This window comes from Pseudocercospora fijiensis, assembly GCF_000340215.1.
Source record: "Pseudocercospora fijiensis CIRAD86 unplaced genomic scaffold MYCFIscaffold_5, whole genome shotgun sequence".
In the NCBI taxonomy this organism is placed as follows: Eukaryota; Fungi; Ascomycota; class Dothideomycetes; order Mycosphaerellales; family Mycosphaerellaceae; genus Pseudocercospora; species Pseudocercospora fijiensis.
In genome coordinates, this window is record NW_006921536.1 from 5400716 (window position 1) to 5463825 (window position 63110).

Consider the following 63110-nt stretch of genomic DNA (forward strand, 5'->3'; position numbering starts at 1 on the left):
ATTAATAGCGAAAAGGCTAGGGAGGAAATTATCTAATTACTTTACGAGGATTATAGCTATAAAGGCCGGGAGGCAGTATACTATCTAGCCTCGAAAAGGTACTTCTAGTATAGGATGTAGTCCTAAATCGCTATATAGGTTCGGTCCTATCGTATATACCGGATGCGAGAGGGATACAAGATTGCTAGGACGCTTTACCCTACCTATATTCGAGTTGTTAGCTGTCGCTAGGTTGCCGATATGCTTTATATCGACAATAAGGGGTCTATTGCCTTAGCGCGTAAGGTTGTTAGCGGCTAGGTAGAGGGGAGGATATTTAACTACTCGGGCAAGTCGGTTAGTATATACTAAATAGCTAAGTTCCTATACGAAGAGGTCTATTGCCGATATAGCTATCCGGATAAATTCGTTATAGACAACGGATCTAAGAATCGGAAGGACACTAAGGAATTGCTTAAGCGAATAGCTACGTACCGGGTACGGATTTCCCTATACTATCCGAAGGCAAATAGTTAAATCGAAGTTAGAAACCGACCTATCCTAGCTACCCTTTCTAAACTAACGAACGGCACTATAAAGGGTTAGAGAAAACACGTCCTACCTATCCTATAGGCCGACCGAACGATATACCGACGAACGACTAGAAAAACGCCTACGGAAGTTATATATAGAGGGGCCGACGTTATCCTTCCTATCGAGAATGCCTACCGAACCTTCTAAAAAGTCGACTAGGATACTATACGCGACACTGCCTCGTTACTTACATACCGTACTTAGCAACTAGTATATATGCCTAACGATAACGAAGAGGCGACCCTTCGGCTAAAGAGGACGCGCGAGGAGAATACTCGCTAGTACGACGAAAAGGGAGTAGTATCTAACGCTCCCCTTAAGATTAGATCCCTTATACTTGTTACTAGGAGCGAAATCGAGCACTCGAGGTCTAGTAAGCTTACCTTTCGCTAGAAGGGCCCCTTTCGTATTACGGGGATTACTACCTCTAGGACCTCGTACTACCTTACGGAACTTAATAGGGCTAATCTAGCTATTACCTTTCTACGCGATCGACTAAAGGAAGTACCTCTATTCCGGCCTAACCGGATCTCGGGTAAAAACGCTACTACGACGAACAACGAACCTATTAATAAAGAAGTCGAGGCAGATAGAGATAGCTAGTCTAAGTCCTCCGAGTCTAGGGACGATAGCTAGTCTAATGCTAAGTCCGGTAAAGAAAGGGATATAGACGTCTATACGATTATATCCCTTCCTAGGGAGGAGTAAAGGCGAGCCTTTTAAGCCTATACTATAGCTATATACCGAGTCGACCCTAAAGTCGATCCTATCTCTTAGATTAATAACCTAATACGAGACCTCCTTAGCGTACCCCTTATAGAAGATTATTCGAATAACTATCTCTTCTTTAATAGCTCGACCGAACCTAATAGTTTTCTAGCTTTCAATTACCTAGCCCTATTTACCTAGGGAGGGGTAACCTAGCCTTTAGCTTAATACTATAGATTCGGCTAGATAGCAATTCTATATAGAAGGTAGGACCTATACGAATAAGCCTACTACGTTAGCGCTCTTCCGAGGCTTACCTAGGACCCTAGCTTTCGACTAGTACTATAGCGAGACCCTAGCTAGTAGACGACCTAGAGAGTCTAGGTCTACGACGAGATAAACATATTGAAGTTCGAATATAACCTATATCTCCTTAAGGCCCTAGTAGAAACTAGCCTTACTGCCCTAGTATATACTAACCTATATAGGCGGCGAGGCATTAGATTTCTCGCCTAGGAGGCTATAGACAACGTTGCGAACTAGGGAGACAACGAATATAGGCTGTCCTTAATAAGAACACGAGATAGGCTTCGGCTTACCTAGATCGAACAAGAGGAGCTCCGCTATACCGCTAACTCTAAGGGCCTAGGCTTAAACCCCGGAGCTTTTAACGAACCCTTAGAAGCGGAGTAGGCTATAGAATGCAACGAAAATAGACTACTACTACCTTAGTAGGCCCGATAAACCTATAACTACTCGCGTATAGCCTCCCTTTTGCTCCTATTTACTCGCCTTATACCGAATTTTTTACTCGCTAATACCCTTATTCGCGTATTTAAACGGATTATCGATATATACTAGGATCGATTGTCCCTTTATATATTAGTAGCCGGATAGAGTACTACTACTAGAGCCCTATCGTTGCTTCTTTTCTTTTATACTACTACCGACGAGGGTAGGGGCTTTAGTAAGGAGCCCCTATCCTTAATAATATCCCTAGACCTGCTCCCCGGGGTAGTCTAAGTACTAGCCTACCCGCGGAGCGAGTAAATAATTTTAACTCGGTAAAAGGGGACCTGCTAGAAGTTCTACGTCGCGCCTAGCTTACTAAAACTAAAGCCTACCCTACGGAGTAAGCCTAGGAAAACCTTACCTAACCTTAAAGATTTCCTTTGTTTAAAAAGCTTTCCTTTATATTATTTCTATAGCCTACGCCGGCCGATATGTCGAGATTTCTAAGAATCCCGGGAGCTCCCGCCTATAGTAGCTAGCTAGCTAGGATACATTGCGACTACTACTACTACCCCTATACTGCCCGGAGGAGCCCTTATAACTGTGCCCTAATGCGGTAGGGGTTGAAGCGGAGGGGTTAGTACGTTATATAATGCCTAACTCCCTAGATCTAAGTGCTCTAGTCCTACGCCCTCGGATCTCGCTACTACGCGAATTACCTAGGCCTCTAGAGATGTCGCCGCTGCCTACTACTAACCCTTTACTTCCTTTAGGATACGTGCCTTATTTTCGGATTTATATACAAACGCGCGTATACGCGTAAGGTAGGTGCCTCCCGTCCCTTCCCGCGTACCCGCGCTATTGCTACGATAAAAAGGCGATCTTTCTCGCGCCTAAACTTCTTTATAAACAAACATACCTATACCGCCCTTTCCTCGACAAAGCGATAGGCGCTTATAGCAAATACTACCCTCCTTAATTAACTATTAAAGACCGACAAACCCCTACCTCCTCTACGCGACCCGATACGTAAAACCCCCCTTACCGCCTCGCAAGCGCGTAATAGTAGAAGCCTCTAGTCGAGACCTTATTACGAGCGTAGCCTATAGCGGCATTTCCTACCTTCCTTCCGACTAGCGACTAAGTAATTACAATACCCTACTCGAATAGGTATAATATCTTTAATCCGCTAACCTATCCCGCTAAACTAAAGTAGATATAATCTACGACAACCTAGGAAGTGTTAATAACTTTATTAAAGGCACCGAGCTAACCTATTATCGGCTTAAGGAGGCGCTCTTTAAAGGACTGCCGAAAGAAATAGGAGATATTCTTCGTACCCGAGGATCTACTATAGTATAGGCCCTCGAGTAGCATATAGGTAACGAATTTGCTGCCCTATAAGCCGCCGCTACTCGTAGGAAGGCTACGGAAGATCGCCGTAAGAACGACATTGCTAATAGTCCTACATTCTTTAGGAACTACCTAGACCTCTACAATGTCCGAGGTAATACCGCAAAAGAAATAGCTCGAGTCTTTAGGCTATAGAAGGATAGAAAGCTTAACAACTACGCAAACTTTAAGGACGCTAGCTAGGTTTCCGAAATTTAGCTTGTTCTTCGTATCCTAAGCAATTACCTATACCGCCGAACGCTTAGGGCGAGATAGGGACGGGCAGATATTAATACCGTTACTATTACTACTAAGGACTACGTAGTAGATAAGGAGGACGACACTCGTAAGGAGGGTAAGAATAAATTCTTCTCCTAGAGATCGGAGGCTAGTAAGGCGAAGCTTAAGGCTATTAGTATTCGAATTAGCTAATACGAAGGCCCTCCTATAATTGCTATTACTCCCGACGGGCGCCCTTTTTCGAGACCGCTAGGTAGCTACATTAAAGGTACTGCCTCTAGGACTCTAGGGCTTAATATCCCTCGATCCTATATAGGCATATATAAGCGAATTAGCACACCTATTAGATTACTAGTTATATACAACCCGGCTAGCGACCCTCTAGCTAGATAGGATAACTAGTAGCTATTACCCGCTCGCCCTACTTAGCCTATCGGCTCTCGCTAAAATACGCCTCTATAACGCGATACGACTCGCCCTAATCTCCTAGTCGAAAACTCTTCTTCGCTACCCGATCGGACTAGTAGTAGGAGTAGTAATAATAGCCTTACTCTAGGGGCTCTGCCTACTCGTCGAATTCGAACTACTACGCCTATCCCCCCTCTAGGAAGGACCCGTAGATCGAATAGACTTAATAAGCCGAGTAGAGATCTTGCCGTACCTCTCGAGAAGAACCTAACCGACGACCTCAATACCTTAGGACCTAAGCAGAGAGGCACTATATACTATAAGGAGCTAACCCCCGATAAGGACACTTAAATTAGAAATAGCCTAGCCTACTACAGCTATAATAGATTCTCGGAAGCCGACCGCAGTGCTTTAATATAGTACGATAGTAAATCTAATAACGCTACGTAGGGAAGAGCAATTGCCCTTATTATAACTGCCCCTTACCCGCCTTGCTATACTTATACCCGCTACCTGTTTAGGATAGTAGTTAGGTTTCGAGGAAAGGTCGGTCGAGAGTAGATAATAGAAACCTTAAGTAGCCCTAGATATAAGTACCGGAACGACCTTCTCCGCCTTCGAAATAAGAGACCTAATCTGTTTCGGAAGACTCGCCGTCCTCCTATCCCTAGCGACTACCTTAGACTATATCGCTTTTTCCCTAAGGCCTATAGTTACGAGAGTAAGACATATAACCCTTTAACTATTAAGCGCGTTACCCTAGCGATTGCTACTAAGATTCGTAAGGCCTTCTCCCGTATAGGAGTAATAACAAAGGCTAGCTAGGATGCCTAGGCAAGAGATAGTACTATTACCTTAGATAGCATTACGAGCGACAAAGGCTCTACTAAACTATATAGAGCGGCCGTCTTTAGTTAGTATAATAATAAGAAAGTCGAAGTCGCCGCGGCCCCTCTACCCTTCGGAAAGATGTCCCTATCTAACTAGTTTAAGCTAGAGGCTGCAATGTACCTTTAGTATTAGCGTTTAGTTAACGGAGTCTCGAACAAGGGTTAGCTTCGAACCGCCTTCTATTCTAGGTTCTAGTAGATCTGCCGAGGAGACCCTATCTACTAGCTCCTCTACGGCCTTACCCGCCCTAACTACGCTCTTAACCTAATCTCCTACCCGTATTACGCTAAGATAACTCAACCTAGTAACGGCGGTTCGACCGAGTTTGCCTATATTAACTAGTACCCTCTCGATCTCTAAGAAGGCATTGCTATAAACTAAGTTTAAGGCTCCGTATCCTTCCTTCCTAAAACGGTAGAGACTACTACGAAGGTCTTCGCTAGGATCTACTAACTAGAAGTCTTTAACAAATAGTATAAGGAACTTAAGACCCTTCGCTAGGAAAAGGGCCCTACGTACGCCCCTCGGGGTTATATTCTCTCTATTAACTATAATATATATTGCCTAAACACTAAGATAGAGAATACCCTTAATAACTTTATTAAGAACGAGTTGAAAGGTAAGTATCGAAATATAGGCTAGGAGTAGTACCCGGTCGGTGCCCTTAGAGTACGCCTAACCCTTCCCTACCTTCTATATAGCGCTTAGGCATTACCGAAGAATACTAAGAGAATGACTATACTCCCCTAGTTCTACCGATACGACTTAGTAACTAGAAAGCTCGATTGCGAAGCTAGAGGTACGTTTTAGGAACTCGCCGCTACCTATCGAGACCTTCTTCCTAGCCCTACCTCGCCCTCTAGTCTTACAAACAAGTACGGTGCCCCTCCGTACGCATTCCCGGCTATAGTGCGCCTACGCAATAACAACCTAATCTCGGAAGCCCTCGTCGGTCGATTAAAGCAGGACGATACTATAATATAGTAACGTGTTCGAAGACTCTTTCGCAACCTTAACTAAGAAGGCTCCTTATATATACTCGAGAACTGTTTAAAGCAGTATCGCAAGGATATAGCGTCGGTATACTCTAAGATATTAAGTAAGGTTATTCGGCTCGAGTAGGAACGTTTCGGGGAGAAATCATTCTTTAAGGCTCTTATATAGTCTTTAGAAGACTAGAGTTGTATCCTAAACGATAGCGAAGATCGGTATATGCGCCTAAACTAGGATAATTTCTACCGATATTAGCCTACGCCTAACACTAGGGAGGAGTTTAATTAGGGAGGCTAGGGATTTATATACTAATAGGAACCTAGTAAGGCAGACCTTCCTACTAACTAGCGGCAGTCTAGCGCCCCCTTAGCGAAACCTGCTACCTACGCTTCGAAAGTCTCTACTCCTAGTAGAGTACTCCCGAACGTTAACTCCTAGCAGCTTAGTACCCCTAAGAAACAGCCTCCTTAGCTATCTTCTTTAGAGCAGCCTGCGAACCCTATAGCTAATCCGAATAAGCGATAGACCCGCTAGGACATACGGGCTAAGGCGACGCGGACCTAGGCTCTTATCGACTAATTTAACTAGTAGGGGCGAGGAGGCAATTATAGCGGCTAGGGCCGTAGAGGTAACTATAGTAGACTAGCGACTCGTAGTAGAAAGAAATAAGTAATAGGGTATAGTAGCTAGCTAGCTAGGATACCGTTATAGGATAGTTAGTTTAGTTTTCCTTTACGTATTTAAGGCTTTTTAGTCCGGGAGGTAAGGAAGCGTTAGTCTAAGGGCAGACTTCTTAGTCCGGGAGGGAAAATGTAGTAGGGAAACCCGGCTTAGTATAGGTATATACACTTGTACCCTCTCTCCCTGTTTTTGTACCCCTAATATATACAACTACCTTTATAATTAGAATACACACATACATACAATATAAGGAGACATAGCTACGACAACATATAGCAAGAAAGATATAGGAAATGTACCTAATCTAGCTACAATATAGCCCTCCCTACGTCTATTCTCTTCTCTCTAATATTTACAACGCCTTCCCTTCGAAGTATATAATGCTACGCCGACCCCTCGCAGTTACCTAAGAGACACTAAGTACTAGGCCTATAGTATACAGTTCCCTATATATGTACCTCTACCTACGACCTACTCGTCCCGCCTACAATAGTAGATCGGTTTACTAAAGGTACTCGTTATATCCCTGCTCGGAAGGACTAGACTACTATTAATATAGCAGAAGCCCTATAGAATAATATCTTCTATACCTATTAGGGAACCCCTAAAGGGATAGTCTCTAACCGAGGCTCGATATTTATATCTTATTATTAGAGTAAGATATACCTATAGCTAAGACTTAAGTATCGGCTATCTATAGCCTTCTATCTACAAATAGATAGCTAAACCGAGAGGCAAAATGCTACCCTATAGTAGTACCTACGTAGCTACATTAATAAGAACCCTAACGATTAGGTTAACCTCCTATAACTAGCTGAATTCGTATATAATAATAGTGTCTACTTATTAACTAATGTGTTACTATATATAGCTATAATAGGCTAGAACGCTACTATACTATAAGACCCCCTATCGCTCGAGGCCGAGCGTAAGGAAAGGGAAGCGCGTTAAGCCCCTAAAATACTAGCAGCTATTAAGAGGGTTTAAAAGATGCGAGAGATTTACGCTAAGATAGCTAACAAACTAGCAAAGGCCTAGGCCTATTAGAAGGCCTATTATAACAAACACTATATACCGATAACCTTTAAGCAAGGCGATATAGTTATGCTTAGTATAAAGAACCTCCGCATCCGCAAACACCTATTACCTAATAGCAAAACACGCCCTAAACTAGCACTACGGTTTATTAGCCTATTCCGTATCCGAGAACCGAAGGGTAATAGCTAGGCCTACTAGTTATAGCTCCTACCTTATTATATTATCTATAATACCTTCTATATCTCCCTCCTTAAACTATATTACTAGCGCGAAGGCGATAAAGCGCCTACTAAGTTAGAAGAAGTCTTTGCGAGCGAAGCTCGCACTACTATAGCAGTCTCGTCCGCTAGTAGTATAGTACGTCGTTTCGCTATCTACGTAACTCCCCGGATTCTAGAATGCGATTGTCTAATTAGCTAAATCCTATACAGTTACCCTTAGGCATTAACTTTTACGCGACTTCTAGACAATACACAACAATAATAAAGTACTACGCGCTAACAATAGCAATACTATAAGCTAATAACATCCGCTCTAAAGTACGATGTATATACGCTACGTACCGCGTAATACGTTATAGCAGACGACGCAATTTAAGAAACAGAAAGAGAAGCAGAACAGGCAGGAATATAGGCAGCAAAAGAGACGGATTAAAGGGTAGCAAAAGGGATATAGGCAGCTAAAGAGAAGGACAATACTAGAGCAAAACTATAGAGCGGATAGGCCGGGGCTTTCTAACAGGTTAAATTATGTTATACCCTAGCCCTTCGAGACATATTACAAGTTAACTAAGTAAATATAACTACTACGCTTATTCTCCGACGCATACCGCAGTATATCTATAGAAACTAGACGAACTGAGTTTTTTAGTAAACATTTATAGCTACTCGACCTAGTTAATTAGCGACAATGTTACCGGCTAACGAGACTATCGGGTTAAATAGGGTACCGACGCCCCTCTACTGTTTATACTATTACTAGCAATTCCCTCGAATCCTAAATAGTTAGTTTGAAAGGCAACTAAGAACCCGGCTAGCGCGGCTTACGGCGGTTTAAGAAACCTGCTAAAATTACGACTCGGCACCCTAGCTTGGTTTAGATAGATCGTGTAATCTACGTACGTCTACGAAGAAGAGGGGGCTAGGTCTGTTTATTCTAGAGTAGACGTAAAGAACTCGAACCTTATAGACTTAGAGCGGGAGCAGAGCTGCAAATACTTCGTACGCCCGACTGTTATAGTAGAAGGACGCGCTCGTATTGTAATTGGACGCACGGCTGCAATTCTTATATACTAATATCCCTTTACTATCGCTAGCGTTATAGTAGCGCAGTTAGAAGCGTAAAAGGCGGGCAGGTAGCGAGGTAAGGTTTAGACAATGCTATAGATTAAGCGTTTAATCTACGCACTAGAAGCATAAATAAATACTTTTAATAAATAAGCAGTCTCTAGCCTAACGAACCTTAATCGATCAATTTTAGACTAGACCGAAGCCGACCGAGTTAAGTCGATTAAGCACATTTCCGGCAAACTACGCTAGCAAAAGTAATTAATACGATAACGACGGCAGCCTTAGGCTAATATAACCTCGTACGCTAAGCAGTATATATACGACACATAAGATAAATAACGTAGGCGATTAAATAGTACTTAGCGCGGTAAGGGAGGGGGTTTAGGAGGAACGACTATCCCCCTCCCTCTAAGCGCTAACGTTAGCAAAGATAGGAGCACTCTACGCGGTAAGGGACGGGGTTTATCCCCTCCCTCTAAGCGCTAACGTTAGTAAAGGTAGGAGCACTCTATATAGTAAGGGAGGGGGTTTAGAAGGAACGACTATCCCCCTCCCTCTAAGCGCTAACGTTAACAAAGGCATATAGGTACTAAAGCGGTAAGGGAGGGGGTTTAGGAGGAACGACTATCCCCCTCCCTCTAAGCGCTAACGTTAACAAAGGTATCGGGTACTAAAGTAGTAAGGGAGGGGGTTTAGGAGGAACGACTATCCCCCTCCCTCTAAGCGCTAACATTAACAAAGGCATATAGGTACTAAAGCGGTAAGGCTATAGGGGGTTTAGGAGGAACGACTATCCCCCTAGCCTCTAAGCGACAACGTTAGCAAAGGCATATAGGTACTAACTATATATAGGCTTTAAGCTATACGATTATAGTATTGCAAGGGGTAATACGAACGACCTATAGGTAGATGCTAGTTGCCGAGCGGTCCCGTATATAGGCAAACGAAATAGTAGGAGCAATAGTAACGTAAATAGGTCTATTTACTAGCAATGTGAAAACTATTAGGCACCTAAGGCAGGTTCTTGCGTTACCTCGTCCCTTCTACTCGCGATTACTTCCTTCCTTAAACCTACTTCCGCCTTCCTATATCCGTATATCTAACCTTCCGTATATCTACGCTTTCCGTGCTTCTATATACTATACTCTGTCTGCTAAGCTATCTATTAGAGAACAGCTATATATTGCGATTTAAGTATACCGATTCAAGCATACCGATACTTAAACACACTCGATACTACCGTATAAGCCGACAATATATACTTAAAGCCGCGTCTGTCGTCGGATAGCTACTTTATAGACGATAAGCGCGTCTTCGATTACGACCGCTATATTAAGTATTTTATCCGATGCTTTACGCGATAGAGCTAGAAGTAGACCGAGGGCAAGTCTAAGAGTAGTATTGTCCGCCGCCTCCGTATATATCGTCGCTAGTCTATTCGCGATATTCTCCGATAGCATAGCCGCCGCCCTCGACGTATAAGCAACTTTAGTCGGCCCTTTATTCCTAAGCAGTATCGCCGCTAGGACGCACTACTTAATAGTATTAAGAATGAAATAGATTAGGCTAAGGTTTAGCTCGGAAATAAAGAGTATAAGATAGATTATCGCCTCGAGCATAACTATAAACACACGAATAACTACGTATACTATACTATCTTCGCCGACTCGATATATCGTAGTATAGTAGAAGACACTGCCCCTATTGCCCGGATCGCTATACTAGACCTACCGCGCTTTATAGGTAGAGGTCGCCTCTAGGTAATGCGACTCGGTAGATTTAGAGATATACCGCTACTACCGGCTTAGCAGCCTAATCCTTCTTTATAGCCGCCGCCGTCTAGTTAGTAGGAACTAAATCCGCCTTTTCTAGCCGATCGCACTTAGGCGCCTATATTAAAGTATATAGGTTGCGTACAAGTTAAGGACACGATCTAGTTCCTTAACGCTAGAAAGAAGGGTAGTCCTCTAGTTAAGAGATGCGCTACCTATCGTAGTATAGTCGTTAGTAAGGACTAGTAGGGCAACTAGCAGATTACTAAGATTGCAAAGCGAACAGCTATAGCAGTAAGTAGACCTTCCGCTATAGATATATTATCTCGTCTACTACGCACACTTGCGCCTACAATCGGAACTCGACTAATCGTTCTAGCTAGGCCTACTCTAGCTACTCTTAGAATAAGTGGAACGCCTATAGCTCTACTACCGCGGCCCTACTATCCTTTAAGCTAACCTAGCTTATAGACGTCGCATACTTAGTATATAGCTATAGTTGCTAGTCGACAGTTACGATACGAGGTACGTTCTGCTCGTTAGGTTAAAGCAGAGGAGCCGACTTAGCAATAGGCATCTATACGTTAGACTAAACAGATTAAAGGTTAGCAGCCTAACTAGTTATAACAAGTATAGCCTTAGTTTATATACGTTAAATATAGACATCCTCGACTATAAGAAGATTAAAGCGAGAATTAGTAAGATTAGTGCTTCTAGTATAATAGTTACCTTCTCGACGAGGATCCTATTGCTAAGAATAAGTAGTATATCGACGGAAAGTATAATAGCAATCGTTTTAGCTTCTAGCGCCTACTGCTTTCCGAACTAAAGACCGCTTGCTTATAGCACTTCCCTAGGTAGACTATTAGCTTAGGTCGTAGTCCTACTATACTAGGTTAGAGCGGTCTAGGAAGCTAGGGTACATACGTAGGTACAGGTAGCGGCAGTAGTTTCCTTCCGGGCTTAACGCTATCTAACTTGCTACTACTCGATAGCACGTAGCACTCCGCATCTTCCGAAGCTTAGTAGGGTCCTCGTACCCGCCGCGATAGGATAACTCGCACCGATAGAGTATAATAAGACCGACGAGACCGCTTCCTTACTTATTAGGAACTAGCTCTTATTCTAGTTAATTAGCAAGCTGTAACTAATGCACTAGATGTTAAAGATAAGCAATTGATATACGATTTCTATCGGGCAATCGACGAGGACACGCTCGAAACCTGCAGTCGTTACTCGGAGCGATAGTTTAGTATATATATTGCTTAAAACAATAGAGTCTATAGCAGATATATTAATCGAGATAGGAACATTAAACCTAAGGACCTATTCCTGTTTAGTAATAGCAACAATATAGATCCTAGCCGTATACCTAAGGAACTCGCAGGCCTTACTATAGCGGAAGAGTTGCTAATCGCCCGCGTTTATATATAGATGTCTGTCTTCTACGTACGTAGGCAGTAGTAGCAATATCGCGGCTATATCTGCAACTTCTTAAAGGACGTTATTACTGTCTACTACAAGCTTCCGCGCATTCTAAAAGAGCTCGACCTAGTCATCCTTCGTTTAAACCAGCCTATTTAAGACTAAGTATAAACGTAGGCATTAGAGATAGAGACTACTACCGCTGCCGCCGCCGCTAAAGATAAACAGCGAAAGCGGCGTTAGTTCTAATAAGACTTCCGTATCCGACGTTCGAAGGTTCTTAATGCACTTAACTAGCTTAAGGCGAACAACCGATACTATCGCGAGATTGCCCTCGATTAGCTAGCTTTATCGCAGCTACTAGACGATAATACGATTAAGGAGCAGCTCGAGTCTATAGAGTATATCGAGACTATAGTACCTACGAATGATTATCTACCTACCCTAGCGCCTACTTAGAAGTACTTTGTATACGACGGGTACTACTACCCTCGGCCAAATACAGCTCGTAGTTAAAATACTATAGAGTGTTAGTATTGCGAAATAGGTACTCTTAATAACGATTAGGATAGAGAGTAGCGATACTATATTATTAGCGATTATATTAGTACTCGCGCCTAGTTCTTATATATTAGTAGTTAAAACGGACCGCAACTCGTACCTATCTAGCAATTCGATAATAGTAGTATATGTAATCGCGACAATTATATCGACTATATCTACGCTTAGCTAGCTATTGTCGCTCCTGCTCCTACTCCTATAGTAGAAGCACTACCTTAACGTGTCGATTAAGGTCCTACTTAGGGCGCTAGTATTCTAGATGCAGATAAGAACCTAGGCTACGAGCACGCCGCTATTCCTAATTTGCACCCTTAGTACTATACTATAGAGCAACTACGAGACCGTCTCCGCAACCGATATAGTAACGCACCCGAAGAAGGTCCCTAGTAGCCTCTGTAATTGTTATACATTACCTAGCCGGATTATTCTAAGATCCCGATTAATGAGCTTAATCGCTTATACCTACTTATAGTAATAGCTTTTCCGATATTGCTTCTATAGGGCAAGGGAGATCCTAACTAGCCGCGCCCTAGGACTGTATCGTATAAGGATGCTATTAATTACTATATACGCTATTAGGACAACCGATTCGCATCTTATAAGCGCTAGCTATACTTCGTATTTAATAAGAGCATGTATTCCTAAGTACTTAACGCTGCCGCCTTCTTCGCAAACCGTTTTTAGAATAACGGTATAGAAGTTACTATAGAGACGATAGAAGCTGCACTCGCGGCCGATCCTAAAGACAAAGAGGCCTAGAAGTTGCTTAACTCGATTGTTAAGGTAGGTAGCTAAATACGTAGTACTCGTCCTTATTAGAACGGTCGACGTATTAACCTAGAGACGTATATACGTACGCTTAGAAAGCCGGCATTGTTCTATACTATTAGCGCTACTAATTTGCAATAGGACTTACTCGTACGCCTAATGCCTAGATATTCTCGGTAGAAGCAGCTTAGACTACTCGAGCGTATTAAGATAGTACGCGAGAACCTTCGCAAATACCTATATATTGCAGATGCCTACATTGTCCGACGCTTCTAGCAGCTACTTAAGAAAGTAATAAAGCCGAAGTTTAATATAATAGATTACTAGTATCGATTCGAGTAGTAGAGCCGTAGAAGCTGTTATATATACTTCTTCCTCTAGTACGGTCTTCCGACGTATAAAATGTCGACTCTAGATAGTCGTTAAGCATTCGCGCGGCAATAGGGCATATATATTACTGCCCTAAATCCCGAACTAGGCCGCGACCTCGGACAAGGAGCGACTATCTAGTCTAGCACTAGTAAGCTAATAAATACCTAAGAAGACCTCGCTAATATTATTAATCGTATACAACACTATATATACAGCGACTACTGCTAGGCTAAGCGTAAGGACGATCTAAATAGGGAGCTATACTGTCGGTTCCACTTCCTACGAAAGTACCGTAGCGAGGCTAATGTTAATTATAAATACAACAATCGGCATCTTAGCTTTATAGCGGCCTATAACGACTCGTTCCTTAATTACTATAATCGCTTAATATCGATAGCCTAGCGTACGAATTGCGATATTATACCCTATACTACTCTTTACGCTATAATAAACTATATCTTAAAGTACTATAGCAAGATAGAAGTTAAGAGTCGGTCCTACGACGACATTATAAAAGGCCTGCTTCCGCTTATTAATTATAACAAGCCTCTTCTATCGATAGTAGCTAAGCTTCTTAACATCCTAATTACTAAGCGGGACTAGTCTGCTTAGCAAGTTGCTTACCTTAATTTGCATCTTCCCTTATAGAAAGGTAGCCGGACTGTAATTAATATAGATTGTCGGCTACCGACGGAGCAGACTATAGCAGTCTAGATCGACAATAAAGATCCTATAGCCGATAACGCTAGGGAACTAGACGAGGAAGGCTAACCGCGACCGCAGATACGAGTACTACCTCGGACTTCTATCTAGAAGTATATGCAACGCCCCGAGTTAGCTAAGCAAGAGAGCCTATTTAAGTATCTTACTAAGTGGAACCTATAAATCGCTAGAGAGCCTCGCAAGCTTCGGAATGTAGCTCGAGATCGCCGCCTGCTTAATTACTTCCCGCGGTATACGTCCGATCCTACGAAGCCTAGCTTTGTTAACTATTAGCGTATAAAGATCTAGGTATACTATCTATTCCGCGAATTGCTATAGTACTCCGATAAAGCACTATACTCGTTCCCTAATAAGCCCAATATATAGTTCACATCTTAGGCAGCTGCTTTATAGTACTACTATTAGCATTATATCGACGAGTATAGGCACTCGCGACATCCTAATAATTACCTCTAAGATATTAACCGCGAGGACGACGATTAGTTTATAGATCCGGAGCTTTAGAACCTTAGAGAACCTACTAACTTCGATACACTCTATAGACCTTTATAGAACCCTAGCATTTAGGACGAAGACCCGAACAATCTTAGCGATCGTAATGTTAGTAGAGCTGTATATTAGGAGTTACGAATTGGTAAATGCAGCGACATGTGCCTAGAGATCTGCGACACTTCCGAGGACTAGTAGCAAGCTAAGAAGCGAGCTTATAGCACGGTAGAGATAGAGGTTCAATCTTAGTCTATAGCACAGTTCGAGTAGCTTAACCGATACTAGCGCTAGGGCTTCGATATAGTAGTTAATCACTTTAATTACCTTCTCCGCTATCGAGATAGGACTATCGATACTACGCTAGCTTAGCTTCTTCTTATTATCGATAGCGCGGGCGGTACTAGCAAATCATTCCTAATTTAAATGCTCTATACGCGACTTTAGAGCAACGTAAAGGCTACTAACTACTAGGGCAATCCTATTATACGTACCGCTCTAACTAGCACTACGGCGAGCAATATTAATAGCTTAATAATGCATTCGGCTTTTAAGCTTCCCGTACGAGGCTCTCTTAATAAGCTTTAAGGTATACGCCTAATATATATACAAAACCAACTCCGGCATGTGTAGTACCTTATTATCGATAAGAAGTCTATAATCGGACTTAAGCTTCTATATTTCCTTAATGCACGCCTACGCTAAATCTTCCCTCCTAACTAGGATCTTCCGTTCGGAGGCATATCTATTATTATGTTTAGTAATTTCTATTAGCTTGCCCCGGTATTCGCACAACTACTGTTCTAGAGTCGGCCTAAGGGAATTGAGAGCATCTTAGCATAAGCTATATACTACGCTTTTATACAGACTCTAGTCCTTAAAGCTAATATACGATAAGAAGGCGCCGACCCTAGTTAAGTCGCTTTCCGTAACGCACTTGCCGCACTACGCGTTAGTCGATTTAGTAAGGACTACTAGCAGACTCTTATTAAGCGGTCTAGTTCTAATCTCGATATTGCCGAGGTTACCTCCTTTAACGATGCTACTCGGCTCTACTTTACGAATGCCGACGTTAATAAGTTAAACTATTAGCGCCTCCGTAACATTAGAAATGCTGTTCTTCTAGTGTCTACCTCTTACAACTGCCCGGAAGTCGCCTCGGTTAGCTCGAAGCTAGTCTATAATCTAGAGAGTAAGTTGAAGATTAGTATCGGTTATAAGTTAATACTTCTTACTAACTTATAGACTAAGTTTAGCCTTATTAATAGTCGTTAAGGCATTCTATACGACATCGTATAGGCCTAGGATACGGTAGGAAAGAACCTTCGCGAAGAGCTACCTCTATGCCTCTTAGTCGCATTTAATAGGCTTAAAGACAATGCTCCGGAGCTCTTTAGAACTAACAACCGCAAGGTTGTCCTAATCTTCCGTATTTAGCGTACTATCGATAGTAGTAAGAGTAATTAGCGTCTACAATTTCCTATTACTGTCTTATATATATTAACAGTATACAAAGCTTAGGGTATAACACTTAATAAGGCGGTAATTAAGACTAGCCTAGAGTTCTCTTCTAGACTAACATATGTCGCCTTCTCTCGTATTAAAGACTATCGCGGACTTATAATCGAGGGCGCATTCGATTATAACTAGCTTACGAAAGAACTAACTAAGAGTGCTATACCTCGAATGCGGGCTATAGATAAAGAGCGACGTCGCAACTAGGTCCTACCTAAGCCTCCTACCTTACTAGTACTAAGCTCTCGCATATTCGACTTTAGCGGCTTCTCGGATACTATCCTTAATATACTAGGCATAGCTCCTATACCGAATCCTCGCTATATTTAGTTAGACCTAGCATCCGATGCTGTAGCAGACACAGCGCTTGTAGTTCGGGTAGACCTTCCTACCTCCGATAATATAGATATCGATCCTGCCGATAGTAGACTAGGTCCCGGTAACCTAGAGCGAGAGGTCTAGGGCTACCCTCTAGGCTCTAGTTAGGTATTTCTCGCTTCCGAAGTTAGTCTAGTACTACCTAGAGCTTGGGATCATTCCTATATACAGCGCGAGCGATAGGCTGTAATTAATAATTAACTGTTTATTCGCTAACTATAGGACTAAGAGCGATAACTATAGTAACAGCTCTAAGCTGCTAATCCTCCCTTGCCTTCTGTCCCTAACCCGCCGCTAGCTCTATTAGTAGGTCTAACAGCCGCTCGACTGCTAGTTCTAATAGCAGCTCTAATAGCAGCTCTAATAGTAGCTCCGAAAGCAGCTCTATTAGCAGCTCCCGCGCGAACAGGCCTTAACGACCTTAAGCTAGCAACTTATGCTTATCGTCGCGCGCACGTTAAACTAGCGCTTCCTAAGAAGGACTTAGATAATCGTTCTAACGAGGTTCTCGCTCTTACTAAGTCGTTCTATTCTTAGCTCTATCGCTCTAGTATCTTTAGTAAGGACTAAGAAGCAGAATATGTCTTCTAGCAGGTCTTTAAAGTAGAGGCACTTTACCGCTCCGAGCGAGATGCTACTATTAGTCGTAAGCAGTGCCTCGAAATTATATAGTAATATCCTATTAATTATCCGTTATACGACCTTACAGATCTTGCTATAGAATTTAGTAAAGAGCGGGTCTACGGTATATATCCTTTAAGCGTCGATCCGGATATAAAGTTCCCGTTTAAGCAGCCGGCAGTGCTTCCTGTTACATTTAAGTCCTGTATACGTATAGCTCTATATCTAAAACTAGGCGACAAGGACTATAATAATGCCTAGTACTTTATACAAGACATCGACAGAATTATACGCTTAAGCGCCTACCCTATTTAAGGTTACTAATTTATATCGCTAATAGATAACGATAAAGAGACGGTATAGTACGCCGAGATAAACTATAGCACGAAGCAGGCAATCGCAATGCTCCGAATAGCGACTCGTATTATCGAGCATTTTAGCTTTCTAGTTGCATCCGATAACAAGGTTATCTCTAAGGAGTAGTAGGATGCTAATTAGGTCGAGAACACTCGGCAGTAGCATTAGTATAACACTAATATACTGCTCTTATATCTTAGGCAATTGGGCTTTATAGCAACTAGCCGTATCTCTGCTATATCCTACTTAGCCTCTTACTTAATTGCTATAGAGGTCAATCTAAGTATAGGTACGATACGTATATAGAATACAGAAGGCGGTATTAATAGTAAGCGCACTATCGGACCTCTTAGAGGTTAATTCATCCTTGCGCTTGCCGATCTGCTATCTTACTTTCTATATACACAGTATGCTAGTTAGCTACGACTAGGCACTTAGACATATATCGAAACTGCAGACAACGATGTAATATAGCAGCCTAATGCTTATAGCTATAGCCCGCTTGCTATCTAATATCTTATCTTTTCTCTCGAAGGCAAGACACTGTTCCGGAAGACGTAGAACCTAGATAAGTATTATATAGATCTCCGCCGTCGATATCTCCGCATTATCTACGATAGTATCGATAATAAGGTCTAGCTTCAACTACGTTAGATCTAGACAAAGCAGCTCCTATAGCCTAACGACTTCTCGGCTGCCTTCTAATAAGGCTTTTAGGATAGGTATACTTAGATTAAAGAGGACCGCTAAGAATCTCTCGATCGTATACGTAATATACGAGAAGTAGAAGAGGAAATAGCGCGTAAGGCCGCTCTAGAGGCATTCCGACGCTAGTACGGCCGTGTACTAGCCGCACAACCCTTAAACAATCTAGATACATTAATAGGCTTATAGGACTTCTATAATAGTAACGAGGAAGAGGAAGACTTTAGTAGTAGATAATAGGTAATTATCGCATTAAGCAATAGCATAGACGGGATAGGATGAGATAGACAGAATGAGATAAACGGGATAACATAGTTAGAATAAGATTAATAGCTAGTTAATTAATTGATCGCTTGTTTATAAAACTATAGAAATATTATAGTTTAAACTGCTTAGAAGATTAAATATAGACTTTCACTCTAATTAGCTACTATAAAGCTATAAGCATAGATCGCGATTATAAGCGGCTTGCCGCTTATAATTGCGATCGCTTATAGCGAGTATGCAGTTAGTCCTATACTTTATAACAAGCCCGTTTAGTATAAGTTGCCTAGTAGGTACTAACAGCTTGCTTATTATCGTAAGGCTTAAGGTAGCCTAACTTGCTCGAGCCTAACTGTATTCTAGTCGATTAAGTACATTTCTAGCAAACTACGCTAGCAAAAGTAATTAATACGATAACGACGACGGCATTCTATTAGCTCTACGGAGTGCGAAAGCTTCGCTCGCACTTAGTAGGCACGCGCAGCCGCCCGCAAGCACATTTTAGCCGATAGTAAAGAGCTATAGTCTATAGAACGTATCCTAAAGTACCGAACTAGATAGGGCAAGAAGGAGTACCTATTAAGATAGCAAGGCTATTTACCTAAATAGGACTCGTAGGAGGCTAAAGACTCCTTTAAGGATATAGCTGAGTTATTAGACGAATATCAGACCAGTATAAAGAACAAGAAGAAGGCTAAGGGCCTATAATGTTACTAGGAAGGCCTCGGATTAATACTACCCCCGGGGTGCTATTAGCTAACTAATTAGAGGCCGGCAAACTAGGACAATAAGACTATACTACTACAGTAAATGCGCACCGAGTGTTAACGAGCGCGCTATAACTATTAACTAATCGCCTACTCTTTTAAGAACTCTACCTCTTGTTTATTTATTTATAGGGCCTCGAAGCCTAGGCAATTAGCGATACGCGCGTACGAATAACGGTAATAAAGATAATAGTATCGCGCTACGAGCTAGCAGTATGCCGGCGGCCGGCGCGGCTATATTAGTAACAGTGTTGCGGAGTGTATTATTAGTCGAAGAAGGAAATCGGAAGCAAGGTAAAGTTAGCGCTAAGACGACTAGCGCCGCTATTATTAATATTACCTGCTCGCTACTATTGCTAACCTTACCTATACTACGAGCCTAAAGCACTATACTAACTAAGTTAAAAAGATTGAACCTGCTAAGGGTTTAATTAAAACTTTAAGCCGCTTAAAAGATTAAGATAGACTAACTAAAGGCAAAACTATAGAGCTAAGCTAGCTAGGGTCGATCTTGCGGATAATAGGTTACTTCTCGATCTTTCCGACCTTTTAGGCGAGGCGAACCTTAACTGTTGCACTTATAGTAGCCTTTACCTATAGAAACTAGACGAACTGTGTTTTTTAAAAAGATAAGATAAGATTAATAATTAAAGGCTACTAAACCTAACTAATTAGGGCTAGCGAAACTACGAACAATAATAGTCCTCGTAATAATAAGAACAAACCCTCGGAAGCGGACAACTCTCGGAAGCGGACATAGCTAGGTCTTTTAAGAGTAAACGCAAAGAACTCGGTACGATATTACTTAGAACGGAGGCAGTGCTACAATACCTCGTACGCCTACCTATTATAGTAGGGAAGGCGCGCTCGTATTATAATTAGTCGATAGTCCTTAATTCTTATAGATATATATTACTTTATAGTTTATTATATATAGGGATAGCGTAGTTAGAGTTAGACATTGCGTTAGAAGGTAAGGTTTAACATAGTTACATAATTAGGTAGTTAAGTGTTTAATTTAGCGCGGACTAAGTAGCTTATTAGATTTGCTAAGTTAGTAGCAATAGAGGTCGAGATTGGAATATAGAAGGCTATAAGGGCGCGGCCTTTAGAAGGGAAGCGTATATTAGGGCTAAAGAGGCTATACGTAATTAGTATATAATTAGGCCGAGTAAAGCTAGGGTCTTAGTGCCTTAGGCAGGACTTAGCGCTTAGCGTTAGGCTAACTAGCCTGCCTTCCTCTCTCTCCTCCTAGATCCTTATCGAATACTATACTAATTTACTACTACCCTATCTACCTGCTAACATAACCCCTCTTATACTTAAGAACCTTAACGAAATTCCGCTAGTGTCTCGCGCTAATCCCTAACAAACCTCCTTAGACTACGAAACTTCGTAGGTATATATTAATAGTAAATCCTAAATAGCGTCTTACTATCCGGAGCTATCCTATACTAAATATACTAAACCTACTACTTTTCTTTATCTAGGAACGCCGGCTTCTCTTACGCTACTAATAGGCGATATAGTATACCGTAGGCAAGAGAAGCGCTAGAAATACTAATCTCTTTATATTTCTATTTAGTTTTCTATTTATTTTTCTCTCTTTCTCCTTTATTTTTCTCTTTATTTTATATACTATAGTACGACTTATCGATATAGCGCGACTTATTAATACGTTTAGCGCCCTTTAGTTCTTTTTTTAGAAGTCTAATATTAGCTAGTTAGAAGTAGCTAGTTATCTTAGAAATACTAAATTGAGGTATCTAAGAGTTCTTAACTATCTATTTAGAAGTATAACTAGAGGAAAGAGTTAGATTTATAAGTAGTAGCGGTTATTAATAATAAAATAGACGCTATAGCGATTTAAGCCGTTATATTTAACTCTAATATAGCTGATATATTGCTCCTCGGGCTCTTCTTTATACTTGGGTAGTAATTCGGGCTCTAGCCTATAGTACCTATACTTAGTTAGTATCTTAGGCTCTAGATTATAGTACTTGTTATACTTTTCTAAGATATCTATAGTAATAGTCGGGTATAGTATTAAGAAGTAGTAAGAGGTTAGTTATTAGAGTCGTAAGCGCTAAAAAGGAGAACGACTCTATAAATTAGCGATATAGGTTATACGAATCGTAAAACTATACTTATGCTTAATAGCGAGTAGTATTAATAGATGTCTACTATAAGAACTACGGCTCGGATATTCGTAAGCACAACTATCAGCTCTATATAACGTAGAAAGCAGAGATTCTAATCCAGAGAGGCCAATTGTGGAGCACTTGCTTCATGGTTGAAGTCCTTAGCGTGACAGCCTGACGCCCGTGCCAAGAAAGCTTGACGGCTCGCATGTTGAAGGAATCTCATAAGAGGACGCGTCTTAGCCTTTGGGAGGCGGCCTGGATCCAGTATCTGTCGTATAAATTCTTATCTATCATCATATGTACATTTTCATGCGAGACAGTTTTTCACGTCTGCCTTAATAGTGCGAATTTTATCGCGCAGAGTCGCAGTCTGCTCATAGTAGTGGACCGCACCCGTGACATTAGTGCAACCTGACCTCGATGTCTGGTCGACTGGCACGTAGCGGTGGTCTTGCGGGCGTCCAAAGACGTGCATATAATACCAAACCTCACTCAAGACAGTCCTGCCCGTATCCGTGCTCTTCGCAGCTTTTCCTGCAGCAGTGTCATTGTATCGCGGCCCAGAGCAGCCCACGTATGGTACAGCGCCATGCTCAGCAGCAAGAGCATTCTCAAGCTGGACTCTGCTATATCCAGTGCTGTTGCTCGGCGTGATGCCATGCTTCGCAAGCCACTCCCAAGTTGAGAACTTTTGGTAGTATCCAATCGCAGTCTCAAAGAAATCTACCACCTCTTCATGCTGCTGGTACTTTGGTCCGTAGCATGGCACATCGAATGTCGAGAAGCAAGTGGCGTGCTTGCTGAATTCATGTCCCCAGAAGTCAGCGTTCGGTCCGGTCTGAGAGATCCAGTACTTGTTCATCCACGCGAGGAGATCGTATTTCCCGAACGGCTCGAGGAACGTGCCGATGTTGCTGCCGTTGTACGGTGGGACCACTGTACCATTCGGCAGGCCATTCGTCGTGTTCGGTGATGGGACGGGATCGTATTGGCGACTGAGATCGCAGTATTGCGTGTACGAGCCATTACTGACGAAAGATTAGCACGATTGTGACAGAGAGGCCTGTGATCGCTGCTCACCAGAAGTCAGGCCAAAGACCATGCAAAGTCCAGGTGTTTTCCGGCAGTGGCTTGTCTGCCCAAACATCCCAGAACTGGGTAGCTAGCAGAAGACCGCCATAGGTCTCAACACAGCATGTATCAACATCCGCTGGATTCGCTTTGGCTGAACATGATAAGTATGCCGGGTCGAGCACGCAGGTATGGTTGCTTGTGCCGGTCTTGGGATAGAGTGCAGCATGCGCAGTGAAAGCCGAAGCTGCTGTCAGTACTACGGATCTCATATTGTTGGCGGGATACAATAGCAGTTCATGGAGAAGAGTAGCTCGACATATACCAGCCTACCCAAGTATGATTTGAGGGCACATGCTCTCGGCGAGGTGCGGTGCCACGCGGAGGCAAAAGGAGTTGTGCCTGCATGCTGATATCGCCTCGTGGTGATGGTACCTGCAGCGATAGGCCAGAGTTGCGGTGGTCGACCTCGAAATGATGTAGCCTAGAAAGTAGCTCCGATCTGAAGAAAGCGTCGTTCTTGGATCGCCATTATGATTGGCTCCGGACATGCCATGGCGAAGGAGCGTGACGCAAGGTCGGCTTACCTAACTAGCCGATATATTGTACTTTCCCTCGTAGTATATAATATAGGTAAGTCCCTACTTAGTAGAAATGCGTAACTAGAGTTTGGTTGCTAGCTCTTATATAATAATATTTACTAGCTATCTAAGAGTATAATTATAAATCTATATAAGAAGGGTTATATTAGTAGGTAGATAGGGTAGTAGTAGGCACAAGTAGTATTCGATAAGGAGCTAGGAGGAGAGGGAGGAAGGTAGGCAAGTTAGCCTATTACTAAGCGCTAAGCCCTACCTAAGGTACTAAGACCCTAGCTTTACTTAGCCTAGTTATATACTAATTACGTATAGCCTCTTTAGCCCTAATATACGCTTCCCTTCTAAAGGCCGCGCCCTCGTAGCCTGTCTATGTTCTACGACCTCTATTACCGCTAACTTAGTAAGTCTAATAAGCTACTTAGCCTACGTTAAATTAAATACTTAACTACCTAATTACGTAACTATATTAAACCTTACCTTCTAACACAATGTCTAACTTCTAACTACGCTATCCCCTATATAATAAACTATAAAGTAATATATATCTACAAGAATTAAGGGCCTTCGACTAATTATAATACAAGCGCGTCTTCCCTACTATAATAGGTAGACGTACGAGGTATTACAGCCCTGCCTCCGTTCTAAGTAATGTCGTACCGAGTTCTTTGCGTCTACTCTTAAAAGACCTAGAAATGTCCGCTTCCGAGGGTTGTTCTTATTATTACGAGGGCTATTATTATTCGTAGTTTCGCTAGCCCTAATTAGTTAGGTTTAGTAGCCTTTAATTGTTAATCTTATCTTATCTTTTAAAAAACACAGCTCGTCTAGTTTCTATAGGTAAAGGCTATTATAAGTACTATAGTAGTAGAGGTTCGCCTCGCTTAAAGGGTTAGATAGATCGAGGAGTAACCTATTATCCGCAAGATCGACCCCGGCTAGCTTAGCTCTATAGTTTTTACTTTTAGTTAGTCTATTAGTCGCTTAATCTTTTAGGCGGCTTAAAGTTTTAATTAAAGTTTTAATTAAAGGTGCCTTAGGCTCGTAGTATAGGTAAGGTTATGTCTATAGGCGTAGTAACAATAGCAAGTAATATTAATAATAGTAGCGCTAGTCGTCTTAGCGCTAACTTTACCTTGCTTTCGATTTCCTTCTTCGACTAATAATATACTCTATAATACTATTACTAATATAGCCGCGCTAGCCGTATCGCCCTTTAGTATAAGCGTAACGCCGTCGTTACTATTATTATTACTAATACTATTCGCCTACGCGCGCGCCGCCTCTATTAACTACCTAGGCCTTAGGGCTCCGATAGAACGTAGGAATAAGAGGGGCGCTAAGAGGAGGACCTTATAGGGTACGCTAGTAAAGAGGTAGATTCCTTAAAAGAGTAGGCGATTAGTTAATAGTTATAGTGCGCTCGTTAGTACTCGTTACGCGTTCGTTATCGTAGTATAGTCTTGTTGTCCTTTACTAACAATTGCTTGCCTCTAATTAGTTAGCTTAATAGCACCCTAGGGATAGTATTGTTCCTAGGCCTTTCTAGTAATATTATAGGCCCTTAGCCTTCTTCTTATTCTTTACGCTAGTCTAATACTTATCTAACAACTCGGTTATATCCTTAAAGGAGTCTTTAGCTTCCTATAAGTCCTATTCTAGTAAATAGCCCTACTATCTTAGTAGGTACTCCTTCTTGCCTTACCTAGTCCGGTACTTTAGGATGCGTTCTATAGACTATAGCTCTTTACTATTAGCTAAGACTTCTTCTAACTTAGTAGGCGCTTTATCGCCTTTACGCTAGTAGTATAGTTTAAGGAGGGATACGTAGAAGGTGTTATAGATAGTGTAATAAGGTAGAAGCTATAACTAATAGGCCTATGCGGAGGAGCCCTTAACTTCTCGAATGCGGAATAGGCTAATATATCTTAGTGCGAGCTTAGGCCTTGTTTTGCTATTAGGTAATAGGTACTTGCAGATGCGGAGGTTCTTAGTGCTTAGCATAACTATATCGCCTTGTTTAAAGGTTATTAGTGTATAGCGCTTATCGTAGTAGGTCTTTTAGTACTCTTAAGCCCTTATTAGCTTCTTAGCTATCTTAGTATAGATTTCTCGTATCTTCTAGACACGTTCTATCGCCGCTAGTATCTCTAGTACTTAACGCGCTTCCCTTTCCTTACGCTCGGCCTCGAGCGATAGTAGGTCTTGTAGTATAGTAGCGTTCTAGCCTATTATAGCTATATATAGTAACACCTTAGTCGATAAGTAGACACTGTTATTGTATACGAATTTAGCTAGTTGTAGGAGGTTAACCTAGTCGTTAGGGTTCTCGTTAATGTAACTACGTAGGTACTGCTATAGGGTAGCATTCTGCCTCTCTATTTGACCGTTAGTCTATAAATAGAAGGCTGTTAATAGCCGATGCTTTAGTCTTAGCTACAAGCAAATCTCGCTCTAATAGTAAGATATTAGTATCGATCTACGATCGGACACGATCCCCTTAGGGGTTCCCTAATAGATATAGAAGATATTAGTCTATAGCGCCTCTACTATATTAATAGCAGTCTAATCCTTGCGTACCGGGATATATCGAGCGCCTTTAGTAAATCGATCTACTACAATAAGGATAGCATTATATACATCCTTGCTACCCCTACGCTTAGTAGGAGGAAGGCCTATAATAAAGTCTATTATTAGCTTAGCAAATAGCTTCTTTAGAATCGGGAGCGAAGACAACTCGCCGAACGGCAAGTGCTTCGGTGCTTTAACTCGCTAGTATACTATATAGGTCTGTATATACTCCTTTATATACCGTTTACTATTTAGCTAGTAGTATATACGCGATAGTAGCTCGTGCGACCTCTCTATACTATAGTAACTAGCGAGCTTACTATTATAGTGCCTCTTTAAAAGCTCTTATCTAATCGATTATTTAGCGGGGATATAGTATCTGCCCTTAAACTTTAAATAGCCTTTATCGTCGATCGACTAATTACTCTTACTAGATCGAGTCGTTCGCCTACTTACAAGCCTACTAATACGGTTAATAGCAAAGGCGTCCCTCTACTAAGCCCGTAACAGCTCATCTATAAACGATTAACTATCCCTATTTGCAAGGTTATTTAATAGTACCCTCGCTATTAAACGAGGTACGTATTATATATATCTAACAGTACTAGCAGCCGGAACTACTACAATCTCTTCTATAGCGCTATCGCTATATAGACTATTACTATAGATAGCAATGTCCTTAATCGAGTTATTATAGCTCGAGCGATCTACGTCCTTTCTAACGTATACTAGAAGAACGACAACTCCGCTATAGTATTTGTTGCCGCCGCGGGGTCCGGAAGTCCGCTTATCCTACGCTTGCTTATTAATAATATAGGCTATAGCAATCTTATACTATAGGGTTAGAAACAAAGAATTAATATATTAGGTCTCGCTATCGTAATTAGGTCGCTTCGATAGGCTATTAGCAGGGTTGCTTACGCCTAGCCGATATAATATATTAAAATCGAACCTAGCGAGGTAGACGGCCTATCTAGCCTATCGACCTATAACCCTAGTAACCTTAGTAATGCTACGGAGGTTGTTATAGTCTATATAGACCTAAATAGTATGCTATATACTATCGAGATAGTGCCTCTAATACTTAAAGGCCTCGATAATAGCTAGGAGCTCTTACTCGTAGGTCTCGTAGCGACGCTCTATATCGATTATCTTTCGTAAAAAGAAGGCAATTAGGTGCTAGTAATAGTCCTTATCTAATTGCTATAATATAATAGCCGATATAGCGAACTGTAAAGCGTTAGTCTTAATACGGATCTGCTTGCTTAGTACAAAATAGTATAGTAAGGGGACTTTAGTAAATCGCTTCTTTAGACCGTTAAAAGCGGCTTGTGTCTTGTTAGTCTATTTGAATTCTCTAGACGGGTTGGCCTTAGTTTTAGTAAGCTTAGTTAGGGGCATTACATGCCGTAAATAGCCCTTAATAAAGCGGCGGTAGAAATTGGCGAAGCTAAGGAACGATTAGAGCTCCTTAATAGACGTAGGAATAGGCCATTTAGTAATTGTTTTAATCCGATTAGGATTAGCCTTAACACCCTCGGTTAATACAAGGAAGCTAAGGAATAATACCTCTTTAGCAGCAAAGGTGCATTTAGAAGGTTTGCAATATAGTCTATAGGCTCGTAGGCGGTCGAGGACCTTACGCACTACGGCCTAGTATTCTGCAATGTTAGGCAAATGTATATAAACTAGGATGTTATCTAGGTAAACTATATAGAGATAGTCTAACAGGCCCGAAAGGGCCTAATTAATATAGGACTAGAATGTTGTAGGGGCATTAGCTAAGCCGAATAGTATAACTAAGTACTCGAAATAGCTATAGCGAGTACGAAAGGCCGTTTTCTATTCGTCGCCCTTGCGAATGCGGATACGATAGTACGTATCCTTAATATCTAGTATAGTATAGAAGTAGGCCCTAGAAAGGCGATCGAGGGTCTTATTAATAAGAGGGAGTAGATAGCGGTCTTTAATAGTAACAGCATTAAGTCTACGGTAATTAACGTATAACCGTAGGCTACTATCCTTCTTTAGAACAAACAGGATTAGTGCACTAGTAGGGCTGTTACTATACCGAATGCGGCTATTAGCTAGGTTTTCCTCTAGGTACTTACGCAATATAGCAAGCTCTCGCTTACTAAGGTTATAGAGGGGGCTAAAAGGAACCTCTTTGCCCTCTATAATGTTAATCTTATAGTCCGTCTCTTTAAACATAGGCAATGTCGATAACAAGTAGTGTTTAAATACATTAATATAGGTTTCTCGAATAGGCACTAGTATACGAGAGAGCTAATTAGGGTCTATGCTATTAGGGGATACAGGTTTATCGTTATCTCTACCGAGAAGATTAGCTATCGGATTAGCTAAGGTAGGTATTAGGTTGCTAATAAATAGGACTCTAATATTATTAGGACACTCGCTAATATCGATGTGTTTAATCTCCTCTTTCCGAGCGATTCTAAATCACTACTTCTAAATCCCTAAGTCTATAGCTATAGCGTAGTACTTAAGAACAGGGTTACTAATAACAATAGTAGCTTCCCTATATAGGTTGTTTATATCTACTCCGTAGGCGAGGAAGTTTAGTAGGCGCTTATTGCCGAGGTCGTCTCTTAGGGCTATATAAACATAGTAGGCTCTATAGGTTAAGTGCTAAGTGTTATTAAACTAAGCAAGGGTTAGCAGGTTAGTCCTAGGCAATTGTCGAAGGTCTAATTGCTTAGCTAGGCGGTAATTAATAAGGGCGCTAACCGAGTTTCCTAGATCTAGCATAACCTTAGTCTTATAGTTGTCTCTATATATGTCTTATATAAGACAGGGGCGTATAATAGCTAGCACAATGTCGATGGTTTTACGCCGCACGAGGCTAATAGTTAGTGCGGCGCTTACTCTTTTTTCGACTAATTAGAGGGGCCGATAGGGGTAGCGTTAGCCGCTAAGAGGTGCTTTCGGTGTTTAGCGGAAGTACGGTTAATTCGGGCCTAGTCCTTAGGTTTGTCGCATTAGCCTAGTAGATAGCTAGTGCTATCGCAATTAAAGCACATCAATCCGGTTAGTAGACTGCCGTAGCTATTGTTATTGTTAGTAGAACGGTTAGTATTATAGGGATACGAGCCCCTTCTATAGCCCCTATTACGGCCTCCTCTATATAGCCGCCGGCTACGGCCTCTTCTACGGTCGTTACTATTCCTATTGTTAGTATTGTTATTATAGTAGGAACCTTAGTTTCCTCCGCGGCTACTACGGTTGCTACAGTTAGTACTAGTTAGTCGGATCCTTAATTCTAGTCGTTATTAGAGCTAAACAGCCCGTTCGGCTGTTTCTACTTCGACTATAAATTGAATGCGTATTAGATTAGCTTGTTCGAACACACGGCGACGGTCTAATTCGAGGATAAGCTCCTATCTAAGTTTTAGGCGTATCTCGGAGATCTATATAGAATTAGTCTTAGGCGGAAGGTCGTCTTTAAGGGTTTTTAAATAGGCCTCGAATAAGCGAGCCGATTAATTAGTCTTCTATTTAGCTCGAAGATATAGGTCCTAAGTATATTATTGCCTTAGTATAGGGTTTCTAAGGGTATCTAGTATAATAGTTTTGTAGGTCTGCTACTAAATAGCGGTTTAATTATCGAGGGAATCGAAATAGTTATCCTAGGTACGCTTTGGGTCGCTATTAATGTACTATATAGCGTAGACAACTAATAAATAGTCGTCTAGAAGAGCCCTTAGTGCGTTTCGCTAGTTAAGCTTACAGTTACGAATATAGTCGTTATATTACTTCCGACTAGAGCTATTAAACACGGTGCAGTCCTTAAGTTTAGTATCCTTCTTCTAGACTAATAATAAGGAAGGTCCTGCTATTAGTTTAGTATAAGAAGGGTTATATTAGCAGGTAGATAGGGTAGTAGTAGGTACGAGTAGTATTCGATAAGGAGCTAGGAGGAGAGGGAGGAAGGCAGGCAAGTTAGCCTATTACTAAGCGCTAAGCCCTGCCTAAGGCACTAAGACCCTGGCTTTACTTAGCCTAGTTACATGCTAATTACGTGTAGCCTCTTTAGCCCTAATATACGCTTCCCTTCTAAAGGCCGCGCCCTCGTAGCCTGTCTATATTCTACGACCTCTATTGCCGCTAACTTAGCAAGTCTAATAAGCTACTTAGCCCGCGCTAAATTGAACACTTAACTACCTAATTATATAACTATATTAAACCTTACCTCTAATACAATGTCTAACTCTAACTGCGCTATCCTTATATATAACAACCTATAAAGTAGTATATACCTATAAGAATTGAGGGCCTTCGACTAATTATAATACGAGCGCGTCTTCCCTACTATAATAGGTAGACGTACGAGGTATTGTAGCCCTGCCTCCGTTCTAAGTAATGTCGTACCGAGTTCTTTGCGTCTACTCTTAAAAGACCTAGCAATGTCCGCTTCCGAGGGTTTGTCCGCTTCCGAGGGTTATTATTCTTATTGTTCGTGGTTTCGCTAGCCCTAATTAGCTAGGTTTAGTAGCCTTTAAGTGTCAATCTTATCTTATCTTTTTAAAAAACACAGCTCGTCTAGTTTCTATAGGTAAAGGCTATTATAAGTGCAGTAGTAGAGGTTCGCCTCGCTTGAAGGGTTAGATAGATCGAGGAGTAACCTATTGTCCGCAAGATCGACCCCGGCTAGCTTAGCTCTATAGTTTTGCCCTTAGTTAGTTAGTCTATTAGTCGCTTAATCTTTTAAGCGGCTTGAAGTTTTAATCAAAGTTTTAATTAAACCTTTAATATAGCTATTCTTTTAACTTAGCCGGTAGGGTGCGCTCCGGCTCGTAGTATAGGTAAGGTTGTATCTATAGGCGCAGCGACAATAGCAAGTAATATTAACAATAGCGGCGCTAGTCGTCTTAGCGCTAACTTTACCTTGCTTCTAATTTCCTTCTTTAACTAACAATAACTCGGCAACACCGTTACTAATATAGCTATATCCTTCCTTTCTTAAGTAGCAATACACTCCGTAACACTGTTACTAATATAGCCGCGCCGGCCGCGCCGTCCTCGCCGATTGCCTAGGCCTCGAGGCCTCGATAGAATAAGGGAATAAAAGGGGGACCTATAGGGCGCGTTAGTAAAGAGGTAGAGCCCTTAAAAGAGTATACGATTAATTAATTAACGCGTCGTAGCGCGCCTAGTATAGTCTTATTGTCCTAGTTTGCCGGCCTCTAATTAGTTAGCTAATAGTACCCCGGGGGTAGTATTGTCCTAGGCCTTAATAGTAACATTATAAGCTTTTAGCCTTCTTCTTGTTCTTTACGCTAGTCTAATACTTATCTAACAACTCGGTTATGTCCTTAAAGGATCCTTTAGCTTCCTACGAGTCCTATTTAGGTAAATAGCCTTGCTACCTTAGGAGGTATTCCTTCTTACCTTTCCTAGTCCGGTGCTATAGGATACGTTCTATAGACTACAGTTCTTCACTATTAGCTAAGACTTCTTCTAACTTAGCAGGCGCTTTATCGCCTTCGCGTTAATAGTATAGCTTAAGGAGGGATATATAGAAGGTATTATAGATAGTATAATAGGGTAGAAGCTATAACTAGTAGGCCTATATACCCTTCGGTTCTCGGATACGGAATAGGCTAATGTATCTTAGTGCGAGCTTAGGCCTTGTTTTGCTATCGGGTAATAGGTGTTTGCGGATACGGAGGTTCTTTATACTAAGTATAACTATATCGCCTTACTTGAAGGTTATTAGAAGGTAGTGTTTGTTATAGTAGGTCTTTTAGTACTCTTAAGCCTTTGTTAACTTCTCGGCTATCTTAGTATGGATTTCTCGCATCTTCTAAACCCTCTTAATAGCCGCAAGTATCTTAGGTTAACCCGCTTCCCTTTCCTTACGCTCGGCCTCGAGCGATAGGGGGTCTTATAGCAGCGTAGGGTTACTTCCTATTATAGCGAAATAAGGTAATACCTTAGTAGATAAGTAGACACTGTTGTTATATACGAATTCGGCTAGTTATAGGAGATTGACCTAATCCTTAGGGTTCTCGTTAATGTAACTACGTAGGTACTACTATAGGGTAGCATTCTGTCTCTCTGTTTAACCGTTAGTCTATAGATAGAAGGCTATTAATAGCCGATGCTTTAGTCTTAGCTATAGGTATATTTCGCTCTAGTAGTGCGATATAAATATCGAGCCCCTATTAGAGACTATCCCCTTAGGGGTTCCCTAATAGGTATAGAAGATGTTAGTCTATAGCGCCTCTACTATATTAATAGTAGTCTAATCCTTGCGCGCCGGGATGTATCGAGCGCCTTTAGTAAATCGATCTACTATAATAAGGATAGCATTATTACGAGCGAAGCTCGCCTTATACTAACAAGGGTACTATAGTAGCTAATTGCGCCGAGTTGTTACTACGTGATTCCCTAGATTCTAAAAGCTGAAGCTCTAATTAGCTAAATTCTATAAGAACTGCTAGGACGGTACGGTAGAACTAAGCCTCCGGAAAATTACGTACGTAATACTAACTATAACAAAACCTGCAACGACTACGACTAGCGACCTATAACGACTACGACTAGCGACCTGCAACGACTAGCGACCTATAACGACTAGCGACCTGCAACGACTACGACTAGCGACCTATAACGACTAGCGACCTATAACGACTAGCGACTAGCGACCTGTAACGACTACGACTAGCGACCTGCAACGACTACGACTAGCGACCTATAACGACTAGCGACCTATAACGACTAGCGACTAGCGACCTATAACGACTACGACTAGCGACCTGCAACGACTACGACTAGCGACCTATAACGACTACGACTAGCGACCTGCAACGACTAGCGACCTATAACGACTAGCGACCTGCAACGACTAGCGACCTATAAGGGTATATAAGGCGGAAGCTTCGCTCGCACTTTGTAGGCACGCGGAGCCGCCTATAAGCACATATTATACGTCCTTGCTACCCCTACGCTTAGCAGGCGGAAAGCCTATAATAAAGTCTATTATTAGCTTAGCAAATAGCTTCTTTAGAATAGGGAGCGAAGACAACTCGCCGAACGGCAAGTGCTTCGGTACTTTAACTCGCTAGTATACTATATAGGTCTATATATACTCCTTTATATACCGCTTACTATTTAGCTAGTAGTATATACGCGATAGTAACTCGTGCGACCTCTCTATACTATAGTAACTAGCGAGCTTACTATTATAATGCCTCTTTAAAAGCTCTTATCTAATCGATTGTTTAGCGGGGATATAGTATCTGCCTTTGAACCTTAAGTAACCCTTATCGTCGATCGACTAACTATTACTCTTACTAGATCGAGTCGCCCGCCTACTTACAAGCTTATTAATGCGCTCGATAGCAAAGGCGTCCCTCTACTAAGTACGTAATAGCTTATCTATAAACGATTGACTATCCCTATTTATAAGGTTATTTAATAGCACCCTCGCTATTAAACGAGGTACGCATTGTATATATCTAATAGCACTAGTAGCCGGAACTACTACAACCTCTTCTATAGTGCTATCGCTATATAGGCTATTACTATAGATAGCAATGTCTTTAATCGAGTTATTATAGCTCGAGCGATCTACGTCCTTTCTAACGCGCACTAGAAGAACGGCAACTCCGCTATAGTATTTGTTGCCGCCGCGGGGTCCGGAAGTCCGCTTATCCTACGCTTACTTATTAATAATACGGGCTATAGCAATCTTATACTATAGGGTTAGAAACAAAGAATTAATATGTTAGGTCTCGCTATCGTAATTAGGTCGCCTCGATAGGCTATCGGTAGGGTTACTTACGCCTAGCTAATATAATATATTAAAATCGAACCCGGCGAGGTAGACGGCCTATCTAGCCTATCGACCTATAACCCTTATAACCTTAGTAATGCTACGCAGGTTGTTATAGTCTATATAGACCTGAATTGTGTACTAAGTACTATCGAGATAGTAGCGCTAATGCTTAAAGGCTTCTACGATTGCTAAGAGCTCTTGCTCGTAGGTCTTATATCGACGTTCTATATCGATTATCTTTCGTAAAAAGAAGGCAATCGGGTGCTAGTAATAGTTATTATCTGATTGCTATAACATAATAGCCGATATAGCGAACTGTAAAGCGTTAGTCTCAATTCGGATCTGCTTACTTAGTACGAAATAGTGCAATAAGGGGACATTAGTAAAGCGTTGCTTTAGGCCGTTAAAAGCGGCTTGTGCTCTGTTAGTCTATTTAAACTCTCTAGTTAGGTTAGCCTTAGTTTTAGTAAGCTTAGTTAGGGGTATTATATACCGTAAATAGCCCTTAATAAAACGGCGGTAGAAATTAGCGAAGCCGAGGAACGATTAAAGCTCCTTAATAGACGTAGGAATAGGCTATTTAGTAATCGTTTTGATCCGATTAGGATTAGCCTTAATACCCTTAGTTAATACGAGGAAGCTAAGGAAGGACACCTCTTTAGTAGCAAAGGTGCATTTAGAAGGCTTATAATACAAGCTATAGGCTCGTAGGCGGTCGAGTACCTTACGTACGGCGGCCTAATGTTCCGCAATATTAGGTAAGTATATATAGACTAGGATGTTATCTAGGTAAACTATATAGAGGTGATCTAATAGGCCTAATAGGGCCCGATTAATGTAGGACTAGAATATAGTAGAGGCATTAGCTAGCCTAAATAGCATAACTAAGTACTCGAAATAGCTATAGCGAGTACGGAAGGCTGTCTTCTATTTATCGCCCTTGCGAATACAGATACGGTAATAGGCGTCCTTAATGTCTAATATAGTATAGTAGTAGGCACTAGAAAGGCGGTCGAGGGTCTTATTAATAAGCGGGAGTAGACAGCGGTCTTTAATAGTAACAGCGTTGAGCCCTCTATAATTAATATATAAACGCAGGCCGCTATCCTTCTTTAGTACGAATAGGATAGGTGCACTAGTAGGGCTGTTGCTGTATCGAATTCGACTATTAGCTAGGTTTTCCTCTAGGTACTTACGCAGTATAGCAAGCTCTCGTTTACTAAGGTTGTAGAGGGGGCTAAAAGGAACCTCTTTGCCCTCTATAATATTAATCTTATAATCCGTCTCCTTAAACATAGGCAATGTCGATGCTAGGTAATGTTTAAACACATTAATATAGGTCTCTCGGATAGGCTCTAGTATACGAGCAAGCTAATTAGGGTCTATGCTATCCGGGGGCATAGGTTTATCGTTATTACTACCGAGTAGGTCGGCAGTCGGATTAGCTAAGGCAGGTATTAGGTTGCTAATAAACAGGACCCTAATATCGTTAGGGCACTCGCTAATATTAATGTGTTTAATATCCTCTTTCCTAGCGATTCTAAATCGCTACTTCTAGAGGCCTAGGTCTATAGCTATAGCGTAGTACTTAAGAACAGGGTTACTAATAACAATATTAAATAGGAGGCTGTCTATATCTACTGCGTAGGTAGTAAAGTCTAGCAGGCGCTTATTTCCGAGGTCGTCCTTTAGAGCTATAGGAATATAGTAGGCCCTATAGGTTAAGTGCCGAGCGTTATTAAACTAAGCAAGGGTTGGTAGGTTAGTCCTCGGCAGTTGTCGAAGGTCTAATTGCTTAGCTAGGCGATAGCTAATAAGGGCACTAACTGAATTTCCTAGATCTAGTATAACCTTAGTTTAATAGCTAGTGCCCTTCGTGTCCTATATAAGGCAGGAGCGTATTATAGCTAGTACAATGTCGATAGTCTTACGCCGCACAAGGCTAATAGTTAGTACGGCGCTTACTCTTTTTTCGACTAATTAAAAGAGCCGACTAGGGTAGCATTAGCGGCTAAAAGGTGTTTCCTATACTTAGCGGAAGTACGGTTAATTCGGGCCTAGTCCTTAGGTTTGTCGCATTAGCCTAGTAGATAGCTAGTGCTATTACAATTAAAGCACTTCAATCCGGTTAGTAGACTACCGTAGCTGTTGTTGCTATTGTTAGCCGAGCGGTTAGCATTATAGGGATACGAGCCCCTTCTACGGCCCCTATCGCGGCCTCCTCTATATAGCCGGCGGCTACGGCCTCTTCTACGGTTATTGTTACTATTCCTATTGTTAGCATTGTTGTTATAGTAGGAACCTTAGTTTCCTCCGCAGCTACTACGGTTGCTACGGTTAGTACTAGCTAGTCGGATTCTTAATTCTAGTCGCTATTAGAGCTAAATAGCCCGTTCGGCTGTTTCTACTTCGACTATGAATTAAATGCGTATTAGATTAGCTTGTTCAAATACGCGGCGACGGTCCAATTCGAGGATAAGCTCCTACCTAAGTTTTAGGCGTATCTCGGAGATCTGTATAGAATTACTCTTAGGTAGGAGGTCGTCTTTAAGGGTTTTTAAATAGGCCTTAAATAAGCGAGCCGATTGATTAGTCTTCTGTTTAGCTCGAAGATACAGGTCCTAAGCATATTATTGCCTTAGTATAGGGTTTCTAAGGGTATCTAGTACAATAGTTTTACAGGTCTGCTACTAAACAGCGGTCTAATCGTTAAGGGAGTTAAAATAGTTATCCTATATACGCTTTAGGTCGCTATTAATGTACTGCATAGCGTGTACGACTAAGGAATAGTCGTCTAGTAGCGCTCTTAGTGCGTTGCGCTAGTTAAGTTCATAGTTACGAATATAGTCGTTATGCTGCTTCCGACTAGAGCTATTAAATACGGTGCAGTCCTTAAGTTTAGCATCCTTCTTTTAGATAGGTAGTAAAGAAGGTCCTACTATTAGCTTAGTAGTAGTTGTTAGAGATTCCTAGAGGCGGCGAATCTCGAGAAGATTATCCTTTAGCTATTGTTCTTAACGCAAGGCAGTAAGCCTGTTTTAGGTAGCTTCTTAAAGCCTCGCTACTAGCTAGGGCCCGAAGGCTAGTTAGCTATATCGACGGTTAACAATGTTATTAAGAATGTCGTCGATAGGCAATTCTAGGTCGTTACCTAGAATTACAGGTTCTTTAGCAAGCTTAGCAGTAGGCCCTTTAGGAGGCACTTTAGTAGGAGCTTTAGTAGGCACTTTAGTAGGCACTGTGCCACTAGCGTTGTCGTTGCTAGCGCTGCTAGCGGCAGTACGGTTGTTATTTTGTAATAAACTAGCTATTATAATAGGGGGTAATACTAATAATATATTATTAGCCCCTAAGATACGGATGTAGCGGAATTAGTAGATATTGGTCTAGTACGATTAACTTAGTATAATAGGCCGTATAGAAGGCCTTACTTGATAATTAGTACGGTTGTTTCGATAGAATAGTACGTATAGGTCCCGTTCTTCGGGCGTAATATAGTTAGATTAGTCTTATTCGTAGCTATACCGCTAAAAGCTTGAAATAAGAACTATCTAGCTGCTACCCTTAAAGGGTAGATCGAATACTATATAAGAAGGGTTATATTAGCAGGTAGATAGGGTAGTAGTAGGTACGAGTAGTATTCGATAAGGAGCTAGGAGGAGAGGGAGGAAGGTAGGCAAGTTAGCCTATTACTAAGCGCCAAGCCCTGCCTAAGGCACTAAGACCCTAGCTTTACTTAGCCTAGTTACATGCTAATTACGTATAGCCTCTTTAGCCCTAACATTTAGCAGTAGTTGTTAGGGCTTCCTAAAGGCGACGGAGCTCGAGGAGGTTATCTCTTAGCTATTGTTCTTAACGTAGGGTAGTAAGCCTGTTTTAAGTAGCTTCTTAAAGTCTCTCTAATAGTTAAGGGCTAAAGGCTAGTTAGCTATATCGTCGATTAACAATATTATTAAGAATATCGCTAACAGGCAATTCCGGATTATTACCTAGAATTATAGGTTCTTCTTTAGCAGGCTCTCCGGTAGGCTCTTTAGTAGGAGGCACTTTAGTAGGTACTCTAGTAGGTACTTTAGTAGGCACTGTGCTACTAGCGTTATCGTTGCTAGCGCTGCTAGCGGCAGCACGGTTGTTATTGCTTCGTAATAAGCCGGCTATTATAATAGGGGATAATACTAATAATATATTGTTAGCCCCTAAGATACGGATATAGCGGAATTAGTAGATATTAGTCTAGTACGATTAACTTAGTATAATAGGCCGTATAGAAGGCCTTGCTTAATAATTAGTATGGTTGTTTCGATAGAATAGTACGTATAGGTCCCGTTCTTCGGGCGCAATATAGTTAGATTTAGACCCCGCAGTAGTTCGGGTTAGTTTGGTTTGGTTTACTAAGCCGAAACTCTAGTTTGGTTTGGGTTGGTTTGCTAAGCAACTATATAAGTAGCTAGTTCGAACTATATAATTTATCGGTTTTTAAGAAGTGTACGAATGTATACGTAGCTTTAAGCAAGCCCTTTGTAAGACTTAGTAGTATAGCCGGTAGCGTAGCCGGTATTTTTAGTCTTTAGTACTTATAGAATTTTCGAATCCTACTTAGGCTATATAGTTATATAAAGGTACTTATATAACCTTAAATCTATAGACAATTAGCTAAGGGCACTAACTAATTAAAAGTATATACATATATATACAAGGCATTATAGTTCAGTTCGGAAACTGTACTCCTTAGGTATGAATTTTATCCTTTCGTTTACGGTTCAATTCCCTAACTGCTTAGTAGAATGTCTTTATCTAGATCTAGGTAGAACTTACCGATTTCCCTAGAAGTCCTCCTCCTTAAGAAGTTTATACACTTTCCTACCGAACTATTCGACAATATTAAGTACTAGGATAGCTCCTCCCTCGGTATCGGCATAGTATATAAAAGAGCTATAAGGCAGCTCTATAGAACGTTCTACTAGTTACTCGCTATACTAAGGCCGAATACTAGTTCGTTCCTTAGAACTCTTAGTTATTTAGGAGATATAAAGGGTAGGGCAGGTAGTAACTTCGTATTATATAAGGAGGTAGAGGCTGCTATAGAAGAGGCCTTTAACCTATAGAAGATAGTAAAAGATATAGAGGTAGCTATAGGTCTAGGTACCTAGTTGAATTTTCAGTAGGTAGAGTATAAGGATATTTAGAGGGAGTATTAGGTAGAGTTGCGAAGGCAGATATATAATATGCTCTAGAAAACAGGGATAGTGCCTATAACTATAACTATTAGGCTCTTCAACCTTCCTTATTTTTCCCTATTTTCTTTTTATAAAAATCTAAACTAATATAAATCAACCGGAATATCTATCTTCTTTTAGTTCTTTAAAAAACCTAGCAGCGTAGCTAGTAGCGTAGCCGGCAGCGTAGCCGGCAGCGTAGCCGGCCTTTTTACTCCTTAGTACTAACGGGATTTTAGGAGACTTCTATTCCGTACGGCTAACAAAGTATACTATATTATGTATATATGCTTAGAGAGTATTTAGAGCGCGGTATATAGCGCCGTATAATAGCGGCTTATTTCGCATACAGAAAAGCTTATAGATAATACTACGAACATCCTTTCTACTAGAATATCTATCCTACCTAGTACCGTCTCGAATGTAGACATTCTAGCCTTTTAGAATCTAATCGAGTGCTTTGAAATCCTTGTCTATAATCGTTATACGCTTCGCGTAGATAGCTATAAGGTTAACCGCTAAAATAGTATTAGTATAGTCCGAAAAGAGGTAGAAGAGAAATATACATTCGAAGATACGAACTAGGTAGGCTTCTATAGCCTCTTAAAGGGCGCCTATCGCGGAGGCTTAGAAGCGAAGGTCCGTTCTATAATCCTAGGCAATTTCGCGAATAAGTCGTTAGAAAGGAGCTTTGCGGATTAGGAGCTAAGAACTCTTCTAATACTACCGAATCTTACGGAGGGCTACGGCTAAAGAAGGATTAGTAAAAAGACAGTAAGAATGCCGGCTACGCTACCGGCTACGCTGCCGGCTACGCTACCGGCTACGCTACCGGCTATAAATAGGACTTACTTCCTAGGCGCTATCGACGCTTCGTACGATTGCTACTAGTAGTAGAAGCGCTAGTTGTCGTCTTACGTAGAGCCTTGCCCGCCGTTGTCTTACGCGGAGCCTTGCTCGCGACGCCCTTTCTAGTACCGGAGCTAGCGGTAGTAGTAGCAGCCCTCTTGCGTTAATGTACTATACTCGTTCTACTATTTCCGGTCTTATTGCGACCCGTAGAAGTACTAGGTCCCTTCTTACGAGGCGTTATAACTTAGTTAAGTAGACTCGCTATTATAAAAGTCGTCGAATTAAGGAAAAAAGTGCGTTGCGAAGGTATACGAAGGCGCGCGCGGAGCGAGGGTATTACGGAGGTAGTAGATATAGAGCGTAGAGGTATAGGTATCGATGCGAAGGTTAAATATAGCGGTAGTATCGCGGTGTCGCTAGGCAATAGAGTAAGCTTCGCGCAAGCCTATATTATAGTAACGTTAGAGTAAGGAAAGAAGGCAGGCACGGCTAAAAAAGGCAGGTACGGCTAAAAAAGGCAGGTACGGGAGACTTTGAAATATAGCCGGTATATATAGCCGGTATAGTAATAGGCGAAAGCCTCCTTTTAATAAATAGCCGGCGTAATAATAGTATCTTACTATAGTATAGATATTCTTTAGTAATGCCTTTACTAGCTATAGTAACTTTATAAGTAACCTAGGCCTATTACTAGTAAATATAAGAAATATTAGGTAGGCTATACTAAACAAGCTAGTTATTTAGTAGGAAAAGGCCTACTACCGTCTCTATATACCGGCTACGAGTGCCGGCTATCGCTCTAAATTCAACTCTGCCCTATCTTGGAGGCTAAGGTACCGAGCGGAAACCCTATAGCTTATATTTACTCGGTTATCGCGGAGCGCTTATAGGTAAGGTATTAGAAAAGAGTATAAAAAGTACGAGAAGAGTATCCTAGGATATAGGTCGTAAGTGAATAAGAGTAGTACGCCTAGTTATTTATATAGTACGTTACTCTATACGACTAAGAGCCTATATTATCTTATGCTTCGCTTATAAGACCTCGACTCTACTAGTATACTATCGATCTCTTCCTCGGTCGCTAATACGCTATCTCAATTCTTCTTCGAGTTGCCGGACTTAGTACGCATCTATAGCTATATAATAGCGCTACGTATTATAGAGAATTTCTCGTTAAAGTTTCTCTCTCGTAGGCTTGCTATCTGCCTCGTAGTATAGAGGATCAAAGTGCTAATACTAAAGAATCTCCTTATAGTTAGGATGCTAGGGCTCCTTAGGACCTTTGTATTTTAGGTCTAAATAGAGACGTATTATAAACGTTCTATCGCCCTTTCGCTTACTACCCGCTAGGTCGCGATATACGAAGAAACTAATCTAAATATAGCTCGTCTCTATAATAGCCGGGTGAATATAGAGCGCTAGGTTTCTACTTCGTACCTTAGATTTAGGGACGGCGCGGAGATAAAATCAGAAATGTAGCCGGTACCTATAGCCGGTAAAAGGATGCGAAAATAGGCCTCCTCCTAGGTTAATCTAACGACTAAATACAATTTCCAACTAATCCGCTATAAACCGACGCCGAATTTTAGCTAGAAGCTATATATCTTTATTTTAAAGAGTAACCCGCTTCGTATAGATAGTAAGGAGGTTTAAAAGCTTAAGCTCGGTTACGAGAAATGCCTCCGTAGCTTCCTAAAGAGTACTAATCGCCTTAGCCGTAAATCGTATACTAGACTGAAAATCTAATGTAATTTCTCGGACGAGTCGCTAGAAGGGAGTCTTAGGGATTAAAAGCTCGGTCCCTCTTTTGTTTTAGAAAAGCCGGATCTAGCGAAGGGTAATAGTACCTAGTTTAAAGCGCCGCTTCTTTGTCGTCGAGTCCTGCCTTGTTCCCTTTCTTTTAATAGAAAGATAACTTTTCTTCGCGATAGTCTTCGTCCGCCTACTCTTTTTAGCCTTCTCCTATCTACCTATAGCCTTCTTATTTTTCGGTACTGTTTTCCGAGGAACCCCCTTCCTTCGTATATACTACGGAGAGCCTTACTCTTCCGATATCTCGTTCTCGCTACGGTCTCCCTATACTTAGCTTGCTTTACCCTTGCCCTTTAGCCTCTAAAGATATTTATCTACGCGTTTAGGCGACGAGGGTATATCGGTAGGACCTAGAAAATTAATAAGTATATAATCGTAAGGAGACATTAATGCTTCTTGCCTTCTAGAACAAATAGTCTTCTATTAAACCGCCTTATTAGGTTATCGTTAGATTCGAATAAAGAATAGTAGCTTAAGGAAGGGGAGGCAGCCGGCTTAGGAAGGCCCGAAGAGCCGAATCCTTAAGGTATGTTTGTCTTTAAGAATATAGGGAAAGGGAAGAAGGAGAGGAAGAGCGAATAGAGAATTAGAAATAGTCCGTAGGTAAGCGGGGTCGGTTACTATAGTAACTAGTCTATTTAGGTCCTAGGAATTCGAAACACATTTCGGATATATACCGGCTATATACGCCGGCTATATTACCTTGTACGTAAACGCTTCGTCTCCTTAAAGCTACTCTAAGCCTATATACGTTTCCGCTTCTCGACCCGGTATCGCCTTCTACCTCCGCCCTCCTCCTCTTCGTTATCGCTAATTAGGGTTTCGCTTAGACTAAATTTCGCATTCTTTTCGCGCTCCTAGGTTTCTTCGATCTTAAGGTTTTCTAATTCCTCGATTAACTCCTTTAGTATAATCTTTAGTAACCTACCTTAGCGATTCTAGTAGAGGAGATAGTATCGGAATACTATAATAGATTCGAAGGTAGTAGGCGAGTATATTTGATTAAAGCGGCCCTAGTAACGAGCGATACTAAAAGACCTCTTATAGCCTATACCTACGCTCGGGATAGCGAGGACGTCCCGAGCGACCGACGCTATCGTTAGAAACTTAGGCTCTAACCGCTACTATATAGCGAGAATATCGTCTCCGAATTCGTCTAGAAGACCGGTAAGATCTAGAGATTATTAGCCCTCTTTCCGAGCCTACGGGTTTGTACTTACTCGCGCGCCGATAGAGATCGAACTCTTCTTTATTTACTTTAGTAGTTGCTTCCTCTTCTGCCTCTACTTCCTACCTACGAAATAGGTATAATATCGGAGCCTTCTAAACCTTCTTTTTCTTTATAGGAGCTGTATTTGGACTAGTTTCTTTCCGACGCTCGTAGAACATCTTTTCTAGAATAGTCTAGTAATGCTTCGGCTATACCTCGTCCGCCTTCTATTCCGGCCTCTACTAGTATATATCCTTTTCTACCGGGTTAAGTAAGCACGCAACGCTATAGATATCCCCGAACGAGTTAAAGGTAGCACTATAATATTTATACAACTTAGTATAGGAGGTGTCTATAGCTTTCGTTATAGCTACTTTCTAGGGAACGCTCTTCTTAGCTAGCTTAGCTACGGTTTCCTCGAGCTCGTTAAAGAGCTAGTTATAGTACGTAAAGATAAGGTAGATCGTCGGTCCTCGGGTTCTTCTAATCGTAGCAGTAACCTTCGCGTAATGCTTACTAATATCGACGAGATACTCTACTTAGCGCTATTCGGCGGCGGTAAGGCCGAGCTACTTAATACCCTCGGAACTCTAATAGATCTCGAGAGCGGTACGTAAAGTACATCCCCTCGTAACTATATAGAAAGTCGAATCGAACCGGGTCTTAACGTCTTAAGTAAAACGGAGTAGGCGCTAAGGAGGCCGCTTTTGCTATCGCTTATTCTATGCGATATTCTAGGCATCGGTTTTAGGGCGCTCGATTAGGTTCTTTTAAATAGCCTCGAATCGGTTATATCTCTATAAGCTCGAGTTCGTATATATTGCTAGACGACGAAGCTAGAGAAAAAGAGTTAGAACTATGCTAGGTTGCCGGCTATAGGTGCCGGCTACGGACAAAAGTTATACCTTGTACAAAACGAGAGCGAGGCTCTCTGCCTTATCCCGTCTTATTGCTATAATAAGTTTCTCGACTTTCGACTTTGCTTTATCCTTATCTAGGATCTTCTATTAGTCGTCGTTTAATAGTGCAATTTTAAGCGTCTTAAAGAGGGCTCGGATCGCGATTTAAACTATATAAGCGAGGTAGGGAAACTTCTATAGGGATGTAACTAGCAACGACGTCGGCTCCGATTCGTTAGGGCTAGGGCTATTAATAGGCTCCTCTTTATTATTATTATCGTACGTATTGTCGTACGTATCCGGAATCGTAGCGAGCTTAATATTCGGAAGATTAAGCTAGATTATAGACCTTATAATCTCCTCTACGTGCTCGACCCTATCGATATAATTAGTAATTTCAAAGATATATACGAGTGAATTGTATATACAACGCCTTATACAATATTTAATTATTACTAGCGTTGTCCGTAGTAATCGAGATTAGTTTCGTTATTACGCTAACCCTATCTGTTGCCGTATAGACAAGCTTCGCTATATCCTTACTAGTATAGGAACCTAGAATTTTAGGGAATCCGATTATAAGTTCCTAGAGTTTCTAATCCGAATTGATAAAGTATAGTATAATCGAGAGGAAGGAGGCTCTTATAGTCCGGCTTAACTAGCTATCGATAGTAATAGCTACTCGGCGAGTATTACGGAGGATCTCCCGAATGTCGTCTAACGTAGCCTCTTTGTTCTTTTCGAATATAATACGCTAGGTTGTCGCGCCGAGAAATAGGGGAGGGTAGTTTGTAAGATATAGGTATATCTTCTATATAGACTCCCTTTCGTAGAAGTCTTCCGGAAGACCGTTTGTAGCTAGCATTTCGTTTGCTAGTTGCTTAAAGTCTTCGGGGGAGAAATCGGTAGCCTTTAATCCTAGAGCTTCCTTAAGCGCAGCCTATAATAATTAGCTAGACCTCTACGGTTAATTTAAGTAGCCGGAATCTGTAGCCGGAATCTATAGCCGGTAGCTATAGCCGGCAGCTATAGCCGGCAGCTGTAGCCGGCATTTTAGAAGACGTACCTCTTTCTAGAACGCTATATCTATATTAACTCTCCTCTCTCCTTAAGATTCCCGATACCGTTTAGAATAGAGATAGTTCGTAGGCGATAAGTTCCTATCTCCTAGTTTCGGGTATTTTAAGATTAAACCGTAGAAGTTGTAGATAATTACTAGTTAACCTTTAAGTCGAGAAGTCGTATAACGGTACAATGCCCCCTCTATAAAGAACTTCTAGAATGTGTCCGTTCGCTCCTTACTCCCCTATCGCATCGAGTACTTCCGGAGTTTATACTCCTTCGAACGTAAGTATAAAGGGAACTATATCTTATAGACCTATTAATTAAACTGCTCTATATACTCGGGTTTCTAAAGATACGCCTAGCTAGCCTTTTCGAAGATTTCCGGGTTAATACTCGATATTCTTATATCTCCGAACAACCTTCTACTTAGACTCCGTAAAGGTAAGGACTAGGTAGTAGTACCCTATAATAAATTCCTACTACTAGGATTCGGAGAGGATAAATCTAGCCCTAATCGTCGTCTAGGACTCGATAGGCTCGAAGGTAAGTATACAACCTCCTCTCGACGTTGTCGTAATCTCGCTCGTATACTAGACTGTTTCGACTGTCGTCTCGTTATTACCCTTCCTAGTATAGCGCCTAGTATATATACAATATCGGTCGGCATGTTTTAAGGTTTCGTACGGTAAGGTAAGGACTTAGGAGTAGTAGATGTATACTAGTAGCTATAGGGAAACACCCTTTCTTTTATAGTATCGTATCGTTAGGAATAGCTAGGTAGTAAATAGCTAGCTACCTTTTTTTTTGTTTCCTAGCTACCTAACTACTAGATTTTTTTTCCTAGCTACCCTAGCTAGCCTAACTACTAGAATTTCTTTCCTAGCTACCCTAACTACCTAAATTTTGCCTTCTATACGGCGGCTCTCTCCTACTAACGGAACCGAGCTACTATACCTAACGAATCTAAGCTCGTTTTTAGTCTTAATCTATCCTCTTTCGATATAAGATACTCGATAAGCAAATGCTTAGGCCGAGTCTAACTACGAAACCTAAGACTAACTAACAGCTCTATTAACTAATCCTAATCCTCGAACTCCTTCCGCTTCTTAGTAAAGACCTTAAAGAGCGCTCGAGCTTCTTCGGGTGCCTACGGAGTAGTCGAGATAAAGCCGTATCGCTAAAATAGGTAATCCTTCGGAGGCTTATATAGAGATTTAGAGAATTCTAACGCTAACCTATCCTACTAGCAGCTTAGATTCCGGATATAAGCCCTCTCTGCCTTAGTAAAGATTTTATATAGTAGTAGCACTCTGCCTTCGAGAAACGCTTTCTATTTAACTGTTAGTATCTGCCGGCTACGAACGCCGGCTATATATACCGAGTATAGAATAATTACCTATACCCCTTCCTCCTATAGTAACACTTCTGCCGTCCCTAGATACCTAGCCCCGATCGCATTAATCGCAAGCTACTTTGCCTTTATAGACGTAAAGGCTTCGCTCTAATACTAATAAAGAAACTTCTACTCTATATTAAGGATATAAAGACGACTAGTCTCGATTCTAATCCTTGCTAGCTTTTCGTAGTAGCTTTAACTATGATTTTCTAGATTAATAGGACTTATACCTTAGCCCTTTACTAGTATCTCGTCTCTTTAACTGTACTCGATCTACTCCTAGCGCTTATCGTCTATAGCGTTAGGCCCTAAGACTGTACCTATTACTAGATCGACGTATAGTATCTCCTCGCTTTTTTTAGTTCCTTTATTCGTAGCATTAAGCTCTATCGCGGTATCCTAAACTCTAGTATTGTTGTTCTCGGCTATCTAAACATCTCCGTTACTATCGGTCGTATCGATAGAGGTAGCGGCTACAGGTCTGAATACTATTAGTTAACGTATTAAAGAAAAATATGCCGGCTATAGCTGCCGGCTACGGCTGCCGGCTATAGCTGCCGGCTACAGCTGCCGGCTATAGCTGCTAGCTACGGCCGCTAGCTAGATTGACTTACGCTACTAGAACTTTACGCTCGAAAACTAGCCGTAATTCTTTCCTCCTCTTAGCCTTCTCTTAGGTTGTCTTCTTATTCTAACCTTTACTTTTTTCTATAGGCGCTAGCTATCGATAGAATGCCTTATTCCGCGCCTTTCTTCTCTTATCCTTAGCTCTTTTATCCTTATCTATCTTGTCCTTTCTCTCGCGGTCTCGTACGGAATTCTTCTTCGTAGAGTACTCTTCTTTAGTCTTGCGCTTTTTAGTTAGACGCTTAGGCAAAACAAACTCGCGGTCTTTAGTTCTATCTTCTATTTAGCGCGCGGCGCGCTTCTCTCTTGCTATTATAAGGGAAAGGGGCGGGGGCGTAGCGTATAGTAGTTGTTGTCGGTATAGGTATAGAGGAAGAAGTTAAAAGTATAAGAATGTCGCGAAGCCCTAATTATTGCCGCCTACGTAACGTTATATAGGTAAGCTTTCGCAACTACGGCAACTACGCCCCGGTAATAGCAACTACGCCCTAGCAACGGCAACTACGCCCTAGCAACGGCAACTACGCCCTAGTAACGGTAACTACGCCCTAGCAACAGTAATAAAGCGTAGTAAATACAACCTAGTAACTATTATAGCCGGCAATCGTAGCCGGCAGTCGAATAAGAGTGTCCTTATAGCAAAACTACGCCCTAGCAACGGTAACTACGCCCTAGTAACGGCAACTACGCCCTAGCAACGGCAAAAGAGCGTAGTAAATGTAACAGAGTTACTATTATAGCCGGCAATCGTAGCCGGCAGTCGAATAAGAGTATCCTTATAGTAAAACTAATATAGTCTCTAGTTTAAACTAGGAATCTATATAGTTCGAAAAAACCAAACCGGAACTAGGGAGCTAGTTCGCCGCTAAGAAACCAAACTATATACGTTTAGTAGTTCGGAAACCGAACTACTACGGGGTCTAGTTAGATTAGTCTTATTCGTAGCTATACCGCTAAAAGCTTGAAATAAGGACTATCTAGCTACTACTCTTAAAAGGTAGATCGAATACTATATAAGAAGGGTTATATTAGTAGGTAGATAGGGTAGTAGTAGGTATAAGTAGTATTCGATAAGGAGCTAGGAGGAGAGGGAGGAAGGCAGGCAAGTTAGCCTATTACTAAGCGCCAAGCCCTGCCTAAGGCACTAAGACCCTAGCTTTACTTAGCCTAGTTATATACTAATTACGTATAGCCTCTTTAGCCCTAACAATCTAAAATTATTAAAATTATTAAAAGTATTATAAAATAAATAGGCTAGAGGATTAGGTACTAAGCTAAGAACAACTCTATCTGCTAGGAATTTGATTTTTAATGTAGTATTTCCTATTTAATAATTGTAGTAGTACTATAATTTATATTAATACTAGCTTTATAGAATTTAGTAGCTAATAGGTTAGTAAAGAGATTCCGATGCTATCCGTATAGAACAGGTAGAATAAAGTAACAAAAATACGTATATAAGTCGTACCTTATAGGGATAAAGTTCGACCTTTAGCCGCTTAATCTCCTACTTTCTGCCTTCCTACAACGCAGGCGGCTCGTCTTGCCTTCGAGAGTCCAAATGGTCATCCGGACATTGCTGGAGCGAAAGCAATCGATTGGATATTCTACGGTTATACGATCTAATTCTATGCTTCGGGAGGAGACCCATCTAGCAAGACGATTGTTCCTTTTATGAGGATTCTCGCGGCTGCGATAGAACCCGAGGACGTGGGACACAAAGCAGCATCAGCAAACCCGAAGTAGTATTTTAGCGAATACCTTCTCGGCTCATGCTCGCTCGCTTAGCACAAGCTACCAGTCATCCGAAACCATGTCAGCTCGGCACCAGCCCAGCTTGATAGAGCAAGCCCGCAGATGTCAGGTAGATGACATCCCCGCACTGTGGAAACTCGAGCAAGCCATCGAAGAGAAGTTTTTAGAAAGTGATCAAGATCGAAGGAAGGCCGACGAGAACTTCCAACAGCTCCACGCCGTCTGCCAGTTCCAACTTGGAAGAAAGCACATCCCTGCCACTTTTTCAGCTCGATACCATTACTACATGGCGCACTTGATCGCGGATGAGAAAGATTCTTGCGTGACTGGAGACTTTGACCTCCCTCGCCGGCACTGTCGTCAAGCTAGGAAGATCTATGAGGGATTAAGAACAAGTGTGCCGGTCGATGGCCTCGACAGCGAAAAGTTGGAATCCTTTCTCGGCAGCATCTACAAGTTGTTTAGCGATCTGGACCGATGGGAGGACGAGGCACCCATGAGACGTAGGGAGGTAGAGGAGGCGATGAGAGAGGAGGGTTTGAGGGAGGCGAGGGCTGGGAAGAAGAGCGAAGGGGCGGTTCGAGCGTTGGATGAAGGAATTCTCTGAATTTTGAGGTGGGCCATTGTTCGAAAACGAAGATGAGCGATGTACGTAGGGCTGAGTTGACCGGTGCGTGGAAGAATCTGTCGAAATAAGTAGGCAGCGATCATCCGGGTGGTTGTGCAGCACTGACCGCATGTGGTACAGCTTCGTTCCGACCACCGACTGTGGCTTGAAGATGTTTTGTTCCGCAATTTCGATGTGGTATTGCTGAAATGGGTGATTTGTGCATATCGATGTCGTGCAGGTGGTGGTGGTGGTGGAGGCTGAAGTGGAAGAGTAGGTTTCGTTTCACGTGGCGACGGCAGGCCCGAGCCAATCGCACGAGGCGGGTGGATGGAAAGGATGGGCCTGCGTCAGGCCATCCCCTAAACGAACTCCAGGGTTAAGTCCGTAGAACCCACACCCCTGCTATCCCCTTGGAGGGTTCTACAGTAGATGCTAAATTTAGTGTGGCCCTATACAAAACTGCATCGCCCCTCGAATAGCGATTATATCTAATTAGGTCTTAGATTTAGCCGTAGTAGAGCTTAAGGTTAAGAAGCTAATACCTTTACGAGTCGTCGCTAGTAAAGGTTTTGCAGCAAACCTTAGCAAGTAAAGGTCTATAAGAAGGTATAGAAGAAGCTATATAATAGAAGCGCTAAGTACGCTATCGAAATAGTATAGGTAGGACGAGTAGGTCGTAGGTAGAGGTATATATATAGGGAACTATATACTATAGGCCTAGTACTTAGTAAACTGCGAGGGGTCGGCGTAGCATTGTATACTTCGAAGGGAAAGCGTTGTAAATATTAAAAGGAAGAGAATAGACGTAGGGAGGGCTATATTGTAGCTAGATTAGGTACATTTCCTATATCTCTCTTACTATATATTGTCGTAGCTATGTCTCCTTGTATTGTATATATGTGTCCTAATTATAAAGGTAGTTGTGTGTATTCCGATATACAAAAACAGGGGAAGAGGGTACAACTAGGTATACCTATACTAAGCCGGGTTTCCCTACTATATTTTCCCTCCCGGACTAAGAAGTCTGCCCTTAGACTAACGCTTCCTTACCTCCCGGACTAAAAAACCTCAAACACGTAAAGAAACTAAACCGACTATCCTATAACGGTATCCTAGCTAGCTAGCTGCTATACCCTATTACTTATTTCTTTCTACTACGAGTCGCTAGTCTACTATAGTTACCTCTACGGCCCTAGCCGCTATAATTGCCTCCTCGCCCCTACTAGTTGAATTAGTCGATAAGAGCCTAGGTCCGCGTCGCCTTAGCCCGTATATCCTAGCGGGTCTGTCGCTTATTCGGATTAGCTATAGGGTTCGTAGGCTGCTTTAAAGAAGATAGCTAAGGAGGCTGTTTCTTAGGGGTACTAAGCTACTAGGAGTTAACGTTCGGGAGTACTCTACTAGGAGTAGAGACCTTCGAAGCGTAGGTAGCAGGTTTCGCTAAAGGGGCGCTAGACTACCGCTAGTTAGCAGGAAGGTCTGCCTTACTAGGTTCCTATTAGTATATAAATCCCTAGCCTCCCTAGTTAAACTCCTCCTTAGCGTTAGGCGTAGGCTAATATCGGTAGAAATTATCCTAGTTTAGGCGTATATACCGATCTCCGCTATTGTTTAGGATGCAACTCTAGTCTTTTAAAGACTATATAAGGGCCTTAAAGAATGATTTCTCCCCGAAACGTTCCTACTCGAGGCGAATAACCTTACTTAATATCTTAGAGTATACTAACGCTACATCCTTGCGATACTGCTTTAAATAGTTCTCGAGTATATATAAGGAGCCTTCTTAGTTAAGGTTACGAAAGAGTCTTCGAATATATTGCTATACTATAGTATCGTCCTACTTTAATCGACCGACGAGGGCTTCCGAGATTAGGTTGTTATTGCGTAGGCGCACTATAGCCGGGAACGCGTACGGAGGGGTACCGTACTTGTTTGCAAGACTAGAGGGCGAGGTAGGGCTAGGAAGAAGGTCTCGATAGGTAGCGGCGAGTTCCTAAAACGTACCTCTAGCTTCGCAATCGAGCTTTCTAGTTACTAAGTCGTATCGGTAGAACTAGGGGAGTATAGTTATCCTCTTAGTGTTCTTCGGTAATGCCTAAGCGCCGTATAGAAGATAGGGAAGGGTTAGGCGTACTCTAAGGGTACCGACCGGGTACTACTCCTAGCCTACATTTCGACACTTGCCTTTTAGCTCGTTCTTAATAAAGTTATTAAGGGTATTCTCTATCTTAGTGTTTAGGCAATGTGTATTGTAGTTAATAGAGAGAATGTAACCCCGAGGGGCGTACGTAGAGCCCTTTTCCTAGCGAAGGGTCTTAAGTTCCTTATACTATTTGTTAAAGACTTCTAGTTAGTAGATCCTAGCGAAGACCTTTATAGTAGTCTCTACCGTTTTAGGGAGGAAGGATACGGAGCCTTGAACTTGGTTTGTAGCAATGCCTTCTTAGAGATCGAGAGGGTACTAGTTAATATAGGCAAACTCGGTCGAACCGCCGTTACTAGGTTAAGTTATTTTAGCGTAGTACGGGTAGGAGATTAGGTTAAGAGCGTAATTAGGGCGGGTAAGGCCGTAGAGGAGCTAGTAGACAGGGTCTCCTCGGTAGATCTGCTAGAACCTAGAATAGAAGGCGGTTCGAAGCTAACCCTTATTCGAGACTCCGTTAACTAAACGCTAATACTAAAGGTATATTGCAGCCTCTAGCTTAAACTAGTTAGAGAGGGATATCTTTCCGAAGGGTAGAGGGGCCGCGGCGACTTCGACTTTCTTATTATTACACTAACTAAAGACGGCCGCTCTATATAGTTTAGTAGAGCCTTTGTCGCTCGTAATGCTATCTAAGGTAATAGTACTATCTCTTGCCTAGGTATCCTAGCTAGCCTTTATTATTACTCCTATACGGGAGAAGGCCTTACGAATCTTAGTAGCAATCGCTAGGGTAACGCGTTTAATAGTTAAAGGGTTGTATGTCTTGCTCTCGTAACTATAGGCCTTAGGGAAAAAGCGATATAGTCTAAGGTAGTCGCTAGGGATAGGAGGACGGCGAGTCTTCCGAAATAGGTTAGGTCTCTTAGTTCGAAGGCGGAGTAGGTCGTTCCGGTACTTATATCTAGGGCTACTTAAGGTTTCTATTATCTGCTCTTAACCGACCTTTCCTCGAAACCTAACTACTATCCTAAACAGGTAGCGGGTATAAGTATAATAAGGCGGGTAAGGGGCAGTTACAATAAGGGCAATTGCTCTTCCTTACGTAGCGTTATTAGATTTACTATCGTACTATATTAAAGCACTACGGTCGGCTTCCGAGAATCTATTATAGCTATAGTAGGCTAGGCTATTTCTAATTTAAGTGTCCTTATCGGGGGTTAGTTCCTTATAGTATACAGTACCTCCCCGCTTAGGTTCTAAGGCATTAAGGTCGTCGGTTAGGTTCTCCTCGAGGGGTATAGCAAGATCTCTACTCGGCTTATTAAGTCTATTCGATCTACGGGTCCTTCCTAGAGGGGGGATAGGCGTAGTAGTTCGAATTCGACGAGCAGGCGGAGCCCCTAGAGCAAGGCTGTTATTACTACTCCTACTACTAGTCCGATCGGGCAGCGAAGAAGAGTTTTCGACTAGGAGATTAGGGCGAGTCGTATTACGTTATAGAGGCGTATTTTAGCGAAAGCCGATAGGCTAAGTAGGGCGAGCGGGCGATAGCTACTAGCTATCCTATCTAGCTAGAGGGTCGCTAGCCGGGTTATATACAACTAGTAATCTAACAGGTATACTAATTCGCTTATATATACCTATACGGGATCGAGGGACATTAAGCCCTAGGGTCCTAGAAGTAGTACCTTCAATATAGCTACTTAGCGGTCTCGAAAAAGGGCGCCCGTCGGGAGTAATAGCAATAATAGGAGGGCCTTCGTATTGGCTAATTCGAATACTAACAGCCTTAAGCTTCGCCTTACTAGCCTCCGATCTCTAAAAGAAGAATTTATTCTTACCCTCCTTACGAGTATCGTCCTCCTTATCTACTGCGCAGTCCTTAGCAGTAATAGTAACGGTATTAACATCTACCCGTCCCTATCTCGCCTTAAGCGTTCGGCGGTATAAGTAATTGCTTAGGATGCGAAGAACAAGCTAAATTTCGGAAACCTAGCTAGCGTCCTTAAAGTTTACGTAGTTGTTAAGCTTTCTATCCTTCTATAGCCTAAAGACTCGAGCTATTTCCTTCGCGGTATTACCTCGGACATTGTAGAGGTCTAGGTAGTTCCTAAAGAATATAGGACTATTAGTAATATCGTTCTTACGGCGATCTTCCGTAGCCTTCCTACGAGTAGCGGCGGCTTATAGGGTAGCAAATTCGTTACCTATATACTACTCGAGGGCCTATACTATAGTAGATCCTCGGGTACGAAGAACATCTCCTATTTCTTTCGGCAGTCCTTTAAAGAGCGCCTCCTTAAGCCGATAACAGGTTAGCTCGGTGCCTTTAATAAAGTTGTTAACGCTTCCTAGGTTGTCGTAGATTATGTCTACTTTAGTTTAGCGGGATAGGTTAGCGGATTAAAGATATTGCACCTATTCGAGTAGGGTATTGTAATTGCTTAGTCGCTAGTCGGAAGGAAGGTAGGAAATGCCGCTATAGGCTACGCTCGTAATAAGGTCTCGACTAGAGGCTTCTACTATTACGCGCTTACGAGGCGGTAGAGGGGGTTTTGTATATCGGGTCGCGTAGAGGAGGTAGGGGTTTGTCGGTTTTTAATAGTTAATTAAGGAGGGTAGTGTTTACTATAAGCGCCTATCGCTTTGTCGAGGGAAGGGCGGTATAGGTATATTTGTTTATAAAGAAGTTTAGGCGCGAGAAAGATCGCCTTTTTATCGTAGCAAGGGCGCGGGTACGCGGGAAGGGACGGGAGGCACCTACCTTGCGCGTATACGCGCGTTTGTATATAAATCCGAAAGTAAGGCACATGTCCTAAAGGAAGTAAAGGGTTAGTAGCGGGTAGCGGCGATATTTCTAAAGGCCTAGGTAATTCGCGTAGTAGCGAGATTCGAGGGCGTAGGACTAGAGTACTTAGATCTAGGGAGTCAAGTATTATATAGCGTACTAACCCCTCCGCTTCAACCCCTACCGTATTAAGGCATAGTAACAAGGGCTCCTCCGGGCAGTATAGGGATAGTAGTAGTAGTCGCAATATATCCTAGCTAGCTAGCTACTATAGGCGGGAGCTCCCGGGATTCTTAGAAATCTCGATATATCGGCCGGCGTAGGCTATAGAAATAATATAAAGGAAAGGGTTTCGAACAAAGGAAATTTTTAAGGTTAGGTAAGGTTTTCCTAGGCTCACTCCGTAGAGTAGGCTTCGGTTTTAGTAAGCTAGGCGCGACGTAGAGCTTCTAGCAGGTCCCTTTTTGCCGAGTTAAAATTATTTACTCGCTCTACGGGTAGGTAGGTACTTAGACTACCCCGGGGAGCAGGTCTAGGGATATTATTAAGGATAGGGGCTCCTTACTAAAGCCCCTACCCTCGTCGGTAGTAGTGTAAAGGAAAAGAAGCAACGATAGGGCTCTAGTAGTAGTACTCTATCTAGCTACTAATGTATAAAGGGACAATCGATCCTAGTATACGTCGATAATCCGTTTAAATACGCGAATAAGGGTACTAGCGAGTAAAAAATTCGGTATAAAGCGAGTAAATAGGAGCAAAAGGGGAGGCTATACGCGAGTAGTTGTAGGTTTATCGGGCCTACTAAGGTAGTAGTAGTCTATTTTCGTTGTATTCTATAGCCTACTCCGCTTCTAAGGGTTCGTTAAAAGCTCCGGGGTTTAAGCCTAGGCCCTTAGAGTTAGCGGTGCCGCGGAGCTCCTCTTGTTCGATCTAGGTAAGCCGAAGCCTATCTCGTATTCTTATTAAGGACAGCCTATATTCGTTGTCTCCCTAGTTCGCAATGTTGTCTATAGCCTCCTAGGCGAGAAATCTAATACCTCGCCGCCTATATAGGTTAGTATATACTAGGGCAGCAAGGCTAGTCTCTACTAGGGCCTTAAGGAGATATAGGTTGTATTCGAACTTCAATATATTTATCTCGTCGTAGACCTAGACTCTTTAGGTCGTCTACTAGCTAGGGTCTCGCTATAGTGCTAGTCGAAAGCTAGGGTCCTAGGTAAGCCTCGGAAGAGCGCTAACGTAGTAGGCTTGTTCGTATAGATCCTACCTTCTATATAGAATTGCTATCTAGCCGAATCTATAGTGTTAAGCTAAAGGCTAGGTTACCCCTCCCTAGGTAAATAGGGCTAGGTAGTTAAAAGCTAGAAAACTATTAGGTTCGGTCGAGCTATTAAAGAAGAGATAGTTATTCGAGTAATCTTCTATAAGGGGTACGCTAAGAAGGTCCCGTATTAGGTTATTAATCTAAGAGATAGGATCAACTTTAGGGTCGACTCGGTATATAGCTATAGTATAGGCTTAAAAGGCTCGCCTTTGCTCCTCCTTAGGAAGGGATGTAATCGTATAGACGTCTATATCCCTTTCTTTACCGGACTTAGTATTAGACTAGCTATCGTCCCTAGACTCGGAGGACTTAGACTAGCTATCTCTATCTGCCTCGACTTCTTTATTAATAGGTTCGTTGTTCGTCGTAGTAGCGTTTTTACCCGAGATCCGGTTAGGTCGGAATAGAGGTACTTCCTTTAGTCGATCGCGTAGAAAGGTAATAGCTAGATTAGCCCTATCGAGTTCCGTAAGGTAGTACGAGGTCCTAGAGGTAGTAATCCCCGTAATACGAAAAGGGCCCTTCTAGCGAAAGGTAAGCTTACTAGACCTCGAGTGCTCGATTTCGCTCCTAGTAATAAGCATAAGGGACCTAATCTTAAGGGGAGCGTTAGATACTGCTCCCTTCTCGTCGTGCTAGCGAGTATTCTCCTCGCGAGTCCTCTTTAGCCGAAGGGCCGCCTCTTCGTTGTCGTTAGGCACATATACTAGTTATTAAGTACGGTATATAAGTAGCGAGGCAGTGTCGCGTATAGTATCCTAATTAACCTTTTAGAAGGTTCGGTAGACATTCTCGATAGGAAGGATAACGTCGGCCCCTCTATATATAACTTTAGTAGGCGTTTTTCTAGTCGTTCGTCGGTATGTCGTTCGGTCGGCCTATAGGACAGGTAGGACGTATTTTCTCTAACCATTTATAGTGCCGTTCGTTAGTTTAGAAAGGGTAGCTAGGATAGGTCGGTTTCTAACCTCGATTTAACTATTTGCCTTCGGATAGTATAGGGAAATCCGTACCCGGTACGTAGCTATTCGCTTAAGCAATTCCTTAGTGTCCTTCCGATTCTTAGATCCGTTATCTATAACGAATTCATCCGGACAGCTATATCGGCAATAGACTTCTTCGTATAGGAACTTAGCTATTTACTATATACTAACCGACTTGCCCGAGCAGTTGAATATCCTCCCCTCTACCTAGCCGCTAACAACCTTACGCGCTAAGGCAATAGACCCCTTATTGTCGATATAAAGTATATCGGCAACCTAGCGACGGCTAATAACTCGAATATAGATAGGGTAAAGCGTCCTAGCAATCTTGTATCCTTCTCGTATCCGGTATATACGATAGGACCGAACCTATATAGCGATTTGGGACTACATTCTATACTAGAAGTATCTTTTCGAGGCTAGATAGTACACTACCTCCCGGCCTTTATAGCTATAATCCTCGTAAAGCGATTAGATAATTTCCTCCCTAGCCTTTTCGCTATTAATTACTCGTTAAAGGGGACAATTCGGATAACGCTAGTAGAAAAGGAGCCGATCCTTAATAATGTACTTCTAGGCAGTACGTCGAACCCTTCGGGCTTCGCTTCGAGAGATACCTTACGGAAAGCGAAGGGTCGATTTAAAGTATCCGATAAGAAGCGATTCTCGAGACTAGTATTCGTCCTCGTTAAAGAAACTAGACTTAGCTAAGGGATCGATAGGCTTAGACTATACTATGCTATAAAAGAAGTCGTTGTCGATTATATTATCGTCGTCGACCTAGTTATCTCGTTCGACGATATCCTCTTTAGTAGGGTTACGACGGGATAGACTATTAGCCGCAGAGTGTTTTCGCCCGGGGATATACTTAACTTCGAAGTCGAACAGTCGGATCTAGGCTACCTAGCGAGCTATTATAGAGTTAGGGAGGTCCGAGGCGGATTTGTTAAGCTAGTAGATAAGGGTAGCAGTATCGATTTCGATCCGAAAGTACTACCTAACGAGATACTTCTTAAACTTCTTTAGTAGTTTAAGTACGGCAAGGCACTCTCGTTTGCTAGCATTATATCGGGCTTTACTTTCGGTCTAAAGGCCGCTTTCGTACCGAATAGGGTAACGCTTCTTTATATTGTCCCTTTCGCACTAGTTTAGGCTACTACTATATCCGGATCCACTCGCGTCTAATAGAAGGATAATTAACCTAGCACCCTTAGTATAATCGATCGAGACAAGAGTAGGGGTAGTAGTTAGCGCAGCCTTTAAGGTATCTATAGCGACTTGCTAATCCGGTCTCTATAAGAATTCGATATCGGCCTTTAGGAGGTAGAAGAGTAGTCTTACTATCGTTGCGAAGCCCTCGATCTAGATATAGTAGTAGATACAAACCCTAAGGAAGGCCCGTACGCTAGACTAGTTCTTAGGTATTAGCTATGCGACAATCTTTGCAACTTTCTCTATATTAGGGTGTCTTCCGGAAATATTAATAACGTAGCCGATATATTTTAGCTTTTTATAGAGGAACTAAGATTTCAGACCTAAAATAGCATACCTAGCACGCTTAATGTCTATAAGAATACTATCTATCTATTGAATGTACTTAGTAACGAATCTTCTTAGGCTAGGTTCGACCTCTTTATTATTATATCGGGTCTTCGGGCCCTTAATACTAATGTCGTCGACAAACGGCCTCGTATAGTAGGAAATGTAGTTAAAAAGGATTCTTATTACTACTCGGACAAACTAGGCAACGGAGTTTGTCGCTCCTTGCGGAAGGGTAGTTATTCGTATAAGGCTAAGCGGGGTATTAAAGGCAGTTATATCTCGATCGGCCTCGTAAAGCGGGACTTAGTCGTATCCGGAAAAGAAATCGATTAGGGACGAGATAGTATAGTTAGCAAAATCCTCGGTAAAGCTGTTAGTATTAGGAGGGAGGTTTCCGTCCTATATTATATAGCGGTTTAGCTCTATAGCAGCGTTAATTAGGCGATATTTCTTAGTTCCTTTCTTCTAAACTAAGAACTATAGGTTCCGGTATACTCCTTCGCTAACTTTAAGTACCCTATTCGCAATTCGTTCTCGGATCATTTCTTCTACAATGTTTACTAGGCTAGGCTAGAGGCGGAAGGTTAGTTTTCTCTAGGGTTTATAAGGAATTGTTCGGATCCGTTAGGGAGGTACTATATCCGCGTCGACTCTTCTAATTTCGGCAAAGCTCTAGGTAAGGGCTTTTTCCCTATTATAAAGCATTTTATAGAATAGATCTAGCTCCTTAGGAAGAAGTTCCATTCTAATAAGAAGCTTTGCTTTCCTTTCCTTAGTTAGGCGCGAGCTACGTAGTATGTCTAAGAACTTCTTAATTAGGTACTTCTAGTTATATAGTCCGGTTCTAGGCGGAAGCAACGCTTCTCGAGCAAGCCGTTTCTTTTTCTAGTAAGGGTTACTACCGGTCGTCACACTCCCGGTTATCGTAGTACTAGCTTCTATAGGTCTTACTTTGTCTGCCTTTTTCTTGTATATGCTATAAACTCCGACCGTACGGCTAGTATCCGAATCTTCCTTAAGCATCCTCTTAATAGATAGTAGCTAGGTAGGGAACCTTCGAAAGCTCTAAAACCTATAGTGCCGCTTATACTAGTTACAAAATCTATTCGCCTCCGACTATTAAAGGATTGTCGCCTAGTCGTTACGAGTTATAGGCTCGAGAATCGCCTCCGTACGCCCGAGCTAGGTAAGGCTATTCGTCGGGCATAGCTAGGAAGAATCTTCGAGAAAGGACTAGCGTTATATAGCTAGGACCGATACGTCGTCGTATACCCGCTCCTAGATATAGTGCCTAGCTAGGCGGCTTTTATATAGGGTGCTACTAGAAGGCAATTACGGGGACGCGGGAATGCCGGGGCCGCCGGGAATACCGGGACAAGCCGGGGCTAGTCTAAGCGAGGTCGGAAAAGATAGTAGGAGCAGGGGCGGGCCGGCTACCGGACTAATTAATATACCCTAGCTAGCTAGCTAGCATACCCTAGGGTTACTATCCTTTTTGCTATATAGCCCCGCAACAACATTTCTTATTAAATAATAGGTCGTAACGGTACGTATAATATCCCTACCTAGTGGTTTCGAAAAAGGGGCAGACTCGACGCTAGTTTCTCGTCCGCTACCTAGTTTTTTAACTGCTAGGTGTTATTGCGACTAAGGAGCTCCTTAAGTAGGATACAATTCTTAGAGCTAGCAAGGGTAGTAAAGGTAGTAGAGCGGCCCCCGCGCGTAGAAATAGTTCCTTCCTAGGAGCCGTCGTCTATATTTCGAGCGACAAGGCGGTTCTTACGAGCCTACGGGCGACTAAGAATAATAGGGAGGTCGTTATCCCCTAAGGGTATAATAAGGAAGTCGGTTTTATACTCGACATTAAAGGTAGAGATAGGAACGGAAGTGCTAATACCGATAAATTTAGCCCTTCCTCTAGCTCCTCGTATGTTTAGAATAAGACCCTTTAATAGAGCAAGGCTAGCTCGCTATAGGAACTTCGCGTTTAGTATGTTCCCCTCGGAGCCTTTATTAATAAGAGCGCGGATCTTAAGGCACCTATTAATAGTAATAGTAATATACGGACTAGGAATAAGGGCGAAGTTGTCGTTAACCGATAAGAGGCGAATCTAGCTAGGGTCGATATAGAGCATCTCGTTAGGCAGAGCATCTACTCCGGATAAAATAACCTATACTACGTAGTAGTCAAGTCTGTTCCTCCGGCTAATCGAATTAGGGTCCCGGACAACCTCTTCGTTAGTAGCCTCGTATTCCTCGTAGCTTTCTTCCTCGTCGAGGCTAGTAAAGAATTCCCGGGCGGAGGTAAGGACTAGAATAGGGTAGTCTTTAGGCCGCCTAGGTCTACCTTTCCTAGCAGCTAAGGTAGCTACCCTACCTACTATTTCTATAATCTAGTAGGGGATCTTGTCGGTTTCATCCTTTTCTAGCTCCCGAATCCTTATAGTAAGCGCGTTGTCGTTTAGCTAGCGTATAACGAGCTTTTAACACTCCGGAATATAGGCGAGGGCCTTAGCATTACTAAGCTACATACCGTTCCTACTAAGGAATTTCTTTACCTAAAAGTCGGGGTCCTTATAGTGTTTCTAAAGATTCTTTATAATATTAGTTGTCTTAGGCTCTTTTCGCGTAGCTCTCTACCGGCTCGGAGGGTTTACCCCCTTCGATAGTTCTTTAGCGGCAGGCTTTAGGGTAGGCGGTAGTACGTTATCTATTTCCTAATCCCTATCCTTAGGTAGGCTAGCGTCACTATTTAAGGATTTAGTAGTAGGCTGCCTATAGGTACTAGAAGGGCTAGTAGTAGGGGTTCTACGACTAACCGTTTCCTTAGACTAAGCTCTTGCTCCTAGAGGTAGTAGGCTCGGGGACCTTTGAGTAGTTCTTCGAGGCTAGGTTTGTTTACGAATTGCTTCTTCTACCTCGCGAACGCTAAGCCCTTAAACTACGTTGCAAATGCCCTTAGTCTTCGTAGCACCTTTCTACTTAGTAGTAGCTTTCCGGATCCGATTTGTGTCGGCAATAGCGGTAACGGGAAGACTATTCCTAAGCGGTGTATCCTAGCTACGAGTATAGGCAAGGGTATCTACAACTATAGCCGCCTCGTAGTCGCTAAAATCTAGCTCTTTATCGGCCTCCTCGACTATACTTAGATCGTAGGGCCTTTAGTATAGCATAACCCGCCTAGTAGTAGTAGGGGCAGTAGTAGGGGTAGGAAGGCCGTTTCGAGCATCGTTTAAAGCGATCCCTCCGTAGGGATTTCCTAGAGACCTTAAAGGTAGAGGGGGAAGAGTAGAAGGAATTATCGGAGCTAGGGCTTAAGGAGTCGGAACTCGAGGGCCTAGTTAAGCTACAGCACTAGGGGCTATAGTTCGCCTTAGTTGCTAAGAAGGATAGTTGAATTGTTTTCGAAGGGCTTCTATTCTAAATTTAGGTAGGAAAACAATCTCCTACTAGTAATAGGCCTCGAGGAGAGGAAGCATAATAGCGAGCTTTAGGAGGGTAGGACTGTTACGGAAGCGGAATAGGGTAGCGTATAGTATACCTAGGGGCCCGAAGTACTACGCACGGTCCCGAATATAGCAGAACCCTTAATCTTATATATACCGGTAGGGCCTATAGTTTAGACGAAGGTAGCCTTCAGCTCCGCAATAGTAATAGCGACCCTCTATACTAGGGATAAATTAAAAGGTAAAGGCGTCGAAGGTTAGCCCTTATGTAAACTAGTTGTTATATATCTGAGTTATAGGGGTATTGTCGCTTTAAAGGGGATAGAGGCGCTATAGGGTATACGAATCGGTATTAGTATTAACCGGACCTATAGTAGGGCCCCTCTAATTGTCTCGGGAGAGGACGTGAAGTTTCAGTTCTTAGAACTGCTTAATAAGGTCGTCGATACCGGGGTCCGTAACTAGCTTAAGGGCTACCCCCTATCGCTAGACATCTAGGGTAGGGCGTATGCTTAGCATTCTTTTCTTAACTGTCTCTCGCAGTTCTTTTAAATAGCTACTATCGTTACTAGTAAGGAGCGAGAAGCCCTATCGGCTACGAGCTAGGTCGTACCTAGTACGATAAATCTGTTCGAAGTCGGTATAGGATTCCTTATCGTAAGGGTAGATGCTACATTTTTCGTAGATCCGAGGCATAATAGTAGGCATAGAACCTCCTAAGCCCTTTAGAAACAGACGGCTCCTCGTAACATTGTTAAGAAGCCTCCTTAGTATCCCTTTAGCGATGCTATAGAAGTCCTAGCAAAAGCGAAGGGCATTACTCTTAGCTGTTTGTCTAGTATATAGCTGCTTAAGGTACTCGCGGGAGTTTAGCCGAACCGCGACATCCTAGTTAGCAAACTCGCGCTTAAACTTCTTTAAGAAGGCTTCCTATATAAGAGGCTTACTACCTAGGAGCCGAGCAACTCGGGGTCGGATACTAGTTTCACAATTGGCTATAAGGAGCTTCACCGTAGTAGCCGTTTCGGCCCTTAGATAGTATCGCTTAAGGATAGTAGAAAACCTTTTAACAAAGTTAGTAGCGTTTTCTCTAGTAAAGAGGGGGTTTTTAACGGTCCCTAGGAGGGGTATCTACGGCTTCAAGTCCGAGAAGGCCTAAAGAAGACCTTAGAGAAGTTGAGGGGATAGCCCTCCGGTTACCTAGATAGGCTGCTAGGGAACTTCTCGAGTACTACCCTCCTAGGCAGTGCCTCCTTAAGTCGCTTCTCTATTTTCTATACTAGTATCCTTATCGCTTCCCGAGGCCGTAGTCCTCTCGGCATCCGAGTTAGTATCGAAGTAGTTGCGAATAAAGTTTAGTAGTAGGTCTCGGTAGGTACCGGTATTAGAGGGGGCCTACAAAGGCGGCTCCGCCGGGGTAGGGTTGTTATTGTTTTCTTAGGAGCTTATTTCGTCGATAGAATAAACAATTTATAGAAGACGATAAACGATTAGAATAAATAGGAAGGATATAGTATCGATAAAATTAGATAGGTTGCTAGTTGTGCTTAAGGTAAGGAGGGAGCATAGACGGGCTATAGCGTACTTTGTAGTACGT

At 42.2% G+C, this 63110-nt stretch overlaps 3 protein-coding genes across 3 annotated transcripts; 1 reads left to right on the forward strand and 2 right to left on the reverse strand.

Moving 5' to 3' along the window:
* Positions 1–22039: 22039 nt before the first annotated feature.
* On the reverse strand, positions 22040–23146 carry MYCFIDRAFT_189121 (uncharacterized protein; the record flags this gene model as incomplete). The annotated part of the gene is made up of 3 exons (XM_007929651.1): positions 22040–22058; positions 22220–22831; positions 22884–23146. 3 exons carry the CDS (start codon positions 23144–23146, stop codon positions 22040–22042), a joined length of 894 nt encoding a protein of 297 aa, XP_007927842.1.
* Positions 23147–23173: 27 nt separating this feature from the next.
* Positions 23174–23445, forward strand: MYCFIDRAFT_176040 (uncharacterized protein; the record flags this gene model as incomplete). Its single annotated transcript, XM_007929652.1, has 4 exons — positions 23174–23242; positions 23268–23296; positions 23322–23333; positions 23358–23445. 4 exons carry the CDS (start codon positions 23174–23176, stop codon positions 23443–23445), a joined length of 198 nt encoding a protein of 65 aa, XP_007927843.1.
* A 24996-nt stretch (positions 23446–48441) lies between these two features.
* MYCFIDRAFT_176042 (uncharacterized protein) lies at positions 48442–59587 on the reverse strand (the record flags this gene model as incomplete). Its single annotated transcript, XM_007929653.1, has 7 exons — positions 48442–48498; positions 48581–48683; positions 48711–49039; positions 49068–49113; positions 49150–49626; positions 49680–49733; positions 59583–59587. 7 exons carry the CDS (start codon positions 59585–59587, stop codon positions 48442–48444), a joined length of 1071 nt encoding a protein of 356 aa, XP_007927844.1.
* Positions 59588–63110: the final 3523 nt, after the last annotated feature.